The sequence below is a fragment of the Salvelinus fontinalis genome, chromosome 36, assembly GCF_029448725.1.
Source record: "Salvelinus fontinalis isolate EN_2023a chromosome 36, ASM2944872v1, whole genome shotgun sequence".
Classification (NCBI taxonomy): Eukaryota; Metazoa; Chordata; class Actinopteri; order Salmoniformes; family Salmonidae; genus Salvelinus; species Salvelinus fontinalis.
Genome location: NC_074700.1, coordinates 16,802,450 through 16,858,570, shown reverse-complemented (window position 1 = coordinate 16,858,570; position 56,121 = coordinate 16,802,450). Strand labels below are relative to the sequence as shown.

The 56,121-nt window shown below is 43.7% G+C and overlaps 1 protein-coding gene and 1 pseudogene across 1 annotated transcript; both read right to left on the bottom strand.

The window, feature by feature from the left end:
• Positions 1–24,874: 24,874 nt before the first annotated feature.
• On the bottom strand, positions 24,875–27,817 carry LOC129835304 (uncharacterized). The gene is made up of 6 exons (XM_055900895.1): positions 27,344–27,817; positions 26,825–27,190; positions 26,371–26,709; positions 26,157–26,288; positions 25,978–26,027; positions 24,875–25,863 (listed from the first exon to the last, which is right to left on the bottom strand). The coding sequence occupies exons 1-6, from the start codon at positions 27,387–27,389 to the stop codon at positions 25,720–25,722; spliced, it is 1,077 nt and encodes a 358-aa protein (XP_055756870.1). The 5' UTR covers positions 27,390–27,817; the 3' UTR covers positions 24,875–25,719.
• A 7,483-nt stretch (positions 27,818–35,300) lies between these two features.
• On the bottom strand, positions 35,301–37,089 carry LOC129835307 (uncharacterized; annotated as a pseudogene).
• Between the last annotated feature and the right edge of the window lie 19,032 nt (positions 37,090–56,121).

Sequence of the window (56,121 nt, the reverse complement as noted above, 5' to 3'; positions counted from 1 at the left end):
TGATCTGCACGAACCCAGCCTTCACTATGAGTCATCCATACATCAATTGTCTTAAATCATTTATTTATTACTAACTAATTAATTCACAGAAATGCATAAACAAACAAACAAACTTAAAATAGTTACATGAAATGATGGGAGCAATATACCCTAGTGGGCTGAACCGGCATGGCGGCTGTTAGACAAAGGGAAAGTTGCGTTCGACTAATAATTCACTACAGAGTCCATAACTATAACAATTGACATTCTAATCCTTACACACGAACGCTCACTCATTCGGGAACAATTGCAATCAATATATATATAGTTACGTTCAGTGTGTGTGTTGTCTTGATCGTTGGAGAGAAGTTCGTTTTTGTTGGAGTTATTGTGGAGAGTTCAGAGTGACATTCGTTATAGAATGGATGTTTCGGCGGTTGTCTTTCTTCGCGTTCAATGATACCGAATTCCTAGCTGCAGACTAGAAGTCAATATCAAAGACTTGTTATGATTCGTATAAGAGTTTTAACCACGTGGGATGGTTAAAAGATTCAGCAGTCTGGTCTCAAACCTTGGCCCTCTCGTTATCGAGGTAAGCTGGTCTGCAACCTTTGTCCTCTCGTGATTGAGAGAAACATGGTCATAATGGTAATTTCTTAGGAGTTGGGTTTTATTCAGATAGCAGAGAGGGGTGGTCCCATGGTCTCTGACCCATACTGGGCTCAGGGCGGTCCTTGGATTTAGTTCAAATCAAAAAGGTATTTGTATTTTTCTTAATTAAACAGTCCAAAATCATATTACACAATTATACAAACAGTATCATACTCACTCATTCATTTTATACAACACACAGATGTAAACCTCATATCTGAGGTTATTATATAAACAGTGGTATGGTAATGTGGTCCCACAGTCTCTCCTGAGTTTCCCACATGGGGACGAATGGACATGTTAATAGCTAGGATCTTCACCAATCTTTCCTACTTTGGCAGGAACATGAAATATGTTCGTACCTCAAGTTCTGTGAGGTGGAAGAGAATTCCTTTGTCCTGAAAGTTTACCCTCTGTCTTAATACTGTTTGTGGTGGGGAGATTCTCAGGAATTTACGACATCTCTCTGTGATCACCGCATGGGTTGTGGTGGAAAGGGAGAGGCAGGGAGAGGGGGATGGGGTTTGCTATACCCACGCAGGCAACGTCATGACATACCCCCCCTGGTGTTTTGGATCTTGTTTGTCCTGCAAGTTACAAATCAACATAAAATCATGAACACGTGGTGTCCTGCTTGTAGATCATCGTTGCAGTCCCCTCTGGTGGTTGAACTTGGTAGGCTTCTCTGAAAGCGGAGCAGTCCACCACAAGGATGGCAGTTGATGTCCGGTTGGTGATCGCCGTTGAGGTCCCTTCTAGTGATGTACCTTGGTAGGTTCCCTAGAAGCTGCAAAGTACCCCAGGGAGGGCCAGGGGATGTCCTGGTTGGTGATCGCCGTTGCGGTCCCCCCCTTGGTGGTTTACCTTGGTAGGCTCTCTGACAGCGGGCATGCCGCCACAAGGATGGGCCGTGGGTGTCAGGATTTGGGGTCGCCGTTCCGGACCCGTCGTCTGGTTGTCGTCCAGACTGGAAGATCTGAGCAGTAACTTAGGCAGATGTTAACAACGCACACACACTCATGAAATATATATATAATTACATTCATTCCCCAATGAGCGGCGTTGTGGCACTAAGTGAATGTTGTATGGAGAAGTTGTTTATGGCTCTATTACTTCCTAAATGTCAAAGGAACTGAACCGAAAAGGAATGAAAGCATAAACAAAAAAAAGATACAAAATATAGTTCTCACACAAAAATCATCTAATTGGACTGTATTCTATATACGTCCAATGTTCTGGCAAAATGACTATCATGGCATTGTCTCTAACGCCATATCTAGGGTTTTCCTACTTGGTGTGTTGCTTAGGCATTATCCTAAGTTGATAACTATATGATAACTTTACAGCTGTAAGGCACTAGTTTTGGGCAGTCTACAGGGATGACCTATGGACTTCTGGGAAGAAAACTGGTGAGTGCTGTAGAGACAAAGGCCTAGAAGTAAATGTTCAACTTTACTAAGGCTGGTATTTTGCTTGGACCCTTAAGTGATCCTAGCATAAATCCTAATTGGATGTTCCGTTGTGCATGTGCGTTTATGCTTAAACAAGCGCGCATGTCAAGGGAAGAAAACCAAGTATCCTGGCAGATTACAACTTGTTCAGAATGAGTCTGACGTAGTCAGGTAATTTTCAGGTCGATGCCTGGAGGTCAGTCAGAATTGGTGTCGAGGGAGTCTGTAGAAGTTTTTACTAATTCACTGTGTCTTCCACTATTGTAGTGGTGATAGGTATGAAGTCTATTTCATAGCTATGTTATCCACGGAGGAGCTAACCTCACGACGGAAGTAATCTTTAAGTATTGGACCCGTCGTACGTGGTGTGATCATGGTTAGTGATTCTAATAATTTTCCTCCTGAATGAAGGATTCTATTTATTAGTGGCATGTGTGTTAACCATTGGAAGAGTGCACTGGAGATTCCCTTCCCTGTGTTGCACTCTGAGTGACTCCTATGTCGCTATTGTCAAGGGTAATTTGATTGGCTAGGTCTCTAACCTTCTTACTGATTGTAGCTAGACTGACTGTTGCTGGTATTGGTACTGGTGCTCAAAGGGGCCAGTTATCCTACCGATTTATTTTGAAATATTATAATACCGGAACACATGATTGGAGCATTTTACTAGTTGTGTTGTAGTTGAACCTACACATGGCAAGGAATGATTATTGTTGCCATTTGTTTTGGAGGTGGACAAGTCCACTGGACTTCCTTTACGACCAGTGTGGTACACCTCAGTACTATTTTAGATGTGCTCTAAGATAATCCCCGTCTAGGGGCCTGTCTGCTCCTCAATGTTCTCATCGGGGAGTTTACAACTAGATTTGATTTATGCTCTGGCGGCCTCGTACGGTGTTGTCCGTAGTCTTGACCCCCCCACCGGCCTCGATGAGGCTCATCATGGGTCTGGGCTACTATTCCCCCCCTTTGTGCCTCGGGACCCCCCCACCAGCGGGTGGTGTTGGTGTCCGAGGCGCAAATGAAAAGATCGGACCCGATGTACGAGTTGTCAGCGGCCGCGTTGTTATGAGAATGGCTGTAACCTTTCAACCAAATCTCCTGGTGTTTGTGCTTCAAAACGCTCAGTGGCTGTCGAGGCATGTCAGTCACCACCACTTCCGCGTGTGGTAATCTCTTCAGTACCTGCGAACTGAGACAAGGATATCGGTCTGTGATATCGCCAAGTGTTTCACCAGTGGGAATCATCGGGTCAGTTGCTGGACTGACGCCATTAGTGTCATTGTAAGGGGTGACAGTCCCCAACAAAGCGGAAGGTGTATCATCGGAAGCAGAGTATACTCTGTGCATCAATGTTTTTCTTGCTGAGACGGCCGCAGTGCTTGCGGAAATGTCTGAAGGGCAAGAGGAGTTCATCTCAACTACCGTATTGCGCGACTGCACGGAGAAGGGAAGTTGCTTATTAACAGAGACAGCTGGCTCGAAATCATGAAAAGAATGGTCAATCAGGTTGGCTGATGGAATGTGTCGAGATATTGTAATATCTCTTTGGATCGGATTCTGCCCCAAGAGGTTTTTAAACGTCTTTTTCCCAAGGGGTACTTTTGACAGATATCCCTCGTGACTGACTGCGTTGCAGCTAGCGTTAGGGGAAGACAGTGTGGTCAGTGGAGAAGGCAGGGTGGCCTGTGACCATACCTGGTTGGTTTTCCAATCCATCAATGGGAGTAACCGATCCATCAAGTCTGCTCCAAGTAGCAGGGGTATGGTTTCGAGGCTGGTAACGTACACAGGGTGGACGAGCGATATGTCCTTGAAGTGTAGTTTCAGCATGACTCTCAATGTGAGAGCCGAGGTAGTCTGAGTGACCCCTCGAAGTGTAGTGTCGCATCGTTCCACTTTTAACCAACGTTTAGTTGGCTTCAAAGCCTTTTTGAGATCATCAAACAATGTTTGAGAGATGAGTGATGTTGTCGCACCCGAATCAATTAGCGCATGGCAAGTTAAGCAGTCCTCCAGGACTGTTTCCAGGTACGGTCGTTTCGATTCGTGGTTAGTGGACATATTCCCCACAAAGTGGAGTGATTGTTCGCAACGACGTGACGTGTCAATTCTGTTCAAGGTGGAAGCAGATCGACTTTTACGATTTTGAGTGGGCTTGGCTTTGACGAAGCGTTTGACCTTTTTCTTCGCAACCTGTGTATCAGAGTCTATAGACAAAGCCCGGGGGCTTGTTTCTTGATCAAGCGGGCCCTGGATAGGGTCTTGAATGAGAGCGGGAGAAATTTGAACTTTAACGTCCTTGCTAAGGGTGTTAATTCCTGCGGACCTGGTGTCCGGTAATTCCCTGTCTAGTCCTTGTGACTTATCTTTTACCCTTTTCTCAAATTGTTCTCGCTGTAGTTCTTCCCGTAGTGGAACTTCTGGGGAACATTGGTCTACGTTTTGATTGTCCTTCAACCCTTTGTTACCCTTGTGCTCTGACACTTTGTGTGGGTTGGGTGCAGGAACGTAGCGAACAGGTCGATTGTAGCGGTAGTCATGTTGATTGCGATGTACTTTACAGTTATTTCGACCGCGGAGGTTATTGGAATCATGGTTTCGTGGTAGAAACTGTTGTTGTGCGTCATCTCTCAACGCTCCAATACCTGATAATGCACCCTCTAGCTGGAGTGAGTGCTCCTGGTCAAACTTCAAAACCGAGTGGTCAGGGCTCTTAGCGTTGTGAACTTTTGATGCCTCAAAAGCTGTGCTTGCAAGCTCTCTGAGTTGTAAGATAGGCAGGCCAACGTGGGCGGCAGGGCCCAAGTAGGTAATGAAGGTAGGATACATGTTCGACAGGAACATTTGTTTAAAAGGTAACAGGTCTTCCATGCCTGTTTCAGTGAGTAGGCCAAAGTAAGCTGAACGAAGCCTATGATAATAAGCTTGTGGGTGTTCGTTCCGAGCTTGTTTAACGGTGTTAGCCAGTGAGCTATTGTGTTTGCGAGTCGCAGAACCACTGAATTCTACTTTCAAAGCTGTGGCAAGTTTAGCATAGTCATTTAGCACGTGTTGCTGTTGTAGACGAATGAACCTTGTCACGTGTCTATTTGACGTTCGCTTCAACAGGTAAACCCTGTCAGAAGCTGTAGCGTTTGGGTAGCCATCCAACGCGTCCTCTATGTCAGTTAGGAACGTCTCAGTATCGTTTGGCTGACCTGGAACGGGGTCAAAGGTGGGGAAATACTTGACGAGTTTGTCAAGGTATTCCGCGCCAAGCGGGCGGAGAGGGTTGGCTTCATCCTGTGGAGAGATTGGGGCGGAAAGGCCAAGAGAAGAAGCCAAGCCTTGTTGTTGTTGGCCAAGAGGTGCAATATTACTCAGTGCCGAATGGCCAAGAGGAGAAGACTGAGGGACACATGAGGGAGTCAAGGTCTGAAACCTATCGTCTTTACTCCTGTGAGTACAGGGCTCCGGTTGCTTGGATTGGTAGTCGCGCTGTAGAGCGTGACCATTCTGGACTTCATCCAGATGGTACCTAAGGGTGGTATTCTGCTGCATTGCAGAGTCCACTTGAGCGCTTAGAGTACTGATTTTGGACACGTGAGTGTCACACTTGCTCCTTTCGGTCTCAAACTTATCTGTCATGGTTTGCAAATAGAGGTCTCGAGTACGGAGCGAGAGATTCAGTGATGAGATTTCCGCTGCTTGCTTAGAAATCAATATTTCCATCTTCATCACCTGAGTTCTCTCATCATTCATTTCGTCAGCGACTTCAATGAGTTCTGCTGATTTGTCATCCAACTTTGACATTATGTTCATTAACTGATCGTCTTTGGTCTGCAGCGTTTTGAGTAGAACCGTGTTATTTTGAGTAACGTTCAACATCACTGCATGCATGTTATCAAGTTGAGCGCTCCTGTTTGTAGATAACTCTTCAGATTTATCTAGTTTGGCGTGGACATCATCGTATTTAGTTTTGGCTAAATCGAGTTGTTCCAGTAGCATTTGATTTTGTTCCTGTAGAAAACGATTTTGTTGAAGAGCTTGTGCTTGTTCATCGTCATACGTTTTTGCAATTTTATTTAATTGTTCAGTTTTCAAGCGCAGCTCCATAGCTAGCAGAATTTTTCCATTTTCTGCATTTGTCATTAGTTTCCCGGTTCTCTCCACCTGTCCCTCCATGTCTGCCATCACCTGCTCGTGCTTCAGCTGTGCACTGCGGTGTTGGACAGATGCCAATCTCGGGTGGCAAGACATCAGGGCTAGACTGGAGAGAACCTTTACGAGGCTTGCGCCTGATGGTTGATTTTGGAAAGTGCTGTCTGCTTTTCCACTAAGGGCATAATTAGTGTTGGTATCGCTGCTGAGGTCAGAGATCAATACATTTGCGGGTGGAGGTTCACTAATTAGCGGGCGGGTGGGGATTACCCCCTCTGATGGCTTGCACATTATTAGAACATTTTGAAAGGGAAAAAGTTTTTCCTAATTTTCCTAAATTTGGTTTTGGAATATATTGGAAGCTGCAAAGACAAGTTTTAATCTATTTGTAGACGTTAATGAGCTATCAGTACTGGACATTACTGTGGAAGTTGGACGTGAATGAATTTGCAAAAGCAAATTGAATTAATTAATCAATGCCAATGATTAATCCTACCTTTGTAGGCTATCTGGGTATTAAACTTTAATTAACATGAGATGTGGCTTCATCTAGGTTCATATGATAAGTTTAAAAGTGTCTCATTTGATTGGAAGAACATTAAATTATGTTCAACAATTTAACTTATTAAATTGAATGAGACGATAATCCATACAATCTCTGTTGATTGGATATCATAAGTGTGAACAGTAGACCAAATGTTTGGAACATTCAACACTGTGGCACTTCTCCCTAAGGCCGAAACCACATGGGATTCCCGCTGGGGCGGGGCTTCTGTCAGTAGTGGATTACTGACTGGGTTTTGAAAAACCCAAATTTTACTGATTGATCAATTTAATGATAAATCAAACCTGTATAGGCAATTTGTGAATTAAACTTTAATTAACCTGAGAAGTGCTTAATCTAGGTTAATATGAGAAGTTTAAGATGTCTCATTTAATTGGAAGAACCTAGAAAGGTATGTCCGACAATTTAAATAAATAAATTGAATGAGACCCAAACAATTGATATTGCTGGATTATTTAAACGTGATCCACGTTTGGATATTCGCCACTCCTTTTAAGGGATGTACTTGCGGTTCTTTACCACCAGGATGCGGAAATCAAACGGAAGTACAAAGGGCGGGACTTCTGTCGCGCGAGGCGGAGGAATTTAAACGGACACAGAACGTGAAAAAAATCCCTCTATGTTAGCATGCATCTCGTGGATTTCCCACCTCGTGCTAGCTTACATTGTTCAGAAATATCACGTTCTAAGCAGAAAATAGGGTCCCTCTCGCCATGGAGAAGTTAGGTTTACTAGTGACGTCTCACCTTAAACCATTCGGCCTACTTTGCTAGCGCTATGTTGACCGGAGCGACACGGTACATAATAGGGTTTGCCTGTAGTCAGTCCACACTGGTTTAGTGTGGTAGGCAGACAATTTACTTCGGCTCGGTCACCGAACGAATATCTTCTAATTTCTAACCTTATTGGCTCTAGAAGTTAATATTGACCGACAGACATAGTACCGTTTGGCCTAACGGACTAAGTCTGGAATTTACCACTCACTGCTCTGACGCTAAAAGACCGCTACCGGAGGCGCAATGTAGCCTCTTTAAATAGGAATACACACATGCAACCAATTTTTATAGAAAGCAGTCTGTTTGTACAATTTCTGTTTGCACAATTGATATTTGGAATTACACAGCAGAGTCTAATTCTATCTTAGATTCCTCACAGGGGGCACCATATATGTCGTGTCTTTGCTATCGTTAAATTGAAGACTTATAGTTTTTATCATATATTCCTGTAATTAGGGCTTACGCTATCACTTGAGTAATAACGTAACTAATTAACTATGAATTCGAGGGCACCAGGGAAAGTTATTAGATTGCAAAGTTATAATTTCCCAATATAACCTTTCAAATATTTTCATATCTGATCAATAGTCTTCTAATTAATGATTTATTTACTCTTTCTCACGTCAGTCTCATTCCAAACGTCGTAAATCGTTGATCTGCACGAACCCAGCCTTCACTATGAGTCATCCATACATCAATTGTCTTAAATCATTTATTTATTACTAACTAATTAATTCACAGAAATACATAAACAAACAAACAAACTTAAAATAGTTACATGAAATGATGGGAGCAATATACCCTAGTGGGCTGAACCGGCATGGCGGCTGTTAGACAAAGGGAAAGTTGCGTTCGACTAATAATTCACTACAGAGTCCATAACTATAACAATTGACATGCTAATCCTTACACATGAACGCTCACTCATTCGGGAACAATTGCAATCAATATATATATAGTTACGTTCAGTGTGTGTGTTGTCTTGATCGTTGGAGAGAAGTTCGTTTTTGTTGGAGTTATTGTGGAGAGTTCAGAGTGACATTCGTTATAGAATGGATGTTTCGGCGGTTGTCTTTCTTCGCGTTCAATGATACCGAATTCCTAGCTGCAGACTAGAAGTCAATATCAAAGACTTGTTATGATTCGTATAAGAGTTTTAACCACGTGGGATGGTTAAAAGATTCAGCAGTCTGGTCTCAAACCTTGGCCCTCTCGTTATCGAGGTAAGCTGGTCTGCAACCTTTGTCCTCTCGTGATTGAGAGAAACATGGTCATAATGGTAATTTCTTAGGAGTTGGGTTTTATTCAGATAGCAGAGAGGGGTGGTCCCATGGTCTCTGACCCATACTGGGCTCAGGGCGGTCCTTGGATTTAGTTCAAATCAAAAAGGTATTTGTATTTTTCTTAATTAAACAGTCCAAAATCATATTACACAATTATACAAACAGTATCATACTCACTCATTCATTTTATACAACACACAGATGTAAACCTCATATCTGAGGTTATTATATAAACAGTGGTATGGTAATGTGGTCCCACAGTCTCTCCTGAGTTTCCCACATGGGGACGAATGGACATGTTAATAGCTAGGATCTTCACCAATCTTTCCTACTTTGGCAGGAACATGAAATATGTTCGTACCTCAAGTTCTGTGAGGTGGAAGAGAATTCCTTTGTCCTGAAAGTTTACCCTCTGTCTTAATACTGTTTGTGGTGGGGAGATTCTCAGGAATTTACGACATCTCTCTGTGATCACCGCATGGGTTGTGGTGGAAAGGGAGAGGCAGGGAGAGGGGGATGGGGTTTGCTATACCCACGCAGGCAACGTCATGACAATAGGGTGACCCTCTTTGTGACCTGTTGAATGATTAGGTGAGTTAAATATTCTACTGTTATTCAGACTGTAGTACGATTGTATTGTATCTCCAAAATTTTGTCAAAAATATCTGATACCTAGGATAAATGTTTGTGCATTTGGTGTCAAACCAGACAATTTATCAAAAGGTTTTCCTTGGACCTTCGGGACAGTCGCATTGGTGAAAATAAAATAGTTATCCAACATTCCACAGAAGTACAGACCAGAATCAGCTACATCCACCTCTGTGATTGTGAGAAAGATAGTTCTATTGAAATCCATTTTGATGATAAACATTTGGCAGAGAGCTCCACATAGATGTGATGCACAGGGGTTCTGATCCATTGACTTGGTTGAACCAGCCAACTTGTCCTGGTGTTTTAAGGACATTGATGCACTGCAGGATGACATTTTCCCCTGAATGGGCCACCACTAAGGGTGGCGGAGAGACAGACACAACATGGGTCAGATCTGAAAGAGAACAAAAGTTAAGAAAGATTTGTGAATAAAACGTATTCTTCATGCACATGACATACACACCTATGTGAAAGACCAAATTTACTGATGAATGACAAAATCTGAACTGAGGATACTGTCACTTACAGAAGCTGTAGAGGGCGGGAATTGGTACATACAGTACCAGTCAAAAGTTTGGACACACCTACTCATACATTGTAGAATAATAGTGAAGACATCAATACTATGAAATAACACATATGGAATAATGTAATAAGCAAAAAACTGTTAAACAAATAAAAATATATTTTATACTTGAGATTCTTCAAATAGCTACCCTTTGTCTTGATGACAGCGTTGCACACTCTTGGCATTCTCTCAACCAGCTTCATGAGTTATGCAATTCAATTAACAGGTGTGCCTTGTTAAAAGTTAATTGGTGGAATTTATTTCCTTAATGCATTTGAGCCAATCAGTTGTGTTGTGACAAGGTAGGGGTGGTATACAGAAGATAGCCCTATTTGGTAAAATACCAAGTCCATATTATGGCAAGAACAGCTCAAATAAGCAAAGAGAAATGACAGTCCATAATCTCTTTAGAACATGAAGGTCAGTCAATTTGGAAAACTTCAAGAACTTTGAAAGTTTCTTCAAGTGCAGTCGCAAAAACAATCAAGCGCAATAATGAAACTGTCTCTCATGAGGACTGCCACACGAAAAGAAGACCCAGAGTTACCTCTGCTGCAGAGGATAAGTTCATTAGAGTTACAAGCCTCATAAATTGCAGCCCAAATAAATGCTTCCCAGAGTTCAAGTAACAGACACATCTCAACATCAACTGTTCAGAGGAGACTGCGTGAATCAGGCCTTCATGGTCGAATTGCTGCAAAGAACCACTACTAAAGGACACCAATAATAAGAAGAGACTTGCTTGGGCCAAGAAACAAAAGCAATGGACATTAGACCAGTGGAAATCTGTCCTTTGGCCTGAAGAGTCCAAATATGAGACTTTTGGTTCCAATCGCCGTGTCTTTGTGAGACGCAGAATAGGTGAACGTATGATCTCCGCATGTGTGGTTACCACCGTGAAGCATGGAGGAGGAGGTGTGATGGTGTGGGAATGCTTTGCTGGTGACACTGTAGGTGATTTATTTAGAATTCAAGGCACACTTAACCAGCATGGCTACCGCAGCATTCTACAGCGATATGCCATCCCATCTGGTTTGCGCTTAGTGGGACTATCATTTGTTTTTCAACAGGACAATGACCCAACACAACTCCAGGCTGTGTAAGGGCTATTTGACCAAGAATGAGAGTGATGGAGTGCTGCATCAGATTACCTGGCCTCCACAATCACCCGACCTCAACCTAATTGAGATGGTTTGGGATGAGTTGGACCGTAGAGCGAAGGAAAAGCAGCCAACAAGTGCTCAGCATATGTGGGAACTCCTTCAAGACTGTTGGAAAAGCTTTCCAGTTGAAGCTGGTTGAGAGAATGCCAAGAGTGTTCAAAGCTGTCATCAAGGCAAAGGGTGGCTACTTTGAATAATCTCAAATATGTGGAAGGACCACCAGAGGACAGGCTGGGCTCACGGATAGTAGCATGAGGCATGTGAGACAAGGCATGTGAGACAAGGTAACAAGAGGCAATTAAGCACAGCTGACAGTACTAATTACATATTCTCTTTCCCCTATAAGAGAGAGGAGGGAACCAGCAAGAAAAAGGAAGATAAACTATCTCTGTAGAATGGCTACCAAGAGAGGGGAGCGATCCAAGAAGATCCATTAAGACAGTGTCAAATCTGTGATTGTTGTTATAATTTAAAGATAATCGTCTGGTGTTCCTGTGTCATCTAAAGAAGAAGATGTATGTTGTTCCTTGGGAGATTCTCATTGATTGTGTTGGAGTGTTTGTATTGTCAGAAATCTCTCAATAAAGAACTGTGTTCAATCCAGAAAACCTACTCCTGACTTGTTTATTCCACCGTTCCACTTTAGAGGGACACCAAATTACTTGGTCCGCTCTCAAATATAAAATATGTTTTGATTTGTTTAACACATTTTAGGTTACTACATGATTCCATATGTGTTATTTCATAGTTTTGATGTCTTCACTATTATTCTACAATGTAGATAATAGTACAAATAAAGAATAATCCTTGAATGAGTAGGTGTGTCCAAACTTTTGACTGGTACTTTATAGGTGTTCCATTCTGTGTTTAGATCCACGCTACCAGACCACGAAGGAAGGACTGAATCTTCAAATAATTTGTGATTATGGACGGGACATAGTATGACAACCATAGCTGTCTACAATGATAAAAAATGTACTTATCACCAACCACTGATGTTCCGCTCTAGCATTTGGTTTGATAGAAATAATGATAAGATATTTTATTCATAGATTGTACTTTATCATCATGGTTACCAAAATTTTAAATACTCAGAATTTATCAGAATGTATTTCAACAGACCAGTTGGTCAAACATATTTAGTCAATTTTAAAGTAATACCATTTGAAAAGGGTCTGGTTGACAGTAAATATTCTAAATCTAAATCTGTTCTCACTGTGAGATTACCCTCACTGTTGTGTTTTTTATATTGTAGATGCCTGAAGGACCTCCTAGAGTGGGTAACTATAGGCTGCAATTGGTGGTGGTTTGTCTGGTTTGCCAATAGGGGCGCTCTTTTGACTGCACCAATAGATTGCTGAATTTAGGAACTCTTGCGATTGGCAGGAGCAGTGGCATAGTATACCTTAAAGGCAGTGGCTTACCGTAGCTTTTGGACCTAAGCCTTCAGAAGGGGAAACAGCACCCACACTAACGTTAAGAGCAATAACAAACACTTTGCTTACACAACCTATGGTAGCCTAACACCGTCACTATCACACTATCACCAAAATAGACAACAGTGGCACATCAAAGGATGTGAGTTTGACAGGCTCATGATGCTGAAAGGACAGCGACCGTAATACCGACCAGCTCACTCCATGTAGGAGAGCACACACTCTCTGTAAAACACATAGACTGATAGAAAGACAGCAGTCACACACAGCATGATGTCATAGAATAAGCAGTACATTCATTAGAACATAATGAGCCAGTAGGTCCCAATCATAAGATCACAAAAACACAACCATTAGGCTAAGCAATTCCCAATCGAAATGTACAACTATTACTTCCCATTGCAAACGTCATTATCATATTAAGCACACACACTAACCATTGATCTAGTGGTTAAATACAATAATGTTTCACACTTATAACACATTATTTTCAAAGAGATAGCTAACAACAGCAAGCTGGCTGCAATAAAAAATGTTCCTTTCACCAGATGATGATAATTTTAAACAACTTCTTATTCAAAGTTCATCTTGAAAAGAATGACGCAAAAAAATTAGCTTCAACATCATCTTTGACAACACCAGCTACAGCAGCTAGCCTACAACAAAAACTAGCTAGCTTAGACTGTAGGAAAACTACTGCTCGCTATTGCACAGTTAAATGTCCGTCTTCGAGAACGACAAAAGTTTCCATTCGTTTTTGTAAATATGGTCCTACCTACAAGTAGAAATGTGATTGGTAGATTCCTGGCTAACGCTACTATTCAGCTAACAGCTATCGCCAGTTTTATGTGACTCAGACCAGCGCGACTCAGACCAGAACATACCGGACCTATTTTTCTCTCCATAGCCCTGGATTTCAACCGCAAGCTCTGGACATTTACACCTGGATCTCGCAGCTAGCTAGCTGCTATCCGTGTGACTATTGGCTTACATCGATCCCGGAGCAAACATCAATTATTCCGGAGCTAGCTAGCTGAAGAGTTTCATCAGCCACTCCAGTGCTACAATCACCTATCCGGACCGGTTTTTACTGCCGATGCGGAACCCCACCGGGCCTTCACGACTGGACTACCAACGTTATCTGCCTGAGGGAGTTATCCAACTGGCCCTTCCGTCGCGACGTTACCTGAACGCCCATCTACGGCCCACTAATTTTTAGCTGTCTTATCGGCTGCTATCTGAATAGGTCTATCGGACAATTTTTCTTGGCTCACTACAACTATATCTATTTTTCCAATTGGATTAATCCCCTCTACCACACGGAACCTCACTAATCTACCGTCGGAAACTCATGAGGTGGCTACAAACAGACCTCCATCCTATGCTAGCTTTCTACCGATGGCCCGGCTAGCTGTCTGAATCGCCGTTACCCCAACCAACCTCATTACTCACTGGACCCTTATGATCTCTCGACTAAGCATACCTCTCCTTAATGTCAATATGCCTTTTCCATTGCTGTTCTGGTTAGTGTTTATTGGCTTATTTCACAGTAGAGCCTCTAGCCCTGCTCATTATACCTTATCCAACCTTTCAGTTCCACCACCCACACATGCGATGACATCACCTGGTTTCAATGATGTTTCTAGAGACAATATCTCTCTCATCATCACTCAATACCTAGGTTTACCTCCACTGTATTCACATCCTACCATACCTTTGTCTGTACATTATACCTTGAAGCAATTTTATCTCCCCCAGAAATCTCATTTTACTCTCTGTTCCGGACGTTCTAGACGACCAATTCTCATAGCTTTTAGCCGTACCCTTATCCTACTCCTCCTCTGTTCCTCTGGTGATGTAGAGGTGAATCCAGGCCCTGCAGTGACTAGATCCACTCCAATTCCCCAGGCGCTCTCTTTTGATGACTTCTGTAACCGTAATAACCTTGGTTTCATGCATGTTAACATTAGAAGCCTCCCTACGTTTGTTTTATGCACTGCTTTAGCACACTCTGCCAACCTGGATGTTCTAGCCATGTCTGAATCCTGGCTTAGGAAGACCACCAAAAATTCTGAAATCTCCATTCCTAACTACAATATTTTCCGACAAGATAGAACAGCCAAAGGGGGCGGTGTTGCAAACTACTGCAAAGATAGCCTGCAGAGTTCTGTCCTACTATCCAGGTCTGTACCCAAGCAATTTGAACTTCTACTTTTAAAAATCCACCTCTCTAAAAACAAGGCTCTCACTGTTGCCGCCTGCTATAGACCACCCTCTGCCCCCAGCTGTGCTCTGGATACCATATGTGAACTGATTGCCCCCCATCTATCTTCAGAGCTCGTGCTGCTAGGCGACCTAAACTGGAACATGCTTAACACCCCAGCCATCCTACAATCTAAGCTTGATGCCCTCAATCTCACACAAATTGTCACGACTTCAACCAAGGCAGGCTCTCCTTCTCGTTCGGGTGGCGCTCGGCGGTCGTCGTCACCGGCCTACTAGCTGCCACTGACTCTTTTTCCTCCCCCTCCTTATGTGTTTATTTGTATCACCTGTGTTTAGTTAATTGTTAATTAGTGTGGCTTTATTAGTCAGCCAGCCCGTACGCTTCTTTGTGCGGGATTGTTTCATTGTAGCTTTTGGGATTTCGGGAGTGTTTATGATTATTGTGGACTGGGTTTGTTTCGCGTGTCATTGGACCGTTGTGTATGACACCCAGTACGTCCGTGTTGGACATTTCGTTTGTTAGTTGGGTATTAAAGACTCAACCTATTGAAGCTCTGCTGTTCCTGCATCTGACTTCGCACCTCCCGACACTCAGAGCGTTACACAAATTATCAATGAACCTACCAGGTACCACCCCAAAGCCGTAAACACGGGCACCCTCATAGATATCATCCTAACCAACTTGCCCTCTAAATACACCTCTGCTGTTTTCAACCAATATCTCAGCGATCACTGCCTCATTACCTGCGTCCGTAATGGGTCAGCGCTCAAACGACCTCCACTCATCACTGACAAACGCTCCCTGAAACACTTCAGCGAGCAGGCCTTTCTAATCGACCTGGCCGGGGTATCCTGGAAGGATATTGATCTCATCCCGTCAGTAGAGGATGCCTGGTTATTTTTTTTAAATGCCTTCCTCGCCATCTTAAATCAGCATGGCCCATTCAAGAAATGGGCCATAGAACCAGGAACAGATATAGCCCTTGGTTCTCTCCAGACCTGACTACCCTTAACCAACACAAAAACATCCTATGGCGTTCTGCATTAGCATCGAGCAGGCCCTGTGATATGCAACTTTTCAGGGAAGCTAGAAACCAATATACACAGTCAGTTAGAAAAGCCAAGGCTGGCTTTTTCAAGCTGAAATTTGCTTCCAGTAACACAAACTCAAAAAGTTCTGGGACACTGTAAAGTCCATGGAGAATAAGAACACCTCCTCCCAGCTGCCCACTGCACTGAGGTGTCACGATCGTCCATGGGAGAGAGATAGGACCAAGGCGCAGCGTGTAAATAATGCATCTTCTCTTTATTAAGGAGATGACCGAACGAAGCAAAACAACAAATCCAAGACCGTGAAACAAAAACCGACTAAATGCAAAACATGCCAACTTGACACCGACCTAGACACAGACTAAGACAATGACTAAATCAATGACCCAACAAACACATGATGCCTATGGCCGCCTAAAATATGGCTCCCAATCAGAGACAAACGAAAGACACCTGTCTCTGATTGAGAAACCACTCAGGCAACCATAGACATACCTAGAAACCCTCACTAAACCATAGACATACCTAGACATACTCACTCAACACAAAACTACACACACAAAACCCTACAACCCCTTAACCATATAACCACCCAAACACAAACCCTCACCATGTCACACCCTGACCTAACAAACATAATAAAGGAAACAAAGATAACTAAGGCCAGGGTGTGACATGAGGACAGGAAACACTGTCATCACCGATAAATCCACTATAATTGAGAATTTAAATAAGCATTTTTCTACGGCTGGCCATGCTTTCCACCTGGCTACCCCTACCCCGGTCAACAGCACTGCACCCCCCACAGCAACTCGCCCAAGCCTTCCCCGTTTCTCCTTCTCCCAAATCCAGTCAGCTGATGTTCTGAAAGAGCTGCAAAATCTGGACCCCTACAAATCAGCCGGGCTGGACCCTTTCTTTCTGAAATTATCTGCCGAAATTGTTGCAACCCCTATTACTAGCCTGTTCAACCTCTGTGTTAACAACCCTCCAGACGAGCTTCAATACCATACAACTCGCCAATCTAGAATTGGCTTCCTATTTCGAAACAAAGCATCCTTCACTCATCCTTCGCTGCCAAACATACACTTGTAAAACTGACCATCCTACCGATCCTCGACTTGGCGATGTTATTTACAAAATAGCCTCCAATACCCTACTCAATAAATTGGATGCAGTCTATCACAGTGCCATCCGTTTTGTCACCAAAACCCCATATACTACCCACCACTGCGACCTGTACGCTCTCGTTGGCTGGCCCTCGCTTCATACTCGTCGCCAAACCCACTGGCTCCAGGACATATACAAGACCCTGCTAGGTAAAGTCCCCCCTTATCTCAGCTCGCTCGTCTCCATAGCAGCACCCACCTGTAGCACGCGCTCCAGCAGGTATATCTTTCTGGTCACTCCCAAAACCAATTCTTCCTTTGGCGGCCTCTCCTTCCAGTTCTCTGCTGCCTATGACTGGAACGAATTACAAAAATCTCTGAAACTGGAAACACTTATCTCCCTCACTAGCTTTAAGCACCTGCTGTCAGAGCAGCTCACAGATTACTGCACCTGTACATAGCCCATCTATAATTTAGCCCAAATAACTACCTCTCCCCCTACTGTATTTATTTATTTTGCTCCTTTACACCCCGTTATTTCTATCTCTACTTTGCACATTCTTCCACTGCAAATCTACTATTCCAGTGTTTTACTTGCTGTATTGTATTTACTTCGCCACCATGGCCTTTTTTTGCCTTTACCTCCCTTATCTCACCTCATTTGCTCACATTGTATATAGACTTCTTTTTCTACTGTATTATTGACTGTATGTTTGTTTTACTCCATGTGTAACTCTGTATTGTTGTATGTGTCGAACTGCTTTGTTTTATATTGGCCAGGTCGCACTTGTAAATGAGAACTTGTTCTCAACTTGCCTACCTGGTTAAATAAAGGTGAAATAAAATAAATAAATAAACAGAGGTATACTTTTCCACTCAAGACACAGGTTTTGAAGAAGATAACAGCTATCAGGATGTTCACACCAGTGTGCACATTTTTTATTCTTGGAGAGATGGATATGTTTTATTTATCTTTTATTTTGATGGCATGTTCAATAGAACATTTCTATTTTTACTCAGCCACAGCAGTCCGTGTGTGACTCTGAAGTGTAAAAAACTCACTGAGACCTGTGCAGGAGAACACAGTGTCTATTGGTTCAGACATGGCTCAGGAGAAACCCATCCAGGAATCATTTACACCCAAGGAGACTGGAGTGATCAGTGTGAGAAGAGCCCTGTGGCTGGGTCTCCTACACAGAGCTGTGTCTACAACCTCCCCAAGAGCAACCTCAGCCTCTCTGATGCTGGGACTCACTACTGTGCTCTGGCTTTATGTGGGGAGATACTGTTCAGGAACGGAACAAAGCTGGAAATTCAAGATAAACCTCTTATGATCCTGTTAAAATGACAATAACACTATATTTACATACACAGGTGGTTATTGTAAATACAATGTCTTCTCAATGACTTACATTCACATCTTAGTCATTAGCTAGATCTAGGCACTCTTATCCAGAACAATTTACAGGAGAAATTAGGGTTAAGACAAGTACCTTGCTTAAGGGCACATAGACAGATAGTTCACCTAGTCGGTTAGGAGATTCAAACTAGTAACCTTTCTGTTATTGGCCCAATGCTCTTAACCACTAGGCTACTTGTCGTCCTACCTACTGACTTACCTGATCAAATGAAGGCAAAATAAAATACATGCTATTACACTATAATAACCTCTACTGTATAAAAGAAAACATGACATTCTTTCAGGGGTAATATTCAAGTGGCGACTGAAGCGGATATGAGGATCCTTGTCCTCTTCTCCTTCATAAGAACTGGATTTCTCCTCTGCTGTCTGACCATCTTCTTCATCATCTACCTCATTAGGAAATAGATTCATTCAATGATTCAGCTGTTACAAACACAAATGTGGCTTACTGTCTGCTCAAATGTTTCAGTGCTCGTCAGTTTAGCTGAGATAATGTAAAAGTAAAATACCCATATGACAGCCTTTTGATATGATGATGATGATGTAGATATTGCTGTTCAAACTTTCAATAAATACATTCATCTTTATTGAATTAAAATGCACATTTTTATGCAATACTGACAGAATTACACAGTAGATATGATAGGTTAATATAATCAAACAAGACTATTTCACAGCTGTTGCTTTAAGGGAGCATACACAATGTGTGTCTCAGAAACGTCTCCACCCTGCCCTCTCCCTCTTCCACGCTCAGATCTGTTAATTGAGAAACTCAGTGCAGCGTAATTCTCTGTGTCCACGTTCAGATTCTAAAGTAAAGAGAGAGATACATACTTCATCCACAATTATTAAATTACCCCAGCTACCTATATGAAGCAGGAGAATGTGGAGCAGTTTAATTTCAGGCAAAAAATATAATTCAAAGTTACTCACTTGGATTGTGAGTGAAGTGTCCTTGCTCACCCCTAATTTTTGCCATTCATACATTATATAATATTAATTTATGCCATTAATATATGCTATTAATTTACAGTATCATACATTTTGCACAAGGTATGACAAAGATCAACTTTAGCACACTACTTACATTTTTTCAGAGCTCTATTCCTGCTCCCTCACTCCCGCTCGACATTGCCAGTCTACTAACCACCGGTCTTGGCAACCCACATTGCACACACCTGGCATCCATTTACATACATTTACATTTAAGTCATTTAGCAGACGCTCTTATCCAGAGCGACTTACAAATTGGTGCATTCACCTAATGACATCCAGTGGAGCAGCCACTTTACAATAGTGCATCTAAATCTTTTAAGGGGGGGGGGGGGGGGGGGCAGAAGGATTGCTTTATCCTATCCTAGGTATTCCTTGAAGAGGTGGGGTTTCAGGTGTCTCCGGAAGGTGGTGATTGACTCCGCTGTCCTGGCGTCGTGAGGGAGTTTGTTCCACCATTGGGGTGCCAGAGCAGCGAACAGTTTTGACTGGGCTGAGCGGGAACTGTACTTCCTCAGTGGTAGGGAGGCGAGCAGGCCAGAGGTGGATGAACGCAGTGCCCTTGTTTGGGTGTAGGGCCTGATCAGAGCCTGAAGGTACTGAGGTGCCGTTCCCCTCACAGCTCCGTAGGCAAGCACCATGGTCTTGTAGCGGATGCGAGCTTCAACTGGAAGCCAGTGGAGAGAGCGGAGGAGCGGGGTGACGTGAGAGAACTTGGGAAGGTTGAACACCAGACGGGCTGCGGCGTTCTGGATGAGTTGTAGGGGTTTGATGGCACAGGCAGGGAGCCCAGCCAACAGCGAGTTGCAGTAATCCAGACGGGAGATGACAAGTGCCTGGATTAGGACCTGCGCCGCTTCCTGTGTGAGGCAGGGTCGTACTCTGCGGATGTTGTAGAGCATGAACCTACAGGAACGGGCCACCGCCTTGATGTTAGTTGAGAACGACAGGGTGTTGTCCAGGATCACGCCAAGGTTCTTAGCGCTCTGGGAGGATGACACAATGGAGTTGTCAACCGTGATGGCGAGATCATGGAACGGGCAGTCCTTCCCCGGGAGGAAGAGCAGCTCCGTCTTGCCGAGGTTCAGCTTGAGGTGGTGATCCGTCATCCACACTGATATGTCTGCCAGACATGCAGAGATGCGATTCGCCACCTGGTCATCAGAAGGGGGAAAGGAGAAGATTAGTTGTGTGTCGTCTGCATAGCAATGATAGGAGAGACCATGTGAGGTTATGACAGAGCCAAGTGACTTGGTGTATAGCGAGAATAGGAGAGGGCCTAGAACAGAGCCCTGGGGGACACCAGTGGTGAGAGCGCGTGGTGAGGAGACAGATTCTCGCCACGCCACCTGGTAGGAGCGACCTGTCAGGTAGGACGCAATCCAAGCGTGGGCCGCGCCGGAGATGCCCAACTCGGAGAGGGTGGAGAGGAGGATCTGATGGTTCACAGTATCGAAGGCAGCCGATAGGTCTAGAAGGATGAGAGCAGAGGAAAGAGAGTTAGCTTTAGCAGTGCGGAGCGCCTCCGTGATACAGAGAAGAGCAGTCTCAGTTGAGTGACTAGTCTTGAAACCTGACTGATTTGGATCAAGAAGGTCATTCTGAGAGAGATAGCAGGAGAGCTGGCCAAGGACGGCACGTTCAAGAGTTTTGGAGAGAAAAGAAAGAAGGGATACTGGTCTGTAGTTGTTGACATCGGAGGGATCGAGTGTAGGTTTTTTCAGAAGGGGTGCAACTCTCGCTCTCTTGAAGACGGAAGGGACGCATCCGTCATTGCGCACCTGCTCATAATTTTCTCCTTGATTACTCCCCGTTTATTTAGCCCTCGGTCTTCATCAGTCATTAGGTGGTATTGTTTTCTCTCACATTCAGTATGCGGCTGATATTTGTTCTTGTTTATCCTTTCATCATTATTAAACTCACCTTCTGCACCTGACTCCCGGCGTACATGTTACAGAATACCACCTTGCAATGTGGAAACAGCAGAAGATAAAACAATCTTCCAGATGATCAACGAACAGGGTCGTCTACCCCACCAACTGTCACGCCCTGGCCTTAGTATTCTTTGTTTCATTTATTATTTTAGTTAGGTCAGGGTGTGACATGGGGAAGGTATGTGTTTTTTTTTTCTTGTCTAGGGTGGTTGTATGGTTTAGGGGGTTAAGTAGAGTAGATGGGTTAGTGTTCAGTGTAGATGTCTAGGAAAGTCTATGGTTGCCTGAATTGGTTCTCAATCAGAGACAGCTGGTTATTGTTGTCTCTGATTGGGACACATATTTAAGGCAGCCATAGGCTTTAGCTGTTTGTGGGTAATTGTCTATGTTGAACGTTTGTTGCTTGTCTGTGCACTTACGTTATTTAGCTTCACGGTCGTTTGTTGTTTTGTTAGTTTGTGTATAGTGTTCGTTTTGTGTTTTCTCTCTCTTCTCAATAAAATAAGATGTATTTTCCACACGCTGCGCCTTTGTCCACTGTCTATCAAGAAGACGAACGTGACACCAACACCACGACCAGCTAGTGCAACTGGGTACGGCCATGGAGGAGATCCTCCGTTCTCCACCGCCTCGACACCACCAACAAGGTTCTCCATGCCCCTATCAGAGAGCCTCCTACAACGGGTCGTCAAGTGAGCCAGTCCCCAGCCTACTCATCCGTCCGCCCAAATCAGTGGTGCCCGACTGTTCCTTCCGGAGAAGTATGACGGTACTCCATCGAAATGCTTTGGCTTCCTACTCCAGTGCTCTCTCTATTTGCCTATCAAACGGGAGCCCCCACCACCGAGAGGTCCAAGGTTGCCACGGTCATTTCCCTGCTGAAGGGCATTGGAGTGGGCTACGGCAGTCTTGGAGAGAGTAGAGGAGGAGCTGGGTTCCTATGAGAAGTTCATGAGAGGTTCATGGCCGTCTTCGACCATTATCTAGTTGGCAGAGATGGAGGTGAGCAACTCCAGCAGGGTGCCCAGACAGCTGCAGAGTACGCCCTCACCTTTCTGACTGTGGAATCCTCCAGCGGATGGAATGAGCCGGCGCTCCGCACTCTATTCCACAGTGGACTGTGTGAGGAGGTCCAGATGGAGTTGGCATGTCGGGATGACAACATATGCTTGGACGGTCTCATCTCGATAGCCATCCGTCTGGATAATCTTCTTCGGGAACGCCGGTGTCCAACTCACTACTTGCCTCCCTCCTTTGGCTGTGCTGAGGCAGAACTTGAACCCATGGAGGTAGGGGCCACACACCTCTCCAGTATCGCCAGAGAAAGCTGGGACTCTGTCGCTATTGCGGCCAGGAGGGGCACCAGCTTCAGCGTGCTCACCCGGGGTCCACTAGAGCAGAGGGGCAAGGGTCTTCTACTAGGCTGACTCCCTTCCAGTGCGTCCTGGGATATCAGCCGACCCTAGCTCCGTGGACTCTGAGCCAGACCGAGGCTCCTGTAGTGGACGAGTGGTTCCGGAGCGCAGAGGATGTGTGGAACGCCGCCCACTTGAGGCTCCAGTCCGCCATCAGAAGTATTAGGCGGACTGCCACCGCAGTGAGGCTCCCATGTTCCTTCCTGGTGATCATGTCTGGCTCTCCACCAGGAACCTCCCGCGCCACCTGCCCTTCCGAAGCTGAGCCCCCGGTTTGTGGGACCCTTCAAGGTCCACCGGAGAGTCAACGAGGTATCGTCACCAACTACCGGATCTCACCCTCCTTTTGTATTTCCCTCCTCAGGCCGGTGGTTCCAGGACCCCTGGCTGATGCCGTCCCCCACGACACCCCTCCACCTCCCCTGGACATTGAGGGATACCCCGTCTATGCAGTTAGGTCCGTCCTGGACTCCCGACATTGTGTGGGTCGACTCCAGTACCTAGTGGACTGGGAGGGGTATGGTCCTGTGGAGAGCCTTTTGAGTCCTGGTGGCAGACATCGTGGACCCTAATTCTCCTGGCCGGCGTCATCCTTCGGCTGGAGCAATGCATCGGGAGGTGGGTGCTGTCATGCCTGCTCCCTCGGCACTCGACGTCTGGTTTACTAACCACCGGTCCTGCAACCCACATTGTGCACACCTAGAAACCATCATTGCGCACACCTGCTCATAATTTTCTCCTTGATTACTTAGCCCTCAGTTGTCATTAGGTGGTATTGTTCTCTCACATTCAGTGTGCTGCTTAAGTTTGTTCTTGTTTATCCTTTCATTATTAAATTCACCATCTGCTTCCTGACTCCCAGTCCCAACTACATTACATCTTCTCCACAAGATTATCAGGATAATAATGATAACAACCAGAATAAATGTAATGTAGTTGAGCAATCCAGGTTGATTCTCTTGAAGGAGAAAAAACCATACATATAACAAGGGAGTTCTTAAGGTTGCTGACCAGAAAAGAACAAACATAGACTTTATAATAGGGGACCTACATTTGGTACCCTATGTGAGAAGAGAAAATGTTTTGAAATATTTTGTACTTTTCATGCAACATTTTTATTTTTTTATTTTTTAGATCAGCTGTTCAAATGTCTTACCTTCAATGTCAGGTTTGGTTCTTCTCACTTGAGTACATTAATTGGCTAAGGAGAACCACACAATATTTAGAAAAATTATCTGAATTTGGAAACACAATTTTTTTCGGTCTTCCCATTTCTACACTGACCTTTAATCATGAGATATGCACCAATAAACAAAATAGCTTTCATTATACCGGAATATCCCACAATGATACGATCAAACATCAGTAAGGGCAACTTTACAAAGAGTCAGATTAAAACTAATTTCATGCTTTTGAAATGTGAAATTACAGTTATCCATATCCAGGATGCTTTGGCTGTAAGCTGTCAGGGGCAACATGAACAGCAAGTAAAGATAGTGATAACAGTGACACAACATAGACATCCTGCTGAAAACCACATAGAGACACAGAGAGCAGGTAGGACGGTCCTGTGTGCACAAAGCCAGCAGGCCCACCTGACCAAAGCGTAGATACAGCCTCGTCTTGGGCTTACAGCAGACTGCAGAGTACCTGTGAACTTGTTGTGTGGGGGTGGGTGTGAGTGACATGCTATCAACACAACTAAAAGAGGACAACACATTGCAGAGAGAGGACTTGAATAAATAGGTTGTCTCCCATACCTATTCAACTACTCCCTGGAACTCAATACAAAACTAGACACAAACACGAGTCATTGTCACCGTCATATAGAGAGCACTCTGCTACCCATTTTATTTAGAATGGTTGTGTGGCTCCTCCTGGTAACTAAGCTACACTTAATAATAACTTAGTTGATGTTAGTCATCATCACTGGATCATTACTACTAACTAGCCTGTTTGATACAAGTGACTCTATGATGCTGAAATGGATTTATAACATGATACAGATGTGTATTATGTATGTAATAAATTACCTCGATAAAGATTCTTAACCAAATATTGTCTTTGTTGGGCCTTTATTGACAGATATTATGACTACACACATGATCTATCACAGGAAAGTACGTTTTCAACGATTCTTAGTGAACAATTTGAACATTTGGACAATTCTAAAAGTTGCTGCCAACTCTACTGTTCAGGTAGTTATGGGGACTTCCACGTACCTCAAAGAGAAATGAAGTGCAGTACTTCAACCTGCACATATGCATATTCACATTTTGTATTGTTTGTCAAAACTTCTCAATTACTATGCGTACATTGTCATATTTGGATTATATTTTCGACACTATCAGCTCTCTTCAAAATATACTCAGCTAAGAAGTTAATTTTTAATTCAGGTTTTTCTCATGAAGAGAGTGAGTTGTGCTCTTAGTGACATGGATGTTTGTGGTTTTGATGCACTGAGGTGTGTGAAGACAGTGTGTGGTGAGGACTGATGGTCATTACTGGGGTTTTGGTTTGAGATGAGTTAAACTGAGTGGAAAATCTATTTAGGACTGTTAGAACACCACAGAGATGTGATGCAGAATACAGCTTAAAAAGAGAGTTTGAGACAACTGAAAGTTTTAGTCAGTAGAATGTACTCTACGCATGCTATTATAAACATCATGTAATCAGGATGCAATGTACCTGCAAACTTCCCAATTTAACTTGAAGAATATGAGAGAAAATCAAACAATACATCTAAATTACAGTGAATTCATGTTTTATTTGATCTAAAATGCACAACAGTAATGTAAAAAGGAGTTTGACAGAATACAAGCAATTGTAACACAATTATAATGATAAAAACACACAGTGTAACAGAAAAGCAATGCAAGTCTTAAAGGAGGTAAATCTATGTTTCAGTCCATGTTTTGGCACCTCACCCCAGAGTACTCCGTGTCTCTCTCCATGGCGATACTCTGTCTCTGGGTCTTTGGCTTCTTGTGGATGATATTCAGAGCAGCGTAATGGACCGATGTGAGTGTGTCATCATGTTCTTGATCCTAAGAGGAATAGCAAAACAAATTCCCACAACATCAGGAAATGACCTGACAGAAGGATCTGTTTACAGTTCATCAAAGTCATACTCAGAATAGTTCACTATACGGTCTGCATACCTGGTTATGAGAACTGGGGACTGCCGGACTACCTGACTGAGGATGCGTTCCTTTTAGACAAACATGAAGGAATCATCATCATCATCATACAATGAATTAACCCAGTTTCATGACTATAACATGTAATGTATACTGCACCAACAGTTTAAGCATATATTGTGGGCAATGATAACGCTTACCGCTGCACAGCAGAGAGGTTTTCTTGTTCATCTTACACATAACACAACCAAGGACAATGACGAGGATGACACAAAGAGCCAACGTTACACCCAGACAGTACACCAAGAGAACATGGTCCTCCTTACAATCATCTGTAGAAATACAGACAGGAAATTCAGGACATTTTGTTCAAGCAGGGATAAAAGATTAGAACATTTTAAAAATGTCACTAACATTTCAGCTTGGTCCCATTCCCAAACAGTATCTCCCCACATGAGGCCACCGCACAGTAGTAAGTCCCAGCATCAGAGAGGCTGAGGTTCCTCTTGGGGAGGTTGTAGACACAGCTCTGTGTAGTTGACCCAGCCTCAGGGCTCTTCTCACACTTATCTCTCCTGTCTCCATTGTTGTAAATGATTCCTGGACGGGATTCTCCTGAGCCATGTCTGAACCAATAGACACTGTGTTCTCCTGCACAGGTCTCAGTGTGTATTGTACAGTTCAGAGTCACAGAGTCTCCTGGCTGGACTGACTCAGACACAGGCTGCTGGAGAACAGACATGCTGTTGGACTCTAAAGAGAGAATCTAAAGAGAGTGAGTAAGATCATGGTGTGTACATTTTATTTTCCTGCTAGATTCATTCATTTAGCATGATATGAACACACATTAGGTAGCGACTTAAGTTACCTTTGACAATTAAAACAGTTCCTTCTCCAAATTTGAGTTCGCCCTCTTCCATAGCACCACAGTAGTATGTAGCTGAGTCCCCTGACTCTGTCTTGGAGATGGTCAGGTTACAGCTGTCAACACCTCTCTTCACACTCAGACGTTTGGTCTCATTAAAGTCCTTGTTAAAGTTGTTGGAATAAAAACTATTTTTAGTGCGATAATATGATGATGCCATGAGAAGAGGCTTCTGTCCAACAGTTTGCTTGAACCAAGAGACTCTGACCATCAAATTAGATCGACAAAAGCAAGTGAGAGATACACTTTGTCCCAGTTGTGTAACTATCAAAGGGTCTGGTTGGATTACATCCTTGTTAAGTGCACAACCTGTGAAACAAACAAACTAAATAAATCAAAGACAAGTTATAGTACAGAAATATACATTATTATCATTATTCAGACTACATAGTCATTCAAATTGCTTAAAAAAGACTATGATATAAAAAAGTAAAAGGATCCACATTTATTTTTCTTACTTACCCAAATTGGCGTAAAACAAAAAGATTGTCCAATATATAATCATCATTTCCTTTCTGAACTGTACAGTGTTTGGGTCTGACAACAGTGCACCTTTTATATGATGACACTCATTGGGTAATCATTATGAAGTAGGTGGAAACTCTGAACTGAGTGATATTATTGGCTGTCTGAACAGGCATACACATGTGATAAAAACTTCAATCAATCTAGCATGTGTCCTGTGGAAAGCAGCCCTTCAAATGATGTACAGTCAATGTTACTGGTTTGTATTTTTTCTTCATTTGGGTCGGTGGCTGAGACTACTGGTACATATGTCCTCTTTGACATACACAAGGGGTTTACATTGTATTTCTCACTTCATGTCTGTAGAAGGCAGTTCAAGCTTTCAGGAGGAAGTGAACTCTGGTGAGGTTGGCACCTTTTAGACAAAATAAAGATGTAATCCTTTGATACCCATCATCAAATTCATTGTAGAATACCACATCACTCAGGTACTTCAAAGATAGTGATGTACTGAAGCACCATGCCAGTGGTGAGTTTGTACCATAGCATGTAGTTTATGTTTTCACTAGTCATGTGACATTCAATAGTCACATTGCCTCCCAGCTCTGCTTTCTGGGAAGAAGTGGACTGAACAAGATCTGGTGTTTGAGATGCGCCTGAAAAAAACAACTATGATTACCGCATTTTAAACATTTACCAAACACCTACAGTAAGCACTTTAAATGTATAGTAAACATGCATAACATTAGTCAATTGAGTTAGATGTTACCGACATGCTTTCCAGATTAAAAGAAAGGTGAGGAGTTGATATTCCTTGCTTGCTCTTTCACGGGATGAGATTGACCTGTGTAAAATGCAGTCTCTCTACAGAAAAGAATGGAAACTTACCGTTTGCATTCAGTGGTTCATTTTTGGGCTGCCGAGTGGCACAGTGGTCTAAGGCACTGCATCTCAGTGCAAGATTTGTCACTATAGTACCTGGTTGGAATCCAGGCTGTATCACATCTGGCTGTTATTGGGAGTCCCATAGGGAGGCGCATTGTAAATAAGAATTTGTTCTTAACTGACTGGCCTAGTTAAATAAAGGTTAAATAAAAATAAAATCTAAGGTAGCGTCTGTTTTTCATGGTCAGATTTCATTGGCTGAACACTCGATAGGCCGCCGAGTAGGCCACGAATGGAATAAACACTGTTCTCTTATGTTCTTGTACAGCTTGATTCTGTGTTGGACAACTTTATCACATAGCAAGTTTGAATATGTCGATGTTCAGGTTTATTTTTTCAACAATGTCACTACTGTGGTTTTATCCTTTATTAGGTCTAACTACAGCTCATACTGTCTACAATACTATGTACTGCAGCTGGCCAACAGAGGGCTTGTCCACCCAAAGTAAGAGACACAACAGCAAGAGTCAGTGGATCCTTTACTTAATGTTTTTCTTGCCATTGTGGTCCATGGGAGTCATACAGTAGTTGGGATCTGGTTGGCCACATGTTATGACACTGTCATCCTCTAGGGCCTCTATCACTTCCACACAGTCACTTCATAACACAGAGAAACAGAAAACATGTCAATAGTCTTTACTTAACCAACAATACCTCATATACTATTTATTCTGTAATGTATTTACAGATAAAAATCCTTTCATCATATAATTAGAAGGAGGCTCTTTCTTCTTGGCCCAGATGATGATTTGAGCGCCGACAGAGATGGCCACCTCGCTTCGCGTTCCTAGGAAACTATGCAGTATTTTGTTTTTTTTACGTGTTATTTCTTACATTGGTACCCCAGGTAATCTTAGGTTTTATTACATACAGTCGGGAGGAACTACTGAATATAAGAGCAACGTCAACTCACTATCATTACAACCAGGAATATGACTCTCCCGAAGCGGATCCTGTGTTTTGCCTTCCACCCAGTACAATGGATCTGATCCCAGACGGCGAACCTAAACAACGTCGCCGTAAAAGGGGCAAACGAAGCGGTCTTCTGGTCAGACTCCGGAGACGGGCACATTGCGCACCACTCCCTAGCATACTACTCGCCGATGTCCAGTCTCTGGACAACAAGGTTGATGAAATCCGAGCAAGGGTTACCTTCCAGAGAGACATCAGAGACTGTAACGTTCTTTGCTTCACGGAAACATGGCTCACTCGAGAGACGCTAACGGAGTCGGTGCAGCCAGCTGGTTTCTTCACGCATCGCGCTGACAGAAACAAGCATTTTTCTAGTAAGAAGAGGGGCGGGGGGGTATGTCTTATGATTAACGAGACGTGGTGTGATCATAACAACATACAGGAATTCAAGTCCTTCTGCTCACCTGACTTAGAATTCCTCACAATCAAATGTCGACCGCATTATCTACCAAGGGAATTCTCTTCGATTATAATAACAGCCGTATATATTCCCCCCCAAGCAGACACATCGATGGCCCTAATCGAACTTTATTTGACTCTATGTAAACTGGAAACCACATATCCTGAGGCTGGATCCATTGTAGCTGGGGATTTTAACAAGGCTAATCTGAAAACAAGACTCCCTAAATTCTATCAGCACATCGATTGCGCAACCATGGCTGGTAAAACCCTGGATCATTGTTATTCTAACCTCCGCAACGCATATAAGGTCATCCCCCGCTCTCCTTTCGAAAAAGCTGACCACGACTCCATTTTGTTGCTTCTAGCCTACAGACAGAAACTAAAACAAGAAGCTCCCGCGCTCAGGTCTGTTCAACGCTGGTCCGACCAATCTGATTCCACGCTTCAAGACCGCTTCGATCACGTGGATTGAGATATGTTCCGAATTGCGTCCAACAACAACATTGACGAATACGCTGATTTGGTGAGCGAGTTCATTAGAAAGTGCATCGGCGATGTCGTACCCACAACAACGATTAAAACATTCCCAAACCAGAAACCGTGGATTGATGGCAGCATTCGCGCGAAACTGAAAGCGCGAACCACTGCTTTTAACCAGGGCAAGGTGACCGGAGCATGACCGAATACAAACAGTGTAGCTATTCCCTCCACAAGGCAATCAAACAAGCTAAGCATCAGTATAGAGACAAAGTAGAGTTGCAATTCAATGGCTCAGACACAAGAGGTATGTGGCAGGGACTACAGTCAATCGCGGACTACAAAAAGAAAACCAGCCCCATCGCAGACCAGGATGTTTTGCTCGCTTTGAGGACAATACAGTGCCCAGACACGGGTCGCTACCAAAACCTGCGGACTCTCCTTCACTGCAGCCGAGGTGAGTAAAACATTTAAACGTGTTAACCCTCGCAAGGCTGCAGGCCCAGACGGCATTCTCAGCCGCGTCCTCAGAGCATGCGTAGACCAGCTGGCTGGTGTGTTTACGGACATATTCAATCAATCCTTATCCCAGTCTGCTGTTCCCACATGCTTCAAGATGGCCACCATTGTTCCTGTTCCCAAGAAAGCTAAGGTAACTGAGCTAAACGACTACTTCCCCGTAGCACTCACTTCCGTCATCATGAAGTTCTTTGAGAGACTAGTCAATGACCATATCATCTCCACCCTACCCTAGACCCACTCCAATTTGCTTACCGCCCCAATAGGTCCACAGACAACGCAATCGCAATCGCAATCACACTGCACACTGCCCTAACCCATCTGGACAAGAGGAATACCTATGTGAGAATGCTGTTCATCGACTACAGCTCAGCATTTAACACCATAGTACCCTCCAAACACGTCATCAAGCTCGAGACCCTGGGTCTCAACCCCGCCCTGTGCAACTGGGTACTGGACTTCCTGACGGGCCACCCCCAGTAGGTAACAACATCTCCACCCCGCTGATCCTCAACACTGGGGCCCCAAAAGGGTGCGTTCTGAGCCCTCTCCTGTACTCCCTGTTCACCCACGACTGCGTGGCCATGCACGCCTCCAACTCAATCATCAAGTTTGCGGACGACACTACAGTGGTAGGCTTGATCACCAACAACGACGAGACGGCCTACAGGGAGGAGGTGAGGGCCCTCAGAGTGTGGTGTCAGGAAAATAACCTCACACTCAACGTCAAAAAAAGAAAGGAGATGATTGTGGACTACAGGAAACAGCAGAGGGAGCACCCCCCTATCCACATCGACGAGACAGTAGTGGAGAGGGTAGTAAGTATTTAGTTCCTCGGCGTACACATCACGGACAAACTGAATTTGTCCACCCACACAGACAGCGTTGTGAAGAAGGCGCAGCAGCGCCTCTTCAACCTCAGGAGGCTGAAGAAATTTGGCTTTTCACCAAAAGCACTTACAAACTTGTACAGATGCACAATCGAGAGCATCCTGTCGGGCTGTATCACCGCCTGGTACGGCAACTGCTCCGCCCACAACCGTAAGGCTCTCCAGAGGGAAGTGAGGTCTGCACAACGCATCACTGGGGGCAAACTACCTGCCCTCCAGAACACCGACACCACCCGATGTCACAGGAAGGCCATAAAGATCATCAAGGACAACAACCACCCGAGCCACTGCCTGTTCACCCCACTATCATCCAGAAAGCAAGGTCAGTACAGGTGCATCAAAGCAGGGACCGAAAGACTGAAAAACAGCTTCTATCTCAAGGCCATCAGACTGTTAAACAGCCACCACTAACATTGTGTGGCTGCTGCCAACATACTGACTCAACTCCAGCTCACTTTAATAATGGAAATTGATGGAAATTGATCAAAAATGTATCACTAGCCACTTTAAACAATGCCATTTAATATAATGTATATGTATATATGATACTCTATATCATCTACTGCATCTTGCCATCTTTATGTAATACATGTATCACTAGCCACTTTAAACTATGCACTTTTATGTTTACATACCCTACATTACTCATCTCATATGTTTATACTGTACTCTATACCATCTACTGCATCTTGCCTATGCCGTTCTGTACCATCACTCATTCATATACAGTGGGGAGAACAAGTATTTGATACACTGCCGATTTTGCAGGTTTTCCTACTTACAAAGTATGTAGAGGTCTGTAATTTTAGGTACACTTCAACTGTGAGAGACGGAATCTAAAACAAAAACCAGAAAATCACATTGTATGATTTTTAAGTAATTATTTTGCATTTTATTGCATGACATAGGTATTTGATTACCTACCAACCAGTAAGAATTCCGGCTCTCACAGACCTGTTAGTTTTTCTTTAAGAAGCCCTCCTGTTCTCCACTCATTATCTGTTTTAACTGCAACTGTTTGAACTCGTTATCTGTATAAAAGACACCTGCCCACACACTCAATCAAGCAGACTCCAACCTCTCCACAATAGCCAAGAACAGAGAGCTGTGTAAGGACATCAGGGCTAAAATTGTAGACCTGCACAAGGCTGGGATGGGCTACAGGACAATAGGCAAGCAGCTTGGTGAGAAGGCAAAAACTGTTGGCGCAATTATTAGAAAATGGAAGAAGTTCAAGATGACGGTCAATCACCTTCGGTCTGGGGCTCCATGAAAGATCTCACCTCGTGGGGCATCAATGATCATGAGAAAGGTGAGGGATCAGCCCAGAACTACACGGCAGGACCTAGTCAATGACCTGAAGAGAGCTGGGACCACAGTCTCAAAGAAAACCATTACTAACACACTACGCCGTCATGGATTAAAATCCTGCAGCGCACGCAAGGCCCCCCTGCTCAAGCCAGCGCATGTCCAGGCCCGTCTGAAGTTTGCCAATGACCATCTTGTTGATCCAGAGGAGGAATGGGACAAGGTCATGTGGTCTGATGAGACAAAAATAGAGCTTTTTGGTATAAACTCCACTCGCCTTGTTTGGAGGAAGAAGAAGGATGAGTACAACCCCAAGAACACCATCCCAACCGTGAAGCATGGAGGTGGAAACATCATTCTTTGGGGATGCTTTTCTGCAAAGGGGACAGGACGACTGCGCCATATTGAGGGGAAGATGGATGGGGCCATGTATCGCGAGATCTTGGCCAACAACCTCCTTCCCTCAGTAAGAGCATTGAAGATGAGTTGTGGCTGGGTCTTCCAGCATGACAACGACCCGAAACACACAGCCAGGGCAACTAAGGAGTGGCTCCGTAAGAAGCATCTCAAGTCCTGGAGTGGCCTAGCCAGTCTCCAGACCTGACCCCAATAGAAAATCTTTGGAGGGAGCTGAAAGTCCGTATTGCCCAGCGACAGCCCCGAAACCTGAAGGATCTGGAGAAGGTCTGTATGGAGGAGTGGGCCAAAATCCCTGCTGCAGTGTGTGCAAACCTGGTCAAGAACTACAGGAAATGTATGATCTCTGTAATTGCAAACACAGGTTTCTGTACCAAATATTAAGTTCTGCTTTTCTGATGTCTCAAATACTTATGTCATGCAATAAAATGCTAATTAATTACTTAAAAATAATATGATGTGATTTTCTGTATTTTTGTTTTAGATTCCGTCTCTCACAGTTGAAGTGTACCTATGATAAAAATGATAGACCTCTACATGCTTGGTAAGTAGGAAAACCTGCAAAATCGGCAGTGTATCAAATACTTGTTCTCCCCACTGTATCTTTATGTACATATTCTTTATCCCTTTACACTTGTGTGTATAAGGTAGTAGTTGTGGAATTGTTAGGTTAGATTACGCGTTGGTTATTACTGCATTGTCGGAACTAGAAGCACAAGCATTTCGCTACACTCGCATTAACATCTGCTAACCATGTGTATGTGACAAATACAATTTGATTTGATTATACTTTACATCACACTTCAAACCATGGTTTGTGTTTAACTACGGACTTCTGATGTCTAGGTCAAATGACCTAATAAATAGTTAATATAGTTTTTTCATAGATTTCTGTAGAATATGTATAGATCATTTGCTGCCTCATTAAAATGGTGTTCTATTGTTGATAAAAAGGACAACATGTAGAGCAAAAGTGTATGTCATACAACTGACTGAGATATCCTGCTGAAACTAATTAGAGAGAGAGAAAGAGAGAGAGAGACAGAGGGTCTTGTGTAGAAGCCAACAGGCCTTACCAAAGTGTAGATAGCTACATCTTCGAGTTTTGTTCATAGCAGATCACACAATACCTGTACATATGTTGCTGTGTATGTGAGGGGGTGTGTGGCATGCAATCTGTAGGCCTATGTCTTAAAGAGAAAACAAAGAAGAAAACCTCCTACACTATAACTGCATTGTATTTTCTGTAACATGATGCAAGGGAATACCTGACTTCACATAACTGAAGACATTGACCTTTACATTGTAAGCACTGTGTTTGGAGACCATTGTTGCGCTCAGGGGTATGAACAGTATTTTGGCCCTGAGAGGAAAAGTATAGTGCAGTGTGTTGCTGCAGGTCAGTCTTCCTGCGTTAAAGGTCTATGAAAGGTTCGTTTCCAGTAGTGGAAAGTCACTGTAACACCCTCCACTATGACCACAGAGGAATGTGAACAGAATGCATTGTAAGTTCAATTTATTCATATTATGTCACGCCTTGACCTTAGAGATCCTTTTAATTCTCTATTTGGTTAGGTCAGGGTGTGACTAGGGTGGGCAATCTATGTGTTCTATTTCTTTGTTGGCCTGGTATGGTTCCCAATCAGAGGCAGCTGTCTAGCTGTCTCTGATTGGGGATCATACTTAGGCAGCCTTTTCCACCTGTAGAGTGTGGGATCTTGTTTTTGTATTGTTGCTTTCCAGCCCTACAGAACTGTGCATTTCGTTTTATATTTGTTGTTTTTCGGTATCATCAATAAAAGAACGATGTACGCCTACCACGCTACACCTTGTTCCGATCCTTCCATCAACGAGCGTAACATATTAATTTGGTTTAACAGTTAATAATGCTTTATTTCTCTTTACACATGCATATCAGATGTAAAATGAGTTGGACAGAGAAGTAATACGTTCAATTATTTGTACGTTATATTACACTTGAAAGAGTTTATCACATTTTATTGAAGCATTCATATAGAGCTAGTTATTAAAGAGGTATCTTGCAAACAATGACAACTGTTTCATTCATCCAGTTCTACTGTCTGATCCCAGAGTACACCATCTCTTCCTCCATGTTGCTTCTCTGTCTTCTAGACCTGTTCTTGTTGTTGGTCAGATTCAGAGCTACATAATGGAGACTGTCTGCATCTTGGGCCTGTGAGAAACAGAACAACATTTTGAACATTAATTGTAATCCTTTTTTTTGCGAGCTGACAGGTCCTATTTTCATTACAACACAGAGCGATTCCTGCTTACCCCTGCGTCTGACTGGGAAACTGTAGGACCTCTTGTCTGAGAGACCAGTTCTGAGAACAATGACACAAAAGACTATAAATCCTGCCACGTCTTCCACTTTTGCGACATTTTGAGATGGTGATATCAAAGAATAGTAACTTTTTAATAATTTACCTCTGCACTTTCTCTTGTTCATCTTGTACATGATGCTAGCAAGGACAATGATCAGGATGAACGAAAGAGCCAATGCTACACCCAGGCAGTACACCAAGAGAAGAGGGTCTGCTCTATGGCCAGTGATGATTAAAATAGTGATAGAGGGAACTAAGTATAGATCATATATTTCTGTAGATTGTCTAATCTGAAAGTCTGTCTTTTTTAAGAGACTTTGGAATGAAACCTCACCTGCAAATGAAAGAACTTTGATAAAACCAGCATTTTGCTATTTAACCTACCCTCAATGTCCAGCTTGGTCCCATTCCCAAACAGTATCTCCCCACACGAGGCCACCGCACAGTAGTAAGTCCCAGCATCAGAGAGGCTGAGGTTCCTCTTGGGGAGGTTGTAGACACAGCTCTGTGTAGGAGACTCAGCCTCAGGGCTCTTCTCACACTGATCACTCCTGTCTCCATGGGTGTAAATGATTCCTGGATGGGATTCTCCTGAGCCATGTCTGAACCAATAGACACTGTGTTCTCCTGTAGAGGTCTGAGTGTGTATTGTACAGTTCAGAGTCACAGAGTCTCCTGGCTGGACCGACTCAGACACAGATTGCTGGAGCACAGTCATGTTTCTGGACCCTGAAACTGACAAAAGAGTCTATTAACCCATAGAATTTCTAGAATATCACGATAGCAAGTGTTCTAACTGATCATTTGTTAAATTAAAATCTAATCTGATTAAGAGAATATTTTATATTTACACCGTATATCTCTATATTCAGATTTTAAAAAACAATCTGTCTCTTTACCTTTTACAATGAGAATGGCTCCTTCTCCAAACTCCATGTTATTGCTATCAGAGCTCCCACAGTATTATGTACCTGAATCTGACAGCTGCATGTCTGAGATTCTTTGGTGATTCTTTTCTTGGCCATTTTCCACCGAGAAGCGAGGGTTATCCTTAAACTCATGGTAGAATGTTGCGTTCCTTTCAAACTTATTAACAGTTGAGAAGAGCTGAAGTTTATCTCCCAAGGTTTGCTTGTACCAAGAGAACAATACTGCCTTGTCACTTTCATGAAAGCAGTGCAAAAACATGGTGTCTCCAACATTGGCTGACATGAGACCACTCTCTTGAGGTATGGATGAAGACTCAGTTCCAGCTAGCACATCAACTAGAGAACATGAAAACATATTAACTATGCTATGAGTTACCCCAAATACAACTTTAGATTGTCAAAGTGTCTGTAGAACAGTCATTTAAAACCTTGTCTCCAAGGTGTGGACATCACATAAGAGAAATATTAAAGATTGCCTTATCCATCTCTACGAGAAGTGGAAATATCAGACACAGTGTGATCATCTTTAAAGTTATCATCCACTTCACAACTTGTCTTGAGTGGAAAAACTCTACTGCTATGTACAACACTTCAACAATGGAGTTACAGGTGATTGGTCGAACTGGACACACATTGTTGTTGAAGCCTCAATCAGGCGCGCCCATGTCCTTCTCATGTGTATTGTACAGCTCTGTCTCACAGATTATCCTGGCTGGACTGATTTAGAATAGTTGTTTTATAAGTAGATTCTCATCATTATAGATGTATTACATATTAAGTACTTATTATTACAGTTTGGGATCCATTATTCTTTATCACTGCAGCTACTGTTGTAAAAGAGAGTCATAGTTGTGACCTTTTTGAAACATGCATGTTATGACACTGTCATCCACGAGGGCTTCAATCACCACAAAGTCACTTCACTGAAAACATCTATGGAGAAAACACAGCAAACACAATACAGTAGTCTTATTTTAGTGATCTCTCATTCAGGATGTACACTCAGTAGAATAGATGGATAGAATGCTCTCCCATGATATTGTTATTGAGTAGGTCCATGGTTCTAATAGTCTAACATCACACTTAAAATCAGGGTTTGTGTATGACTAAGAACTACAAATTACCTAATAATTATCTATTTGTGTATTTTCACAGATTTCAGTCAACTATGAATAGATAAAGCTGCCTCATCAAGAGTTGGTTTACTGTTGGTTACTAAAATGGTTAACTTGAAGAGCAAGTGGAGTATAGACTAAGTGCAGTATGAGAGCGGTAACAGCTCTGAGACAGCCAGCTGAAAAACACAGAAAGAGAAAAACAGAGAGAGAGAAATAGGGGGAGAGAGAGAGGGAGAGATTCCAGTATGCAGCTTGAAGGTTTAGAGGCCATGATTATTTTCATCATTGTGTCAAGAGATATAGTACTAAAACACTTAAGTGTCTCTCCCAATCCCAGGCCCTGGCAAAGCTGTGCAGATCCAGGACAGCTAAGCCCTGGAGGAATACGCAGATTCAAAGAGGAATCCGTAATTTGCTTTCTAATGGTCATGATCTTTTCCTCAAAGAAGTTCATGAATTTATTACTGCTGAAGTGAAAGCCATCCTCTCTTGGGGAATGCTGCTTTTTAGTTAGCTTTGCAACAGTATCAAAAATAAATTTTGGGTTTGATGCATTTGATACTATTCCACTGATTCCGCTCCAGTCATTACCACGAGCCCGTTCTCCCCAATTAAGGTACCACCAACTTCCTGTGGCCCAAACATACGGCTGCTTTCCCATTCAAATTAATATAGAAATATCTATGAATGTATGAAAACATGAAAATGAGCATATCTATGTGCTCGCTTGTCAGGGGCGTTCTAGGACTAGAAATTGGCCTTGGCATTTCTAACACAGCAACCCATTTTTTACCTTCAGGCCCCCACCCTGGCCCATTTTTATAATTGATGCCCCCACCCTGGCCCATTTTTATAATTGAGGCCCCCACCCTGGCCCATTTTTATAATTGAGGCCCCCACACTGGCCCATTTTTATAATTGAGGCCCCCACACTGGCCCATTTTTATAATTGAGCCCCCACCCTGGCCCATTTTTATAATTGAGGCCCCCACCCTGGCCCATTTTTATAATTGAGGCCCCCACCCTGGCCCATTTTTATAATTGAGGCCCCCACCCTGGCCCATTTTTATAATTGAGGCCCCCACCCTGGCCCATTTTTATAATTGAGGCCCCCACCCTGGCCCATTTTTATAATTGAGGCCCCCACCCTGGCCCATTTTTATAATTGAGGCCCCCACCCTGGCCCATTTTTATAATTGAGGCCCCCACCCTGGCCCATTTTTATAATTGAGGCCCCCACACTGGCCCATTTTTATAATTGAAGCCCCCACACTGGCCCATTTTTTCCCTTGAGGCTGCCATTTATTAACTTCTTGCGACTATAGGGGGTGCTGTTTTCTCATTAGCATAATTTGCATTACAGATTAAACGGCTTCCTACTCAATTCTTGCTCGTACAATATGCATATTATTACTATTATTGGATAGAAAACACTCTCTAGTTTCTATAGCCATTGGAATTTTGTCTCTGAGTGGAACAGAACTCATTCTACATCAATTTCCCTGACATGGAGTCAGATTTCACACATTTTGGCCCCTGATCTGGAGTCAGTTTAAAGGCCACTGTGAATGCTATGAGGATACAGACACTGCTTACGTCTTCCCCTGGATGCCTTTAATGTGATGACGTGAAATGTTCATAAGTAACATCACTGACGTGATGACGCTTTGAATGGTATCGATTGCGCAATCACAGCCACTATAAAACAAAAAAGCGTGTAGGTAGGAACTCTTTTCCAGCTGCGCCGGACGTGTGGTGGACACCGCCCTGCTCTTTTTCCAAGCATTAGTGTAGCCAGTAATATTTCTCCGGTCATGTTTTTACCCGTTATAGGTGTTAACAGCATCATAAGGTAGTTAATTTGAACCGTTGTATAGCAATTTATATCCTTTTAGTGCGATTTTGAGGCATTGCTTTGTTGTGCACTTTGACGCGCTGGGCACATTTCGGGGTCCCGGTCGTACGTTAGTGGGCATTTCAACGGACAAGTGGACATCTTTCGACCAAAAGAAGATTAGACCCAAGAAAGGATTCTTTGCCCAAGATTCTGATGGAAGAACAGCTCACAGTAAGAACAATTTATGATGATAAATCGTGTTTCTGTCGAAAAATGTTAAAGCTTGCGCAGCCATTTTGTTTGTATAGCTTCGCTTGGCGCAACCTGTATTGAAAAGTAAGGATAATTTAAAAAATGTAAATCAGCGATTGCATTAAGAACTAATTTGTCTTTCGATTCCTGTCAACCCTGTATTTTTTAGTCAAGTATATGATTAGCTATTGATTAAACTAGATCACTCAAAGATGGCGACCGACATTTCCAGGCTTGTTTTGCTACTATTTTCATTGTATAACCACGTTTTTTTATGGCTAAATATGCACATTTTCGAACAAACTGTATATGTATGTTGTAATATGATGTTACAGGAGTGTCATCTGAAGAATTCTGAGAAGGTTAGTGAAAAAATTAATATATTTTGGCGATGATATGATATCGCTCGCTTTGGCTAGAATCAGTGCTCGGGTAACGTTTGCGTATGTGGTATGCTAATATAACGATTTATTGTGTTTTCGCCGTAAAACACTTAGAAAATCTGAAATGTTGTCTGAATTCACAAGATCTGTGTCTGTCCATTGCTATGTGCTGTGTATTTTTAAGAAATGTTTTATGATGAGTAAATTGGTAATACACGTTGCTGTCTGTAGTAATTCTAGGAGCTTTGGTGAGATTTGTGATGCTGGCTGCAATGGCAAACTATGATTTCTACCTGAAATATGCACATTTTTCTAACAAAACCTATCCTATACCATAAATATGTTATCAGACTGTCATCTGATGAGGTTTTTTCTTGGTTAGTGGCTATCAATATCTTAGTTTAGCCGAATTGGTGATAGCTACTGGTGTTGAGAGAAAATGGTGGACAAAGAAAAATGGGGGGGGGTGCTCCCGGATCCGGGGTAGAGGCTCGTTAGAGGTTAACCAGAGTGATATTTTTGCATGAAAACCCCAAGTTAGACAGGCCCACTGTGCTTAAAATGAACCAGCCCATTGTGCATTTGCCCAAAATGCTAGATGGCCAGTCCACCTTTGTCGCTTATCACAAAACCGAAGAAAACAAATATGTGTAATATTCTTCCACTTGGTGTATAATACATATACTACATGACCAAAAGTATGTGCACACCTGCTCGACAAACATCTCATTCCAAAATCATGGGAATTAATATGGAGTTGGTCCCCCATTTTCTGCTTTAACAGCCTCCTCTTTTCTGGGAAGGCTTTCCACTAGATGTAGAAACATTTCTGCCGGGACTTGCTTCCATTCAGCCATAAGAGCATTAGCGAGGTCGGGGACTGACTTTAGGCAATTAGGCCTGTCTCTCAGTCTGCATTCCAATTCATCCCAAAGGTTTTCGATGGGGTTGAGGTCAGGGCTCTGTGCAGGCCAGTCAAGTTATTCCACACCGATCTCAACAAACCATTTCTGTATGGACCTCTCTTTGTGCACGAGGGCATTGTCATGCTGAAACAGGAAAGGGCCTTCCCCAAACTGTTGCCACAAAGTTTGAAGCACAGAATCGTCTAGAATGTAATTGTACAGTATGCTTTAGCTTTAAGATGTTCCTTCACTGGAACTAAGGGGCCTAGCCTGAACCATGAAAAACAGCCCCAGACCATTATTCCTCCTCCACCAAACTTTACAGTTGGCACTGTGCATTGGGGCAGTTAGCGTTCTTTTTGTCCGGTGGATTGCCAAATGGTGAAGCGTGATTCATCACTCCAGAGAGCACGTTTCCACTGCTCCAGAGTCCAATTGTGGAGAGTTTTACAACAGGTGTGTGTGTAATGATGAGACCGGGGATGATGAGTGAACTGCGTTTGCCAGCAGCAGGTTAGACAGCAGCTAGAAGGCCGGCGACCCCGAACGCCTGAACTGGACAGGAGGGGGAGCCAAAGCAACAAAACAAACAGTTATTGTGCTGACATTGCTTTCAGAGGCAGCTTGGAACTGGGTAGTAAGTGTTACAACCGAAGACGATTTTTACACACTACGCTTTTCAGTACTCAGTGGTCCCATTCTGTGAGCTTGTGTGGCCTATCACTTCGCAGCTTAGCCATTGTTGCTCCTAGATGTTTCCACTTCACAATATCAGCACTTACAGTTGAGCAGGGGAGAAATTTGCGGAACTGACTTGTTGGAAATGTGGCATCCTATGAAACTGCCACATTGAAAGTCACTGAGCTATTTAGAAAGGTTAATCTACTGCCAATGTTTGTCTATGGAGATTGCCTGGCTGTGTGCTTGATTTTATACACCTGTCAGCAACGGGTGTGACTGAAATAGCCAAATTCACTCATTTGAAGGGGTGTCCACATACTTTTCAATATATATTATATTTTATATGTTTTATGGTGCTAAATCTATGTCTTTTACTCTTTAAAGAGGCCTGCGTAAGGCCTAAATAAATACATTCACCTTCCTTTGTCTTGATTATTGTTAAATGCTTTATCACAAGCCAGCCAATGTCAAATCATTTACTTTATTCATTAGTAGCTACAGTTACAGTAATACAGATAATAAAGTTTAAAAAACTAGAGTCAATAAAAAGTTAATTCATTTTAATGGACGTCTTTTGTATTGTTTGTATTGTACTGTATTGTTTTACTGTCTGACCTCAGAGTACACCGTCTCTTCCTCCATGTCACGACTTCCGCCAAAGTTGGTGCCTCTCCTTGTTCGGGCGACATTCGGCGGTCGACGTCATCAGCTTTCTAGCCGCCACCTATCTACGTTTCTTTTTCCATTTGTTTTGTCTTGATTGTACACACCTTTTTTCCATTTCGTTATAATTTATTCCCTATTTAACCCTCTGGTTCCCACATGGTTTTGTGCGTGTTTGTTCTTTGTTAAGTGGTCGCTCTTTTGTGTCGAGCTGGAATATTTTCCCTGTATGGAATTAGTTTGTGATTTATTTGAGTAAAGTACGTTTTTACTCAGTTCTGTGTCCTGCACCTGACTCCGTCCTACCCGCTGCACACTGACACCACGATATGGAGTCAGCAGGTACACCCAGTCCTCCATTACCAGTGGAGGAGACTTTGTCCAGCAGCACGCGACGATGCTCCAAAATCTTGGCACAGCCATGGATCGCGTGCTGCACACCATGGAGCGATGGGAGAGAGGGGATTTTCCCACACCCCCATCCACTTCACCCTAACCCACACCGCTGTCCACTCCTCCGTCACCTGAACCCAGTGGGATTCAGCTCTCGCTCCCGAGGGCATATGATGGGACGGCTGCCGGGTGCCAGGGGTTCCTGTTCCAGTTGGAGCTCTACCTGGCGACCGTCCACCCATCTCCCTCGGGACACGAGAGCGTGTCCGCCCTCGCCGTATGGGGGAGAGAAGGCACAGCGTTGGTCCACTATGAGGTATTCAATCATCCACCTGAGGGGAGAGCGGCGGGGGAACGGTTGTTCCATCTTCGACAGGGGATGAGGAGCGCACAGGACTTTGCACTGGACTTCAGGACCCTGGCAGCCAGCGCGGGATGTAATGAAAGGGCCCTGATCGACCATTACCGGTGCAGTTTACGTGAGGACGTTCGTCGGGAGCTGGCATGCAGGGACACCACCCTTAACCTCGACCATCCAGCTGGATAACCTGTTGGCCACCCGCGGACGTCCAGATCGGGGCCCATCCATTCCATCCCCCAGCACCCCCCAGCACCTCCGACCCTACACCTATGGAGCTCGGAGGTGCTGCTCTGAGGGTGACCGGAAGGGGGGCCGTTTCCTGCACCACATGTGGCCGCAGAGGGTACACTGCTGATGGATGCTGGGGAGGTTCCTTAGGGAGTCGAGGCAGCAGGCAGGGCACTGGCGGATTATCCCAGGTGAGTAGGCACCCGACTCACCCAGAGCTTCCTGTTAAGCACATATGTGTATGTATAGAATTTTCCCCCGCATTCCCAGCATAAGGCGCTAGTAGATTTAGGCTCAGCTGGGAACTTTATTGACCGTTCATTTGCACTTAGATTAGGGAACCCTATTGTTCCTGTTGATGTGCCCTTCCCTGTACATGCCTTAAATAGTCGTCCTTTAGGGTCGGGGCTGATTAGGGAGGTCACAGCTCCACTATGTATGATAACGCAGGAGGGTCATGAGGAGAGAATTACTCTCTTTCTGATCGATTCTCCTGCGTTTCCTGTGGTATTGGGGCTTCCCTGGTTGGCCTATCATGACCCCACTATTTTGTGGCAACAGGGGGCTCTCAAGGGATGGTCACGTCAGTGCTCAGGGAGGTGTGTAGGTGTTTCCATAGGTGCAACTATGTTGGAGAGTCCAAACCATGTCTCCACCATGCACACCCCCCCTGAATATGCTGATTTGGCTCTCGCCTTCTGTAAGAAGAAGGCGACTCAACTACCACCCCATCGACGGGGGGGATTGTGCGATAAATCTCCTGGTAGACGCAGCACTTCCCAGGAGTCATGTGTATCCTCTGTCACAGGAGGAGACGGAGGCTATGTAAACATATATCTCCGAATCTCTGGGACAGGGATACATTCGGCCTTCCACTTCACCTGCATCCTCGAGTTTCTTTTTTGTGAAGAAGGAGGATGGAGGTTTACGCCCGTGTATTGACTACCGAGGTATAAATAAGATCACGGTTAAGTACAGTTACCCGCTACCTCTCAAAGCCAGTGTGACAGAGTCATTGCACGGGGCGAGCTTCTTCACAAAATTGGATCTCAGGAGAGCTTACAACCTGGTGCGTATCCGGGAGGGGGATGAGTGGAAGACGGCATTTAGTACCACCTCTGGGCACTATGAGTACCTCGTCATGCCGTACGGGTTGATGAATGCTCCATCAGTCTTCCAATCCTTTGTAGACGAGATTTTCAGGGACCTGCACGGGCAGGGTGTAGTGGTGTATATAGATGACATTCTAATATACTCCGCTACACGCGCCGAGCATGTGTCCCTGGTATGCAGGGTGTTTGGTCGACTGTTGGAACATGACCTGTACGTCATGGCAGAGAAATGTCTGTTCTTCTAACAGTCCGTCTCCTTCCTAGGGTACTGCCTGTCCGCGTCAGGGGTGGAGATGGAAAATTACCTTATTTCTGCCGTGCGTAATTGGCCGACTTCAACCACGGTAAAGGAGGTGCAGCGGTTCTTAGGGTTTGCCAACTACTACCGGAGGTTAATCCGGGGCTTTGGTCAGGTAGCGGCTCCCATTACCTCCTTGCTGAAGGGGGGACCGGTGCGACTGCAGTGGTCAGCTGGGGCGGACAAGGCTTTTGGTCACCTGAAGGCTCTGTTTATCTCGGCTCTCATGCTGGCTCATCCTGATCCCTCCTTGGCATTTATAGTAGAGGTCGACGCGTCCGAGGCTGGGATAGCAGCTGTGCTGTCTCAGCGCTGTCTCAGCGCTCGGGCACGCCAACAAAGCTCCGCCCCTGTGCTTTCTTTTCGAAGAAGCTCAGCCCGGCGGAGCGAAACTATGATGTGGGGGACTGGGAGCTGTTGGCTGTTGTCAAGGCTCGGAAGGCGTGTAGGCATTGGCTTGAGGGGCTAAACAGGACATCGAGCGGGCATTACACACAGAGCCCACTCCCACTGAGTGTCCACTTGGGCGACTGTATGTTCCGTCTGATGTCCGCGATCGTTTGATCTGTTGGGCACACACGTCACCCTCCTCTGGTCATCCTGGCATCGGTCGGACAGTGTGCTGTCTTAGTGGGAAGTACTGGTGGCCCACATTAGCTAAGGACGTGAGGGTTTATGTTTCCTCTTGCTCGGTGTGCGCCCAGTGCAAGGCACCTAGACACCTGCCCAGATGGAAATTACAACCCCTACCCGTTCCACAACGGCCTTGGTCACACCTATCGGTGGATTTCGTGACGGATCTTCCTCCGTCACAGGGAAACACCACGATCCTGGTCGTTGTGGATCGGTTTTCTAAGTCCTGCCATCTCCTTCCTTTGCCCGGTCTCCCTACGACTATACAGACTGCGGAGGCCATGTTCATCCACGTCTCCGGCACTACGGGGTGCCTGAGGATATAGTTTCTGATCGGGGTCCCCAGTTCACGTCTAGGGTCTGGAGGGCATTTATGGAACGCTTGGGGGGTCTCGGTCAGCCTCACCTCAGGTTTTCTACCCGAGAGTAACGGGCAGGTGGAGAGAGTTAACCCGGATGTGGGTAGGTTTCTGCGGTCTTATTGCCAGGACCGGCCAGGGGAGTGGGCGGCTTTCATCCCCTGGGCAGAGATGCCTATCTCCTTTTCAGTGTGTACTAGGTTATCAGCCGGTCCTGGCACCGTGGCATCAGAGCCAGATCGAGGCACCTGCTGTGAACGAATGGTTTCGGCGCTCGGAGGAGACATGGAACGCTGCCCATGTGCGCCTGCAACGGGCCATCAAGCAGCAGAAGGTGTGTGCCGACCGCCATCGCAGTGAGGACCGGGTCTGGCTCTCGACCCGAAACCTGCCCCTTCGACTGCCCTGCCGGAAGCTGGGTCCGCGGTTTGTGGGGCCATTTAAAGTCCTGAGGAGACTGAACAAGGTTTGTTATAGGTTACAGCTCCCCTTGATTACCGTATTAACCCCTCGTTCCATGTGTCTCTCCTCAGGCCGGTGGTGGCTGGTCCGCTCCAGCAGTCTGAGGTGCGGGATGTTCCTCCGCCCCGGAGGACATTGGGGGCCCCTGCGTATACTGTGCGAGCCATCATGGACTCAAGGCGTCGGACGAGGGGCCTTCAGTACCTCGTGAAGGGGGAGGGGTACGGTCCGGAGGAGAGATGCTGGGTGCCGGTGGAGGACATCCTGGACCCTTCCTTACTGCAGGAATTTCACCGTCTCCACCCGGATCGTCCTGCGCCTTGTCCTCCGGGTCGTCCCCGAGGCCGGTGTCGGCTCGCTGCTGGAGCCGCGCGTCAAGGGGGGCGTACTGTTACGACTTCCGCCGAAGTTGGTGCCTCTCCTTGTTCGGGGCGGCGTTCGGCGGTCGACGTCACCGGCTTTCTAGCCGCCACCGATCTACGTTTCTTTTACCATTTGTTTTGTCTTGATTGTACACAACTGGTTTCCATTACGTTATAATGTATTCCCTATTTAACCCTCTGGTTCCCACATGGTTTTGTGCGTGTTTGTTCTTTGTTAAGTGGTCGCTCTTTTGTGTCGAGCTGGAATATTTTCCCTGTATGGAAATTGTTTGTGATTTATTTGAGTAAAGTACGTTTTTACTCAGTTCTGTGTCCTGCGCCTGACTCCGTCCTACACGCTGCACACTGACACTTGACAGTCCATCTGTAGATGGTGATATCAAAGAAGAGCAACTTCTAAGAAAAAGTAACTTCCCTGTGCACTGCAGACATGCTCTCTTGTTAATCTTGTAAATTCTGCAAGCAAGGATGAGTGAGGGAGACAATTAATATGGTGATAGAAGTACGGTACAGTAACTACATATACTCTTGTATATCGTATAGTGGTATACTAACTGTACGAAGGATTGCACAATTTCTTATGTGATATAAAGAACTAGTACTGTATACAGTTTGACACAGTATATTGTGCAATAGTTTTAAACAAAAGTAAGATGTGTCACTTTGTCAGACTGTGTGCGCAACTGGTCAGCTGGAGTCAGGTGCAGGAGAGCAGAGTTGAGTGAACAGGCACACTTTAATTGGCAGAAGCAAAACAGTCAGACACAACAGTGTCACAACACTTCAGCCAAAGGCAAAAGCGAATAGCGCACTAGTCACACAAAATAATGTACAACAATACAATACCACGGCTTCAAAACAATACACGGAAAAAAACAGCCTGACGCGTCACACAATAAACGTAACGAACAATTACACACACAGACATGGCGGGGAACAGAGAATTATATACACGTAGAGTGATGAGGGGATGTAAACCAGGTGTGCGCGAAAACAAGACCAAACAAATGGAAAATGAAAGGTGGAGCGGCAATGGCTAGAAGACCGGTGACGTCGACCGCCGAGCGCCGCCCGAACAAGGAGAGGAGCGGACTTCGGCTGGAGTCGTGACACACTTACCTTTGATGTCCAGCTTGGTCCCGTATCTAACCTGACAGGAAAGTCTACATGTCAGTAAGTCTGTTTCCTTTACAGTGATATCTGATTATATGCATAGGTACCTCATGTTCAAGACATAGTATTCAAAAAAGTGCAGAAGGTACTGATTTTAGCATGATGTTCAATCATCTAAAGGTGACTTTGTTGAGCTCCACAATTACTTTGAGATACTTTCAAATGATTTGGACATGATGTGCGAAAAATGCTACTATCGGTCCCATGACTTGAATGGGATTTGTGCCACAAATGCTAAAACATTTTCATTTGGAAACAGTTCCAGGGAAACTAAACCAAAGCATGGATTGCTTTCATACCTTGTCCATAGAATGCTTATAGGGTAAGGAAACCAATATGTAACTATCCCGTTTAAGTGGACCAATGCTTACTGTGTAGGATATGTTGTGCAGGGTGTGTGAAGCATAGAGCCTTTTTGGTGTCTAGATGATCAATTAAATGAACCATTGTATAATTTTCTAGCACCGGTTGGATAAATAACGTACAATACTGAGGTTGCAGTGTGAAAACAGATTGTCACGGTTGTCGTAAGAACAGGACCAAGGCGCAGAGTACGTAGAGTTCCACATCTTTATTACTAAGTGAAACTTAAGCAAAACAAAAACAATAAACGAACAACAAAACGTGACTACGTGGTGCACATGCACACCCACAAAACAATATCCCACAAACACAGGTGGGAAAAATAACCAAACCAAAACACCAACATTTTAAACTAGAACACCCCCTCGTCACGCCCTGACCTACTACACCATAGAGAAACAAGGGCTCTCTATGGTCAGGGCGTGACACAGATGCATTTCCTTCAGTAAACAAGATATGAAATGAAGAAATTGTTATCTGGCAAACAATACATTTTCAAACAGAGTACAAACAGTAACGAGCTACAGTTACAATACATGGACCTGTATAGGCTCTTGGTCTGAAACTCATCTTATCTTCCTTAGACTTGGCCCAACCCCAACAGGTACAGTACTCCTGATGACCTATAGGAGGTCTGTTTGGTTTACAACAGAACTTGATATGTACCAGGAGGAACAGTGGTGGAGCATCATGGGTGTATATGGGGGAATAACGTACACTACAGAATGAAACAAGTCTACTTTATGTCAGTCTCATTACCTATCATTCACAGAATCATGCTCTAACTGAAGCGTAACACCTGTCAGTTTAGTATGGGTGTAACGGTTAACTGGCAAGACCTTCTGGCTGCAGCCTGGAAGAAATAGATAAATCCTATTTAGACACTATAAGCTAATGATTGTAGTCCAATAATGAATTAAACCTGGCCTTCTATTCAGTTTTGGTGATAATATACTGTGTGGGTCTTACATGTCAGTGGACTGCATTGCTAATTGTCATTGTCATGAACAACAAGAGAAAGCAGAAACACCCCACAGACATCCTGCTGAAAACCACATAGAGAGAGGGTGTGTAGAAGGCTTTCACGCCTGTCCAAAGCATAGTAGTGGCCTCGCTTTGTGCTTACAGGAGACCAACAGGTTCAGGTACGTGTGAACAGCTAACTGTGTGCATGCATGGGTGGTTGTGTTTAGCATGGTAACACCCAAGTTATGTGTCAGTTTATATCTTCCCTTTGTAATCTCTCTGCACAAGCATTCATTCATGCACACATTGGGTATTCACACAAAAGATGGAAGAAGTCTATTTTAGTCAGTATCAGTTGTTTAAATTGATATTTATGAATGCAAAAAGAAGCCACATATCAGTTCGCAACCATTAATACAAAAAATGCAATATCAAAAAACCCAAAAAACAAATTTATAATTTGCAATAGATAGTGATGATATATCCAACAATTACTGCAAAAACAATCTAAGCTCTACAGACATTGGCCTTAGCTTGATGTATTTTCTGGTGAGGTAGATGATGATGATGAAGATGGTCAGACAAAAGAGGAGAACTCCAGTTCTTATGATGGAGAGAAGGACCAGGATTTTCATCTGTGGATCAGAGTGACCACATTCAACATCCAGCTTGGTCCCGTTCCCAAACAGTATCTCCCCACATGAGGCCACAACACAGTAGTAAGTCCCAGCATCAGAGAGGCTGAGGTTCCTCTTGAGGAGGTTGTAGACACAGCTCTGTGTAGGAGACCCAGCCTCAGGGCTCTTCTCACACTGATCTCTCCTGTCTCCATGGGTGTAAATGATTCCTGGATGGGATTCTCCTGAGCCATGTCTGAACCAATAAACACTGTGATCTCCTGAACAGGTCTCAGTGTGTATTGTACAGTTCAGAGTCTCCTGGCTGGACTGACTCAGACACAGACTGCTGAGTAACGTGATGATTCCTGGAATCTACATCTTTTACACAATAAAACCAAGGTTCTAGTAAATGTTTGTTATATTACAATATAACCACTACGAGATCCTGATAGTTACATGACAATAAATATATATATTTTTGAGATTTCTGTTTTAAAAAAAAGGATGGAGGATGGGCTTGTGGTAATGACTGGAGTGGAATCAGTGGAATGGTATGAAATACATGAAACATATTTACCAGGGGTTTGATGTCATTCCATTTGCTCCATTCTGGCCATTATTATGAGCTGTTCTCCCCTCAGCAGCCTCCTGTGGTAGATAGATAATGGTTTTGGGAAGTCTTGATTAGTGCATGTTCTTACTGAACCCTCCTGTCCTCCTAAACAATGAGGACATGAAAACCGTAGGCTAGAAGTGTAAGAGGTCAAATTACACCTGTGACATTTTGTTATCAACTTCATCTGAATCGCTCTGTTCAGAACAAATACAGAAATTGAAAAAGTGCATGATGACCAAAGACATCACAAGGCTCATCACAGGCCTTAGAAACACAATGAGTCAAATTATCTGTATGCAAATCAAACTGCATTGGTAGCAAACTATAACACATAAAACACAATGTCACAGGAAATATGAGGAGTGAAATCAAAAGTACCTAAGAAAGAAATGTTTATGCCAAATGTGGAAAGGCATGTCTGTTTGTTTAGTTGTTGAGTGGAAACTTCTGACCACAGAGATCTTTGTATGAGGTGTGTGTTGTTTTCCATCCCTGTTCACACCAGCGAGTTGACACTGACCACAGGCCGAGGATGTAACGTCTGCAGCAAACGCATCAGATGAGAGTTTGCAGAGAGGATTGACACCTGCTTCTGTACACTCAACATTAGAGCAGTAGGTCTATTGTTTATGGATGCATACACTCTGCATGCAAATACATCAAGGATGCACTATGACTGAAGTAGGTCTACAAGTGCTCCAAAGTGTTCAATATGTTGAATAGAACATATTTTATGGTATTTCTGAACATAGCCCACCATAGTATGGTTATTGTACTAAACAGTAGATGGCGTTGTGCAGGTGTCCAACATTGTACATCATGCATTCATTTAAATTCAACTGTATTATTGTTTAGAGAGAGAGAGAGAGAGAGAGAGATGCCTGGAGTAGTTTGGTTTTGGTCAGGTATTTGTAGTCTGGTGGTATGGATGGAAAGAGATGTGAGGCCTGATTGGTGAGAAGAGAATGTGTGATTTAGATGCACAGAGAGAGAGAGAGAGTCAACAGTATACACACAAACTACCACAAAAATATTGTGTACAATTTGTTATTTTTATTGGTTATTTCCCCATAAATATATAGTACAGTACATTACCACAAGTATTATTATGTAATCTTATTTACACACAATTAGATATATTACCCCAGGGCTATGTCATCTTTAATTTAAAAAGATGGTAAAATACTTGGAATCTATTCTGTAGTTATAAATTTAAAAAAAGATTCTACTGTCTTTCAGATAAATGTCATGAGAGCCCGGTGATGTTCACCTCAGCAGGGCTCACTCAACACTGGGCTGCTCCTTCCTGTCACTCACACTACAGCAAGTGATGCATTGCTCACTGGCCCCTCCTACCCTGCCTCAGTTTCCAACCATGATGACTTTTCAAAAGTACATTTTTGACTGCTTGAAATTAGAGGGACAGAGCACAACAACAGTCAATTATAAAACAACTATTCAGTGTATTACATTAGTTCTTCATCAGTGCTACACTGAAATCAACATGAAAACATTTAGACATGATCTTGTGGCAGCGTACACAACATGTTCCATCTCCATTATTAGACCTTTAGCTGTTTTCATATTCCTTGTCCTCTTCTGACTGAATCTCAACGCTGTGTAGTTTAGAGAGTCTGGGTTCTGACCCGGATCCTGTAGAAAACAAATAATAATATTACACAAAACATGCAAATACTGTATCAACAAAACAGACACTTCTAAAAAATAGCTTAGTCCAAGTACTGTTATCTTAAGGTCATGTACACAAATCAAGTAAATATAACAGTTTCTATTACCTGGCTACTTTGTGGTTGCAGTTGAGCCTCAATATCTGAATAGGTAAAGAGGAATTTCGGTCAGTACACAAACATTCATTTTATGTTTTGTTATCATGCAAACTTTTTGTCAGAGAGATACCCCAAGAGTGTGTGCTTGTGGTTTACTCTCAATTTACACTGAGTGTACAAAACATTAAGAACACCTTCCTAATTTTGAGTTGCACCCCTTTTACTCACAGAACAGCCTCAATTCATTGGGTCATGGATTCTACAAGGTGTCGAAAACGTTCCACAGGGGTAATGGCCTATGTTGACTCTAATGCTTCCAACAGTTGTGCCAAGTTGGCTGGATGTCCTTTGGGTGGTGGACCATTCTTGATGTTCACAAAAAACTGTTGAGCGTTAAAAAAAACAGCAGCGTTGCAGTTCTTGACACACCCAAACCAGTGCGCCTGGAACCTACTACCATAACCCATTCAAAGGCAGTTAAATATTTTGTCTTGCCCATTCACCCTCTGAATGGCACACCACTCTTCACAGTCCCCAAGTCCAGAACAGACTATGGGAGGTGTACAGTACTCCATAGAGCCATAACTGCATAGTACTCTATTCCACATCAAGTAACTCATGAAAGCTGTCAAATTAGATTTACAAAACAGATAAAAATACACCTTATGGAACAGCGGGGACTGTGAAGAGACACACACAGGCACAGACACACGATAACATACCGACTACACACACACATGGATTTTGTGTTGTAGATATGTGGTAGTAGAGTAGTGGCCTCAGGGCTCACACTTAATGTGTTGTGAAATCTCTTTACATTCATCTACACTGATTGAAGTGGATTTAACAAGTGACATCAAGAAGGGATCATAGCTTTCACCTGGATTCACCTGGTCAGTCTGTCATGGAAAGAGCAGATATTCTTAATGTTTTGTACACTCAGTTGATAGTCTAATAATCTGAGACACGCACCTTCCATTGTAACTTTATTGTGTGTGTTTGCATCTCGTCTGATCCTGAGGACCAGGATGAGGATGACTATCAGCAGAACAGTGGTCACAACACCCAGGATCATGGTGGTTTCTTAATTCTCTCCTATTAGATGAAATGTAATTAAAGTTTGTGATCCTTTAATGACAGAGCTAAACATGTACTACATTTTGATTTAAAAAAGTGTTTTGCATCTACATGGAAAGAAAGAGAAACCCACTGTCTTTAAATTACTGTAACTTTTCCTCCATGTCCTTTGTGTCCTGTAACATCAGGATAAGTAGAATAAATAATTCGTTTTTCTCAAAATTATAATGATGAAAAATATGGCCAGCAATGGTTTGCCTTTGTTTTGTGATAACTCCTGATTAGCTTGATAAACATTTTCAAATGTGTCAAAAGCCAGACAAATAGTGGAAAACGTACATTGAATTTTTTGACATTTGAGGAAGATGGTGGTGTTTCTGCTATACATTTCCAAACGACTACTTTTAAAACATTGTTGTGCCAAACTGTCGATGGATGTGAGCCGTACATAGTCGAGACACCTACAGGCTCTGATCCTTTGACTTGTTTGAACCAGGCTGTGTTTCCTGGAACAGTTGTAACATTAGAACACTGCAAGGAGATGGTAACCCCAGTATGGCCTACTATAGTCGGAAACTGACTAACCAAAACCAGGACCATACCTTACACACAAATAATGTACTCTTCAGAAATGAGCAAACACATTTAACATTTTGAAAATGAGCTAAGTTATTGTGCTAAGATTCTGTTGGAATATATGCTGTCCTCAAAGTAGATTCTAGGTTGGATGATGCAGTCAGTCTTGTTATCTATGGTATGTTTAACAGTAGCCTACTTACTCAATACATAGACCAGTAGAGCTGGAACATAGGTTGTGGCAGATGGCAGGGAGTGGTGATTGAAGGAAGATATCTTGCAGCCTGCTGGCTCCTCCCCCGAGCCTTAGATGGACTTCCTGCCCCAATGAGGTAAGCTGTTCGTTAAGCCATTGAGTGCTTTGGGATAAAAGAGGAAGCGCGCTGCACAATGGGGAAAAAGGATAGAGAGGGAAGCGCGTGTTATAGAGCGTTTGCGAAGCAGGAAAATAACCTGTACGATTACCCGTTGTGAGCTGGATTCCACCCCTTCCCCACCGTGTGCAAATATCACTAATAATTTCCCCATTTGCATTCTAGTTGTGCTCCCTGTGTGTGTTTGGTTATTGAACTTGGTGACGAGGAAACACTTGAGGCTGCTACAACGTTCTCACCATTATGTGTGTAGATCTGTCAAAGGGGATTTCAATGGTGGGGAGTGTTGTAGTTAGTATTGGACCACAATGTCTACAGAAAGCAGAAGTGATACTCCTACAGGGGTTTTATGTGGAATGTAAAAACAGAAGTATGTGTAAGTGAAGTCAAAGTTGAGATAGTTGACTTTTAATAAAACACACCAGAGAATTTGAAACATTTGGGAAGCTGTTTGGGCTGCTGTCCACAAAGCTTCACCCTATCATACTGTAAAAATAATCTAGTTGTTTCAACTAAATATTATTAAGTAACTCGTTCCACATGTTCATTTATACAGTAATTAATATTGAACGTGACCTGGAATTTGAACCCACAACCTCTTTGTTTACAGAATTGCAATCTGAAGGCGTCACATCAGAACAGAGTAATTGCCCCACAAACAGACAACTATACAGAAAAACATAACATTTCATATATAAGGAAATCAAATTAATGATGAGAGAATAGTCACTCTAACTGATAATTGTCACAGACATGGTGGCACAGCTGGAAGATCAGTGTAGCCATGATCCAAGAGGTTGTGAGTTCAAATCCCACTTGTGGAAATGTTGAATAATAAATAAACATGCACAATGTGTATAAAATATGTAAGTTGAAAGTGTATTTTAAGAGCACTGTGTGTGAGTAACTATTTGCACAGCCTTTTTTAGTTAAGATGGCCAAATAATATTTGATAGTTGAATGAACCTATTAGACAAGTTGAGCAAACATATAATTTTACATTTTAAATTGACTGAAGTTGGAGCTAACAATTTTTTCATTGTTCAGGTTACACTTGGACCCAAAAGTTGAGTAAACTAAAAGGAGCGAGACAGTAATCCGGACGCTTATAAGACATCTTGCCATGCCCTCTGACGAACCATCAAACAGGCAAAGCGTCAACACAGGACTAAGACCAAATCCTACTACACCGGCTCTGATGCTCGTCGGATGTGGCATGGCTTGCAAACTATTACGGATTACAAATGGAAGGGAAAGGGAAACCAATCCGTGAACTGCCCAGTGACATGAGCCTACTAGATGAGCTAAATGCCTTCTATGCTCACTTCGAGGCAAGCAACACTGAACCATGCAGGAGAGCACAAGCTGTTCTGGATGACTGTGTGATTGAGCTCTCCGTAGCCAATGTGAGTAAGACCTTTAAACAGGTTCACAAGGGCGCAGGGCCAGACGGATTACCAGGAAGCGTACTCAGAGCACCCTGGACCCACTCCAATTCGCATTCCGCCCCAACAGATCCATAGATGACGCACTCTCTATTGCACTCCACACTGACTTTTCCCACCTGGACAAGAGGAACACCTATGTGAGAATGCTGTTCACTGACTACAGCTCAGCGTTCAACACCTTAGTGCCTTCCCTAGCTAATCACTCAGCTAAGGACCTGACAGCAAGGCCCTACAGAGGGTAGTTCATACAGCCAAGTATATCATTGGGGCTGAGCTCCCTGCCATCCAGGACCTCTATACCAGGCTGTGACAGAGGAAAGAGCTAAAAATGGTCAAAGACTACAGCCACCCAAGTCATTGACTATTTTCTCGGATACCACATGGCAAGTGACACCGATGCAACAAGTCTGGAACCAACAGGACCCTGAACAGCTTCTACCCCAAGCCAAAAGACTGCTAAGTATACTGAACAAAAATATAAATGCAACATGTAAATATCAACA

Coding starts and splice junctions, on each gene's coding strand:
- LOC129835304 (XM_055900895.1), bottom strand. CDS start 27,389: ATGATGATTATATATTGGACAATCTTTTTGTTTTACGCCAATTTGG. Junction 26,710..26,824: donor AACTGTTTTAATTGTCAAAG/GTAACTTAAGTC, acceptor TTCTCTCTTTAG/AGTCCAACAGCATGTCTGTT. Junction 26,028..26,156: donor AACCTCTCTGCTGTGCAGCG/GTAAGCGTTATC, acceptor TTTGTCTAAAAG/GAACGCATCCTCAGTCAGGT.